The sequence below is a fragment of the Cervus canadensis genome, chromosome 19, assembly GCF_019320065.1.
Source record: "Cervus canadensis isolate Bull #8, Minnesota chromosome 19, ASM1932006v1, whole genome shotgun sequence".
Classification (NCBI taxonomy): Eukaryota; Metazoa; Chordata; class Mammalia; order Artiodactyla; family Cervidae; genus Cervus; species Cervus canadensis.
The window spans coordinates 59,917,961-59,982,529 of NC_057404.1; the positions used below are offsets into that span (position 1 = coordinate 59,917,961).

A 64,569-nucleotide genomic window follows, 5' to 3' on the forward strand; every position below is an offset into this window, starting at 1 on the left:
TCTCACAGGGAACTATATATTTTTCTATCAGAGGCCTCAGTCACACATTTGGCAGTGTAAGAAACAGCAATTTTGTAAAACAGGTGAAATACAAAGAACATAGCCAGCAGTATTAGTAAAGTCACAAGGAAGACTTAAGAGCTTCCATTAGATGTAGCCCAGTCTATCCCAGGTCGTCTGACTTAGTCTACTCTGTACAAATCTTTATCTTTCAGGGAAATTATACATTCACACCACCGTCTATAAGGCACATAGCCCAGTTTTCTGGTGTTACTAGACTGATTATCCTTAGTATGATTTAATTGTTTCCAACACAGAGGAGACTTTAAACCTAAATTACCATAACCTGGTGTTATCTATATAAATCCATCTCATAATTGTGGGAGATTTCTTTCTCCTTTGCTAAAACTTTTCTTGTTGTTCTGATTGAGCTTGAGGAATAGAAAAAGGCTCAAATTTATGGCCAGAGTCAGAGTAGGCATTATTAATTGGCCCAGTGAGGGGATCCCGTCTGGTAGTATCACAGTGACCTGAATATGACTATAACTTTTTTTTTTTAAGTAAATTTCCTCAGGGCCAACCAGTTAGTCTTGTAGTAGAGAAATTTACCAAGGTAACCCAGAACTAGATACAGGTAATTGGCCACAAACCCAACAATTGGATTGATTTCTAAAACTAGCATAGGATCAGGCCTATGATAGAAAAGAATTTGATTTAAATGCAAAGGTCTAAGAAGTCAAGAAAACATTATAAATGATCATACAAATCAGGTCCAGCATCTTGGACAAGCTGTCTACCTCTGATGTTGCTGTCTTCTCATCCTGGTGTAGTGTAGTTTCTCCCGTTTGAGCATCATTTTAAGGTGAGATCAGGTCAGCTGTCTTTTCTATAGACTAATCCAGTGTAGGGGACTTTGGAAGTGGGAATTAATCTAAGAGTTAATTTCCCTTCAGTTTCATTGTGCATGAGCTAAGAGTACCTGATAAAAAGTCTTTCCATCCAGGTTGGAGACAGTCTCTTAAATTATGTCTTTTTCCAGTCCTGGTTGCAGGTCATGAGGCATCTGATCTTCATCCAAAGATAGATTACTGAGATAAGTTTCAGAAACAAACTTAGGGTGTTCTTTAAGAATTCGATTAAATTTTACATTAATATCACATAAGAGTAAAGAACTATCCAAGAAATGAGTCTTACTACATGCAGACCTCCATGAACAAACTGGGATTTAACATTTTTTTGAAATATCTCTTTCTCCCCAAAGTTACCCTCATTTTTATCAAATATAGCCAAATTAAGGCTAGTTTGTTTGCAAAATAGGTCTGTTCTCACTAATTTTGGTCTGATGATTTATATAACCATAATTGACTATAAACTTTTTATTTTGCTGAAACACTTATAGAATCTCAGACTGAACTTTTAATATAAAACAGGGCTGGGAAAGTCACACCAAAGGCTTATCACAGATTTTGCCTAACAAATCTAGGTGAACTCTTCCCTTTTTAAGGTCTCAAAAATTCCTTGAGATTTTTGTACCTGTTAGGGAGATAACCTTCCTAGCTCATTTGATAAACTTACTGGAAACCTAAGAGTTTCAAATTTCTGGAGGAGTCAGAAAGACAGAAAATATAATTATTTTGTTTATAATGTATAATTTTACCAAATTATTTTCATAATTAGTTTGAGAGGGAGGTTTTCCCTACTCCTGAAAAACATAAGATTCAAACCTGTAATTTTTCAGATAGAAACCATAAAAGTTATAAGCATATTTGCTGGTTCATTCAGTCCTTTGTTAACTTTTGTGACGTCATCAGGTTTCTCATTAGAATACCAAGACATATCAAAATGTTAAGAACTCCACATAATTTCTAGGATATCTGTATTAGTAATTTTCCATACATTATAACATGAGCAGATTTATTACTCATTTGATAATCTTTTTATGTAATTTAACCAACCAAATAAACACAGTTTAATATCTCTCTTTGGGATGTTTCAGGGGCCCTCTGAAGCACCCCAAAGTTAGCTAGAGGTCAAAGGAACTTCAAAAGAATTCGATTTAGGAAGTTTTATCCACAAGATCAATTAAAAGCATTTACAACATTTGGTCAGATTTAGTCAATGTTGATGGGTGTATCATTTAGCTTGTTGATATGTCACAATGGGCGTAAATACCAAGGATCAAGGTCTAGTGAAAATCAGCTCCTCCATCTTGGACCTAATTGGCTCTAACCAATTTTCTTATGGCCTGTCATTCCTAACAAAATCCATTTATCTAACTAATTGTAATCCAATTTTAGAAAATCCTGATCATGCATAACTCTTTTTGGTATTTTTCACACCTTTATGTACTGAAAGCACACTTCCTGCTTTCCTTTAGCAACCAAGAGTTAACTTTTATATTAGCATTTTATAGATTGGTGAGCATAAATACCAGTGATAATTTCTAAAACCCTTACTTTCTTAAAACATTTTAGGATGGCATCAAATATTATTCATTTATAGTCCCAAATCTCTTTAGTTTTTTTCTGTAAAAGGAAATCAGTGTTTAGTAGTAAATGTTTCAAAATCTTATTTCATTTGGAAATGACCTAATTATTTAATAGACTTCCAATACTTAGTTTAGCACAACCCTTAGAAATTCAAGTTATGCCAATCTGGGGAGACTATTGTAGACAGATAAAATTAAGAATAATTATTCTTAATAGAGTTTATATACAAACTCGTATCTCATTTACATTTTTTAGAAGTTTCTTCACTCGAGGTAATTTCCTTGTTGACAAATTTGTAACAGGTATAATATTTAACTTATATTAAACCTAGGTACAATGAAAATATTCTACTTGATGTTAATTACTCTAAGACATGTCTATATTAGATAGGTCAACAAACAAACATTAATATCAGGTATTTAATACTGAATATTTCCCAGTTCACCTGAACCTGGAATTTATTGTTTAATTTAGAATTATTTGATTTGTAAGCACTTACCTTTTTTTAAGCCAATTAAATAGAGCTCATTTACAAATTAGCCTAAAAAATATTACCCAGAGACAAAGACATACCAAGACATATTTAGACAGACACCGTGCAAGATCTAGCTTCATTTTCTAAGTTTTGTCATGAATTAGATATTACAATATAAAATTTACTAGTTTAAAAAAAAAAGTTGAAATAAATAACATTTTTAAAGGCTTTTTTCCATTTTCTCTAAGTCTCAGGAGTTAGAGATGGTTAGATAAGTGTTCCTGAGAGCCCTGGTCTCAAGGCACAGGGAAAGAAAATCAAGTTCTAACAAAATGGCAACAGGTTTAAATGGTGGCCAGACAAAGCAAAATGGCCATCACAAATCACAACGCAGAACAGAGTTAAAGCACACACATATAAACCTGGCAGTCCTGATCAGACACTCCCTTAAATACAAGAATACGGTCTCTCAGAAAACCTTCTATAGAGACACAAAACTTCAGATGTCTTCAAAGATTTCAATAGGAGGAAAGGAAGCCAGGTTGAAAGAAGAAGGAGGAGGAGGCGGGAAAGGGGGGCAAAAGGGGTGGCCTGACAGACGTCTCCTGCCACCTGCAGACACCCAGGCGTTACGGGACTTTTCCCTGGGCTTCCAGAAAAGGGAGGACTGGAACTCGGCCCTACCAGAAACCAGACCAGAAAATTCAAGTTCTCTGCCAAGAGGAGGTGATCAGTCTCCAATCCTCAGCTCAAGCTGAGGCCCTTCGACAAGATTCCTGCATCCAGGACCAGGGGACTAGAAAAACGGGAAGGATAGGAAGGGCTAAGGAGAGGAAAGAGAGAGGGAAGGGGAGAGAGGTCAATAAAGTCTCTTGTTCCTTACCGGTCGGGGCACTCTGGCCAGTTGTCCGCATCAGGAGGAGACCAGGGACAAAAGGGTCCCAGTTGCGGCCGCTGGGTCTGGTCCATTGGCAGGCAAGCTGGCCCCTGAGTACCCCAAGTGGTCAGGATGTCAGTCTCAGTGAAGAAGAATCCCACCAGAGTCACCATTTATTGAAGGAAGGGGGACCCCTTCCAGGGCCCGAAACTGGGCTCTTGTCTAACACTTGGAAATGAATTGTCCAAGGAGATACATGCTGATAAAGCAAGAGATTTTATTGGGAAATGGCACCCGGGTGGAGAGCAGTAGGTAAGGGAACCCAGGAGAACTGCTCTGCCGCGTGGCTCGCAGTCTTGGGTTTTATGGTGATGGGATTAGTTTCCGGGTGGTCTTTGGCCAATCATTCTAATTCAGAGTCTTTCCTGGTGGCGCACGCATCGCTCAGCCAAGATGGGTGCTAGCGAGAGAGATTCTGGGAAGTGGACAGATACGCGGTGTCTCCTTTCAGCCTTTCCCGAACTCTTCCTGTTAGTGGTGGCTTATTAGTTCCATATTCCTTATCAGGATCTCCTGTCATAAAACAACTCATGCAAACGGTTACTATGGTGCCTGGCCAGGGTGGGCGGTTTCAATCAGTGTGCTTCCCCTATCATATTGGCATAGTTATATGATGAAGAGCTTTGGGACAGGAGAGTAAGCAAGTACCTAGAGAGAAAGGGTGTGTGATGAATAGCACAGGGTTGGTCTCAGAGACTGGCCTTCAGACCCAGTTTTCCAAATTTGACCTGAACCCAGGACAGCATGGGGAGCTTTAGGAAGATTCTGTGAGATACTGGGACACAAACATCATTGTCCGATGCTCAGGGAACAAATTGTGACTTTGGGAAGTGAGTATCTCTCTCTGTTTCATCAATGAGCACCACCTGGATTCAGTGCCTTGACAACTAGACTAGGAAGCAGCCCCAAACAGGCTCAGCAGTACCCTGGGAAACACAGCGCCACTGAAAGTAGGGACAGAATATACACAGGACTTAGAGTTGCCAGACACATGAATGAACTTATTTCTGAGCATGAATCTCTCTTGGGTCTGTGCAAAATAACTCCTGAGACATCAGGGGACCCAGCGGAGATGTGTTAGAAGATGGGAGAAGAAAATTACATGGTAACTAGTGATGGTAAACCAGGGGAAGTCCTTCAAGGACTCCTCATTTCACTTGGATAAAGAGAAGTTAGCTCTGTTTACCTATTTCCCTTCCTTCTGCTTTCCTCGGACTATGTGAGTCATCCACAAGAAGTCTCTTCCAATCCTATGAATGCGTCTGGCTCTCTTTTATCATCTGGCCTTTATGAATGTTATTCCCACTCTTTGGATACTCTTTCCCCTTCTGTCTTGCCTTGGTTAATTCCTACTGATTTTAAAGTTTCACCTTTGAGGCCACTTGCCCTAGAATAAGTTTCTTGCCATCATACTCTGGGTTATGTATTCCTCATCCACGCTTCTATGGTGCCCCAAATACTATACTCTCATAGCACCTAACTACAAGGGAACTGTTTACTCATTTAGTTTAGTCCCAACTAGAATGAAAACTTTATGATGCAGGCATTGGATCTGTGACTTGTTCATCTTTGTATCTCTAGTCTCCAACATAGTTCCATAGGAAATTAGCAGATGCTCAAAACTATTTAATGAAGAGAAGGTAGAAAGTTTAGAAGGAAGGGAAAAAAAGAGACAAGTTACAGATAAGGAGTGAGTACCGTTTCCTGTACCATTCTCTTTAATTCAGTTTTCAGTGGAGTGGCCTCACTACTGAAGTTGATAGAAGGTATTGTATCTGCTGTGTTGATAGAGAACCAAATGAATTTCTTTTATTTATAAATCACTCAGTTTATGGTATTTTTGTTATATCAGTCCACATGGAATGGAAACCCTCTCCTCCAGAGGTCAAGAATCCTGAACAAGCCCCCAGGATGAAAGGTTGCGGCCGCACACTGATCCCACACGCTGGGATTTGTGACCTCTGGAGGAGAGGATTTTCAACCAGGGTCAGAGACTTGACTAATTGCTACACAACTTTGACTAATTGCTACACAACAGAAGGGCAAAGAAAGTGCACCCTTGCTAGTTTTTAGCAAGGTGTTTTATGGCCATGAGAAAGCTGTTAATCAGATAAGACAGACATCCTCAAGGCTGAGCGAGTTTCACCAGGCCTCTCTCCCACAGCATGTATTTTTGAGATAGGCTGGTAAGAGGTGTGTCATCCCCTGGCCATGAAACAATTGGCAGGAATACTGGTTTGTTGAGCCATTATCAGCCCAAGGTTTGAGAAAAGAAAAAATGTTAGTCTTAGGTGGAACCATTTTGAAGAAAAGCAAAAATCAAAGCAAATACATAGTTTCATTAACATAGCTTAAGAAAAACATTTCCATAAGAAAAATGCATTGGTTAGCTCAAGGCAGAACCAGGTGTCCTCAACACAGAATTAAAAGAAGCCTCTTTTAGTATTGTGTAGAGAAGGGGAAAAAAAAAGTCTGCCACTTGAAGTTTATTTCCTCCTGCTGCTTGGGGACCTCTGGCCTTCCTACCTGTTACCTCTCAGTTTTTAGGGATTGGGAAGGGAAAACAGAAAGTGCCTGCTAATGGATAGGGGGCTTATCTTTAGAGTGATAAATGCAACAACCATGTCAAAAATAGGCTTTCTATTTTGAAAGGTCCATACATTTGGAAAGAATATGTAATATCTGCCATAACAACATGGGGAAATACGGCCATCTATACACAGGCTCAAAGAATGCAAACAGACAAAAGTGGAATATTTATAAAAAAGCCACACAATATGGAAAGTTTTGCTCATTACAAGGCAGGATAGCTGATGGGAAAAGCATCAGCTGTTGCTGCTTATTCTACAAACGTGTTCTATAGGTTTAGTAGAATGGATTTAATAACAAATCTGGGTTTATGGAACTGTGTCATGAGCTAAGGCATGATACGTCGTGATCCCAGAGAAGAATATCAAGGGGCTGGCTTTCTTAGGGGCTTCATATTATTCCTTCCAAAATTACCTATGTATTATTGCCTGAGTGCCAGTGTTCACAGATGGTCTCCTGCATGGCAGTAGTACTAACACATTCACTGAAGAAAACATTTTAATAAGGAGTAGAGCTAAGCAGATGAGGAAAGTCAGAGAAGATGGAGTTCAAGGAAAGAGTAAAAGCAAGGTAGAGAACTCCAGGCTTAAAACCCATTTTGTACATTTTTATTAACAAAAATAACTTAATGAAAATATATTTGCATAAACACTGCACTGGGAATTTCTACCAGGAGCCTCTGGTTCTTGTAAGGACCTAATTCACATTATTAAATCTCTTTCTGCTTATAATATCTAGTTGGATTTCTAGTTGCTGCAGTAAGCACTAATATACTGACCAAGAGAATCATTAATTATATAGATGAGGCAGTGTCAGAAATTGCCCAACATCACCTCACTGTAACTTAGGGCAGAACAGAAATACAGGTTTTTGATCTCCAAACCTAATTCACATGGTCTGTTAATAACATAGGATCTCAACATAATTTCAGAGAGCTTTGAAACATGAAGTAATTTTCCCCAGTGCTCAGTGAAAAAGATGATTATTTCTTGAATGAGGCATTATCATTTCTGGAAAACCAAAACATTCAAATTGACAATGGCAGAAAACATGTATAAGAAGAAAATTACAGCCAGAGAAAATAAGATGGATTTTACATGACTTAATGTTTATGGAATACTTCCTATTTGCATACAAATCTCTTGAATGTGTGGAATTAATAAGAATCTTTTCTAAACATTATCCTGGTTTTCCTCGGTATTAGCAGAGACTTGAAAGCTTGGATTGATGATTCCAGTGAATGTAATCTTGTGGTCCTTGGGTAAAACCCTTTAGAATTCATTCAAGTAGATGTGAAAATAATAGGAAATATGTCATAGTTCTTCTAATTTTCAAAAAGGACAAAGAAGAATGCTACAGATCATTGTTTAATGTACATCATGCTAAATTCTAGGGATGATTATTAAAGAGATATTTGAGGCTTTTAGAATTAAGCAAGTAAACATTTTACTTATTAAGAAAATGTTTATTTAAAAATACAGTGACAAATGAACCTTGAATAATCTTTCTCAGAGTTGTTAAATTGATAAATAAGGGGAAAACCTTAGACACATGTGAAGGCATATGTTTTAGAAATAACCTTTAGCAGATAGGGAGAAAATTGTAAAGATTCAGTTTATTATAACATTGCCTTCAGAATACAAATGTTACTACATAATACAATGCCTAGGAGTTGAGAGTCATGAAAAAAACTGTAACCTTGCAACCACTGACTATATTGAATACAATGTATTCATTGAACACTGGTATTCAATATATTGAATACAATGGTATACACTGAATATCTGTATCAGTAGCTTTAAAGTATTTATTGGAGAACCATTAAAAGTGCTAAAAAATGCAGATAGTTTTACCCACCAAATTAGATGTTTAATTTACTTTTAAACATCTAAGATAAACTAAAACAATATTTTATTTTAAAAATATTGAGGTTCACTTCAGTGTAATTTAAGATTTCCATATCTAGCACATAAATAGTTTAACATACCTCCCCACCACCTCTATCTCTCACTCCCATTTATTCCTCTCTCCACTGCTGGTTGGCCCTCTGGTCTCCTCTCCATAGAAAATTGTCTCATACACATCATAATGACTTTCTTATTACTAAACCTGGGGAATGCCTCTAGATAATTATCTTAATTCACTTACTTCTTGACAGGATTTTATACTTTGGAAAATGCCATTCCTTATTATCTGCTGCTGTTCTTCCTCCTTATTAGAATCCTGATGCTTTATAAAATGATTTTACAAATGATCAATACAGAATAAAATGAGGTTAGAAACAGACAACACAGGAAAAATTATGGATATGAAAGTAAAACAATAATTTCCAAATCTAACCAACTTAATATACCCATTAACAATATTCAGTAATCATCATTGTAGACAACTGTGAGGAGACTTACATGAACATGCATGCTAGTTAACTTGAGAAAAAAAATTATAATTCCTATTATAAGTTATTTCCCCTAGGAAGTATTAAACTTTACTTGCACTTAATAGAAAAAATAAAATTCAAGGATCTGATAAATTTTAGATAATAACTACAATCAGTTATGGTCATAAACTAAGATATTTTTCTTGTGGAAGGAAAAATGATTAGTAGAAAAATTACAGTAATTACTTTTTAAAACCATACTATTCTTTTTGGTTTGTATTTGTTGATCCTGTTATAAAAGTTGAAGAAATTACTACATTTATACTTCCTTCTAATTCCTAACTCATCTGTCTGATTCGTATTACATTATTATATTTACACTATCAAAGTTTATAACATGTGTAGTCTATCCTGTCTCCATATTTGTCTCATTTGTATAATTTTAGTTCTATATTTCAGTCAAATGCTTTACTGTCATTTATTAATTTCTGATCTATACTTATCTATTGTTCAACTGGATTTTGTCTACCATTCTTGATTGCTTACGGATGTTTATGGTAACTCAGAAGGGCAATTTGGCTGGGCTAAATTATAGAGTTCATTTTGTTTTCCTTAACATTCTGTAACTGTTGCACTGCCATCATCTGCAATGGAGAAAACTGAGGCAAATATAATTCCCACTCGATCTGCCCTTCACTTCTGTTTGTGTCTAGATGACCATAAAAGTATTTCTTTACCATATATTTATTTTTTATTGGGATATAGTTGACTTAAAATGTTAGCTTCAGGCGTACAAAAAATGAATCTGATGTCTGTGTACATATATCCACTCTTTTTTAGATTCTTTGCCCATATAGGTCATTACAGAGTGTTGAGTAAGTTCTCTGTGATATAAAGTAGGTCCTTATTAGTATCTATCTTATATATAGCAGTGTGTATAAGTCAATCTCCATTTCCCAGTTTATCCTTCTGTCCCCTTACCACTCGGTAACCATAAGTTTATTTCATACATCTGTAACTCTATTTCTGTTTGTAGATAAGTTCACTTACCTTTTTTTAATGATTCCACATGTAAGCAATATCATATGATATTTGTCTTTCTCTGACTTCACTCAATATGAATATCTCTAGGTCCATCTGTGTTGCTGCAAATGGTATTATTTCATTCTTTTTTTATGGCTGAGTAATATTCTGTTGTAAATGTATCACATCTTCTATATCCATTTCTCTATCAATGGACATTTAGGTTGCTTCCATATCCTGGTTATTATAAATAATGCTGCAATGAACATTGGGACAGATTTATCTTTTTGAATTAAGGTTTTTTCCAGATACATGCTCAGTACTGGGCTTGCTGGACCATATGGTAGGTCTACTTTTAGTTTTTAAAGGAGCCCTCATATTGCTCTCCACAGTGGCTGTACAGTTTATGTTCTCATTAACAGAGTAGGATGGTTCCCTTTCCTCCACACTATCTCCAGCATTTATCACTTGTACTTTTTAAAAATTAATTTTTATTGCAGTTTAGTTACTTTACAATGTTATTAGCTTCTGCTGTACTACAAAATGAATTAGTAATATGTATGCATATATCCATTCTTTTTTCAATTTCTTTCCCATTTAGGTCACCACAGATCATTGAGCAGGGTCCCCTGTGCTAAACAATAGGTTCTCCTTAGCTATCTGTTTTATACATAGCATTGTTTGTAGTCTTTTGATGATGGCCATTCTGACTGATGTTAAGTGATACTTCATTATAGTTTTGATTTGCTTTTCTCTAATAATAAGTGATGTTGAGCATCTTTTCACGTGTGTTTTAACCATCTATAATGTCTTTGGAGAACTATTTAGATATACCCATTTTTTACTGGGTTATTTGGTCTTTCTTTTTATATTGAACCATATTAGCTGTTTATGTATTTTGAAGATTAATCCCATGTCAGTTGCCTCATTTGAAAATATCTTTTCCCATTCCAAGGGTTGTCTTTTCATTTTATGGTTTCCTTTGCTGTGAAAAAGTTTTTAAGTTTAACTAGGTTCCATTTGTTTATTTTTGCTCTTATTTCCATTACTGTAGAGAGTGGATTGAAAAAAAAATCTAATTATGATTTATTTCAGAGAGTGTTCTGCCTATGTTTTCTTCCAAGAGGTTTCTCATACCCAGCCTTAAACTTAGGTTTCTAATCCATTTCAAGTTTACTTTTGTGCACGGTGTTAGGATGTGTTCCAGTTGCACCCTTTTACATGCAGCTATCCAGTTTTCCCAGCATCACTTGTTGAAGAGACTGTCTTTCCTCCAATGTATATTCTTGCCTCCTTTGTCATAAGTTGGTGACCATAGGTGTGTGGGTTTTTTGGACTATCTTGTTCCATTGGTCTATATTTCTGTCTTTTTGTGCCAGTGCCATGCTGTTTTGATGACTGTGATTTTTTGTATACTTAAAAATTAGAGAGTCTTATTCCTACAGTTCCATTTTTCTTTCTCAATATTACTTTGGCTTCATGGTCTTTTGTATTCCAAATTGTAAACATTTTTGTTCTAATTCTTTGAAAAATGCCATTAGTAACTTGATGGGAATTGCACTGAATCTGTAGATTGCTTTGGGTAGTATAGTCATTTTCACAGTATTCATTCTTCTAATCCAAGAGTATGATATATCTCTCCTCTGTTTGTGTCATCTTTTATTTCTTCTATTAGTATATTATGGTTTTCTGAGTATAGGTATTTTGCCTCCTTAAGTATATTTATTCCTCAATATTTTGTACTTTTTGATACAGTGGTAAATGGGATTGTTCTTTGATTGCCCTTCCAGATCTTTTACTGTTAGTATATAGGAATTCAAGAGACTTCAGTGTATTAATTTTGTATCCTGCAACTTTACCAAACTCACTGAGCTCTTATGTTATAGCCACGCTTTCCGGGAAACAGACTCACTCAGAAGGACAATGCAGATAGTGGAGTGCAGTTTATTACGCCGGCAGGCCCAAGGCAGAATCTCCTCTTAGCCAAAGACCCCGTCCAGCATTTGTGGAAATCTTTTATACCCCATGCGTACGTGTCCAAACCCACCACCTACCCCATGTGTATGTGTTATGTGTTCAAACAGTCAATAATCAATAAGCCCGCAGTTACATTCCAACCAGTTAATAATCAATAAGCCTGTGATTACATCCTGATAGATATGGAAAAATTTATGACCTGTCCGGAGACAGGGGTGATTACGGTATGCTTCCTCTTAGGCAATGAGTAACCTGGATGTGATCTTCAAGATTCCCCTGTCTGGAGGGGGTCTTATCCTTCCATTGTCGTCCCCACAGGCACTAAGCAGAGAGTTCAGAGTCCGCTGGAGAGGCAGCCGAGCACGACCAGCACGGACGGGCCTGAGATGGAGTCCAGGCCCTATGAATTCCTTCTTCACTTAGTTTTCTGGTAGCATCTTTAGGGTTTTCTATATATGGTCATGTCATCTACAAACAATGACAGTTTTACTTCTTTTCCAATTTGGATTCCTTTTATTTGTTTTTCTTCTCTGATTACTGTGGCTAAGACTTACAACACTGTTGAATAGTAGTGGTGAGAGTGGACATCCTTGTCCTATTCCTAATGTTAGAGGAAATGCTCTGCCTTTCACCATAAGACAATGCCTAAGGCTGTCTCTGTGTGGCCAACAGCAGTCCTCTCTCTGGGATCACTCTCCAAACCCCACGTTTCAGCACGCAGCCCCCAGCAGCACTGGCAGGCACTTGTCTCAGACTGGGGTGTGAAGGGCTGTGGCACAGACCATCTGTACAAGTCTTGTTCTGTCCTGCCGTCCATGGACCAGCTTCGGCACTTTCCTCTGATAGTCCTCAGAGCACTCCCTGTATTTCAGCTGATCTCACCCCCAGAGAGGGGGCTTTCCCAGGTGTGGTGACCTCTCCTTTCCTTCAGCTCCCCTCCCACAGGTGCAGGTCCCATTCTAGCTCCTCTCTTTTCTTCCTTTTCTCTCTTTTGTCCTACCCATTATGCAGGAATATTTTCTCATCCTTTTTGGTGTCTGAGGTCCTCTGCTAGTGTGCAGCAGGTGCTCTGTGCAAGTTGTTCCACTTGTAGATGTATCCTCGATGTACTTGTGGGGAGAGGTGAACCTCAGACCCTCCTATTCTGCCATCTCAACCCTCTATCTCTTTACCCTTTAAATTTAATGATTTCATCATGAATGTCTTGATGGTAATTATCTTCTTATAAAAATGATATAAGTATTTTGTCTTTGAATTAGCTTCTCTGGCTCATTTATTGAGGATCATCCAGCTCCTGAAAGCATTAAAGAGCCATCTAGGGGTTTTAAGAGGTCCTGTTTAAATTCAGGAGTATCACTATAGATACTGTATGAGAAGGCATTGGAAGTAACAGTACTATAGGAATGAATAACAGTGGAGGATGTTTCTGAAGTAGAACTTTGATGTATTTATCTCCTATTATTTATGACCTAGCTTTCTAGATAGAGAATGTTGAAGTAAAGCAGAGAGGTAATAGAAATTAACACAGAAACTCTAGGAACTCAAAATTTTGCTATACACTGCAGGGAATTTGGAACTGCAAACTGTGGAAACATGTGACTCTAGAGCATGTGTTTCGGTGTGCTGGAGCTAAAGACAATAGACTTGAATTGTGACTGCCAGCTACCCAGGTGTTCCTCTTTATGCCTCTTAAATTTCTTTAAATTCTGCTGAGTCTGATCTTAGTATAGCAATAGCATCTGCCTTTGTTAATATTTTTATGGTGCATATTTTCCATTCTTTTACTTTCAACTTTAGATGTGTTAGCAGCATATAGTTGTTTTTATTTTCAACCAGTCTGACAAACTATCTTGGAGTTTTATTTCATTCACATGTAACTACTGATCTATTTGTATATGCCTTTAGTTTTGATAATAATTCCATTAACAAAATTAATATTAATTAATTAATTTTTATATACAGCATATCTCAACCTGAACAAAAAATTTTATAAAATTTTCTTTGAAGAATAATTCTTGTAGACTGTCAAGACTGGCTCGACAAGCAGGGTTTCTGAAAGCTTGATGCGGTGGGAGAATGAGAAACAAGAAACAAGAATTCAGAGAAAAGCGAGGATCAGGGGACCAACCCCGTTCCAAGGTGAAGGTGCCAAAACTGAATCCAAGCCAGGTTTATTATACTTTCAGCCATGAATGAAAGAATATGTGGGGAGTGAATCTATAACTCATGTGGCCTTCAGGACAAAAGAACAAAAGGATCATTAGCCATTGAGTAACTCAGAAACAGTAATCAATAACGAATCAGTAGCTAAGACTAATATTCTTCTCTATAGATTTTCCACCAGATATGTGACTGTGAGATGCCAATTGAGAAACAGTCTGACCCCAGGATGATATCTTGTTTCCAAGACTATGAACTGTTTCCTCTGGACTTGTTTCAAGAGTCTCATGCCTTATAGCATCCAGTTTATCAATAATTATAAATTTCTTTTGCAGTCCTTGCCAGGGCCCGCTTTTCTTTTATTCTTCCTGTCTCCTACAGTGGACAAAAGGCAAACCATGGATTCATAACAGCTTTGTTTACTGGTTAAAGAACTGCATCCAGAAAGTTCAAACAGCCTTCAAGTAGAGGGTCACGCAGTTCAACATTTTCTCAGCCATTGTGCTTACTTGATATGTATTATGTGATGCATAATGAAAGAGGTTCTTCTGATTCTGTCCTGGATTAGATCTGTGCTTCGGTGAGAGGGAGCTCTTTACAATTCTCTTTGTATGGAGAAGCACCTGGTATAATATAGTTGTTTTAAGCTTCTTTAAAATGTTTACTCTGCTTCAAGCTGTATAGTCCTATGAGAATGATCAAACCAGGCAGATTTGTTGCCTGAGAGGACACCATGGTTGTCAGCCTCTGGGCTGTATCAAGTGCTTTGAAGTTGCCTGATACTGATATTGTCAGAGTTTGTAGATATGATTGACTCAGTTTTCCTCTGGTGTGGTAGTAATCATCTACTACAGGATTACCACTAAGATTCCTCTAAATAGTTTCCTGGAATTTGCCTACCTGGAAAAGAGCTGAACTGTAGCCTACTGTGATATGACTTATTTTAGATATGTATATTTATCAGTCAACCTATATATGTGTATTAAGTATGTCTATATCAATCAATTGATAGATGAGTATAGCTAAATATAACTAGTAGAGATCAAATATCAATACATGTATATATAGATAGATTGATAGATATATAAACTGAATAGGTATTTTTATCAGCTGTACTGTAAGACAGTACTATGTAGGGTTGTGATCCTCTATTTCTTGACTGTAGGTAGGAAGAATTGCCTTAAAAACTCACTTGTCTTAGCTTTCTATAATCTCAGTTTAATACTTTTTGGGTTGTCTGCTGCACATAGAACATTCATTATCTCTGAACTAATCTTGACCTACATAAATAAGCCCAACTGCCGTTATCTATTGTGGACCCCTATTTCTCTCATAATACGTGATTAGACCAGAGATGAGCATCTGATACTAGCTGCTGTCTTAAGTCTCTTCTCTAGTAAATTTGAAACTAAATTCAGTGATACTAGATCTCTCAGACACTTAGGAGCAAGAGGATGAAACTTTAGCATGTACACGGAAACAACAGTCCATAAAGGGAAAAACAGAATCAGGGAAGTAGGGAGACAGAGAGAAAAATATGAAATCCTGTGGTCAAAAGAGCTGAGAGGGTAGGTTTCTTGGGTCAAAATTCATATTTCTATTTCTGGTTCTGTGAAATTACTCCTGAGGCTAGTTGTATCCTTCCTCTTCTTCCAATGAAATAGCCCTGTATACCTAGAATAATTCCTTTTAAATTATTAAACCAGGTAGGGTCACTCTCAGGGCAGAATACTCCTTCTCTTGGAAGAGATGTGATTATGAATATGAGTTCTAAATGGTTCCTCATGGAAGGTGCTTGTGGCATGAGTCCCCATGTAAAGAGTAAAGAGTTGTGGCTTATGTCATCGACAGAATAGAGTGGAGGTAGAGCCTCTCACAGCAGCCTGATTTTGTGAACAGGGCTAAGTGCTCCTGCAGAATTTCTCCTGTGTAAATAAACACTTACCCAGCAATATAGCACTGAATACTAGCTGTTCCCTTCTCCCTATTCCTCAGGTTTTTACTTTAGAAGTGAGGGCTTATGTGTGCCTTGGTTATGTTTTCCCTTGGTTATGACGAGTTGGTCATAGTAACAGGGTTTTAATTATTGTTGCCTTCACTGTTTAAGTAGCCTTTGTGGTGTGTGCACTGAGTTGTGTACAACTCTCTGCAACCCCATGGACGGTAGCCTGCCAGGCTGCTCTGTCCATGGGATTTCCCAGACAAGTTTACTGGAGTGGGTTGCCATTTCTTCCTCCAGGGGATCTTCCCAACCCAGGGATCGAGCCTGCATTTCTTGCATTGTCAGTCAGATTCTTTACCACTGCACCACCTGGGAAACCCCTTAATATCTTTAGATATATTAAATAAAATAGAACATTTAATGTGCTGGATTATATTGACCAGACTGAAGACCTTTGAACCATGATATATTTGGGTCAAAATATATTTATTTTCTGGACCTTAATATATTGTCAAAGGGAGAGAAACAATAATTTCTTTTGCCTATGAAACTATAGCATGTTTAATTATTTCTACATGTCACCTATGCAGAAATAGGGAAAATGCATGAGGAGATACAGTCAGAGAAACCAATATCAGATGGTATTTTAATATATTATTTTGGAAAGGTCTTTCAGAAAACATATTTGATTCTTGTAAGCTTTGGATGGGCTTCCCTCATAGCTCAGTTGGTAAAGAATCCACCTGCAATGCAGGAGACCCTAGTTCAATTCCTGGGTCGGGAAGATCCCCTGGAGAAGGGATAGGCTACCCACTCCAGTATTCTTGGGCTTCCCTTGTGGCTCAGCTGATAAAGAATCTGCCTGCAATGCAGGAGAACTGGGTTTGATCCCTGGGAAATCAGTCCTGAATATTCATTGGAAGGCCTGATGTTGAAGCTGAAACTCCAATACTTTGGCCACCTGATACAAAGAGCTGACTCATTGGAAAAGACCCTGATGCTGGGAAAGATTGAAGACAGGAGGAGAAGGGGACAACAGAGGATGAGATGGTTGGATGGCATCACTGACTCAATGGACATGAGTTTGAGTAAACTCTGGGAGTTGGTGATGGACAGGGAGGCCTGGCGTGCTGCAGTCCATGGAGTCGCAAAGAGTTGAACATGACTGAGTGACTGAACTGAACTGAACTGAAGTTTTGGATAAATCAATTTGTTCAATATTTATGCTTTGTGAATTTCCACATGAATTTGAGGCAGATTTAAAGAACTAAATAACTACATTATATCCATGAATCTTTTAGTGACAGTTTTCCTATATACATTCCATATTTTTCTGCCAAAAGGAAAAGTCATTTTGATGTTTAATTAAAATGATGAAAGGCTGAATTTAGAGTACACCTACTTATATTTATTTTCTCCTTATTAAGAGGATTTGGGCTACCTTGGAATAAAACACATCCTAAAAGAAAGCTAAGGAGGATCTCAGAGATGGTTTAAAAAAATAGCTATTTAGAGAATATAATCTTTTTCTACTGCATATTTCTGCTGAATTTAGAGAAATGAATTATCTGGTTAGCATTGTCTTCACTTTTCTCAAATTGTCCAGTGGGGTTTTATTTTCAGCTAATTAATCTATTAGTTTTTCCCTTCACTTACATTCTCTGAGATCTCTTCTGAAAGGTTTAAATTCTACAAACAAGTGCAGCTTCTGAGGAAAGAGTAGAGGCACTATCGGGCTTCCTGGTGGCTCAGATGGTAAAGAATCTGACTGCAATGTGGGAGACCTGGTTTCAGCCCCCTCCAGTATTCTTGCCTAGAGAATTTTATGGACAGAGGAGCCTGGTGGGTTATAGTCATGGGGTCACAAAGAGTCAGACACAGCTAAGCAACTGCATTTTCACTTTTACTTCCCCCTACTTCTCCTCCCAAGTTTCAAGGCAGAAAAGAGTTATCTAGAAATGTACCTTTCAGCACCTTACAAAAGCCTCATATCATCTTAGGCATGATTTTAATCAAGCTTTTTTTGTATTTTTCTCTTTTAAAAAATTATTGTTTGTCATGCAGAGTCACTGTTTAACATATTTGTTTCTGTTTAAATACAAATTTTAGGCTAGATTGTATAGGGGTTTGTTTGTTACAAGTGTGTTGCTGGACATGACTAAACGACTATGCATGTATGCACACACATATGGAACTGAGGTTGAGCCTTTGGTAATTGGCATAGGCTGTTACCAGATTCTTGCTGGGTCTAAGTTACAGTGAAGAGTTCTTTACTTACTACAAAGGAGATAAACTTTCATTTTTTTTATGTTTCTGAAATATTTTAGATTATATATTATCTTGTTCAGTTTTTCTGCTGGTATTATTATGCTGCTGAATTATTCACTATGGGGAAAAAAGGAACCCATGTTAAATAACCAGTTTAATGCAGAAAGTTTTAAGCTTTCTTAAGTTGGAATTACTGGTTTGCCTGAAGTATATTTACCTAAACAAAATTTTCAAGTGACTATGTGTCTAAATGACAGCTAACTGATTGAATATTTTAAAATGTGGTAAATTTCCTTTAATATGAAATGCTAATAAAAATGAAACCACATTTTTTTTTTCTGAAAGCAAAACAAGTGAGCCTAAGCCTTCAAAATTATTAACATAGGGCTTTAGCCTGAACTGGAGAGATATAAAGAAATCACCATAAGGTTTTAAGTGATTTAAAAATTTATTGAGGTATATATTTTAAAGCCAGCTTGTTTAGTGATTAGTGTGTCCATTATCCCATTGAAAACGATGGGACTTTAAAAGGCTCTCAGTCTTCTTAATACAAGATAATGTTAAACTTCAAAGGGCTGAAGGGTATGAAGACTTTGTTTTTCTTCCAGACATAATTTTTATTGAAAGTGTTCCAGGCTAATATAATGTAATTGAGTCATATATATTAAGCTTCAGCATCATGTGGAGAAATATGATAAAGCTACACAGACTTAGTAGGGAAACAAGTAGTTAAAGTGGGATATAAAATAGCTCAAATAAGTTAAAGGAAGCACCTTAAATTTTTCATGTGTACTACAGTGACAGTTATTTCCTGGGACCTTTGTTACTGCCACATGCTTTAAGACTTGAAATTTCAAAAAGAGACAAATAATGATCCTAAGTTTATTGGAAATTTGGGCTTATATGATTTCTTCTAAACTACATATTATTAGCAGATATTAATTTCAGCTCTTTTTTCTATCATTAACCTGTTGGCTTATGTTTACTGAAACTCTAGCACATGTGGGCCCTGTAAATTGGCTTAGGAGACACTTAAGAAACAACAGATAATGTATTTATACTTAGGACATTTGTGGATTGATGTCTTCTAATTTTTTATGTATTAAGCATGTGCATAAGTTGGGTTACTTTCTTTTGTAATAGTGCATTTTTTGGCAGGGAGAATGTCTATTCATTTCTTTTTTTTTAGGGCCATCTAGGGTATTTCAAGAAGTTATAGTAAAGTATTATGTAAAGTCACTGGGGTCAGGTTGCAGAGTTCTTTGCTTCTCATTTTTCTCATTTATAAAAATAATAAGTTTGGGGTAGAAAGGCATTAATAATACAGGTTAAACACTTGAAAGGGTGTCCAGCATAAAAGAAGCATTCAATATATGTGAGATGTTATAATTATTATCTAATCATTTTATTTATTAACTACTTTTAAAAATATTATTTATTTTTGTTGAAATATAGTTGATTTACAATGTTTCAGGTGTACACCAAAGTGATTCAGTTACACACAATATATCTATTCATTTTCAGATTCTTTTACATTATAGGTTATTATAAGATATTGAATATAGTTACCTGTACTATATAGTAGGCCTTTACTGTATGTCTGTTTTATATATAGTAGTCTGTATCTGTTAATCCCAAACTTATCCTTCCCTCACTATTCCTTTGGTAGCTATAAATTTGTTTTCTATGTCTATGAGGGTATTGCTGTTTTATAAAGAAGTTCATTCAAATTTTTTTTTTTTTAAGATTCAACATGTAAGTGATATCATACAATATTTTTCTGACCTAGTATGATAATCTCTAGGTCCAGCTATGTTGCTTCAAATTCTTTTCTATGGTTGAGTAATATTCCATTGTATGTAAGTACCACATCTTTGGCTTCCCTTGTGGCTCAGCTGGTAAAGAATATGCCTGCAATGCAGGAGACCTGAGTTTGATCCCTGAGTTGGGAAGACCCATGGAAAAGGGAAAGGCTACCCACTCCAGTATTCTGGCCTGGAGAATTCCATGGATTGTAATCCATGGGGTCGCAAAGACTTGGACATGACTGAGAGACTTTCACTTTTACCACATTGTTATCCATTCATCTGTCAACAGATACTTAGGTTGCATATCTTGGTTATGATGCTGTGACCATTTGAGGCACATATTTCTTTTCAAATTAGATTTTTCTCTGGATATATACCCTCTATTTTTACTTTTTAAAAAATAGAATTTCCATACTATTCTCCATAGTTGCTGCACCAATGTGCATTCCTACCAACAGTGTAAAAGGGCTCCCTTTCTTCCACACCCTCTTCAGCAATTATTATTGATAGACTTTCTGATGATGGCCATTCTGATTGGCATGAGGTGATACATCATTGTAGTTTTGATTTGCATTTCTCTGATAATTATATTTAGCATCTTTCCATGTGCTTTTGGCCATCCGTATATCTTCTTTGGAGAAATGTCTATTTAGATCTTCTGTTCACATTTTGACTGAGTTGTTGTTTTTTGTTTTGTTTTATTACATAGAGCTGCATGAGCTGTTTGCATATTATGGAAATTAATCCCTATTTGTCACATTATTTACAAATATTTTCTTTCATTCTGTCGATCGTCTTTTCACTTTGTTGATGGTTTCCTTGGCTGTGCAAAAGTGTTTGGATTTAATTAGGTCACATTTGGTTATTTTTGTTATTATTTCCACTACTCTAGGAGAAGGCTCAAAAAATATATTTCTGGGATTTATGTCAAAAAGTGTTCTGCCTATATTTTCCTAAAAGAGTTTCATACCATCCAGTCTTACACTTAGATCTTTAATCCATCTTGAGTTTACCTTTTTGTATGGTGTGAAAGTGAAAGTGTTAGTTGCTCAGTTGTGTCCAACTCTGTGATTTCATGGACTATAGCCCACCAGGCTCCTCTATCCATGGGATTCTCCAGGCAAGAATATTGGAGGAGATTGCCATTTCCTCTCCAGGGGATTTTCTAGACACAGGGATCGAACCTGGGTCTCCTGTATCTCCTGCATTAGCAGGTGGGTTCTTTACCATCTGAGCCATCTGGGAAGCCACCATGGCATTAAAGAATGTTGTAATTTTATTAGTTTTTACACATAGCTGCCCAGTTTTCAGCACAAGTTATTAAAGAGACTGTCTTTTCTCCATGGTATATTCTTGCCTCCTTAGTTGTAGATTAATTGACCATATGTGCATGGGTTTCTTTCTGGGCATTCTATATTCTTTCATTGATCTACTTGTTTTTGTGCCAGTGCCATAGTGTTTTGATTACTGTTGAGTAGTAGTATAGTCTGGTTACCTAATTCCTCCAGCTCTGTTTTTCTTTCTCCAGGTTGCTTGAGTTATTTGGGGTCTTTTGAATCTCCATGCAAATTTTAAGATTTTTTTGGTTACAGTTCTGTGAAAATGCCATTGGGAATTTTATAGAGTTCATTAAATCTATAGATTGCCTTTGGTATATAGTCATTTTGAAAATATTGATTCTTTAATTCAAGAACATGGTATATCTTTCCATTTGTTTGTATCATCTTTGATTTATTTTATCCCTAGTTTTGGAGTATAGGTCCTTTGCTTCCTTAGATAGGTTTTCTGACTCCTAAATATGTTACTCTTTTTCTGCAATGATAAATGGAATTGTTTATCCTTTGGACCTTTTACTGTTAGTGTAAGAAATGCCACAGACTTCTGTGTATTAATTTTGTATCCAGCAATTTTGCCAAATTCATTGAGCCTTAGTCGTTTTTGGCAGCATCTTTAGGATTTTCTGTGTACAGTATTATGTCATCTGCAATCAGTGATGTTTGATGTCTTTTCCAATTTAGATTTGTTTTCTTTCTTTCTCTTCACAGATTGCTGAGGCTAGGATTTCCAAAACTATGTGGAATAAAAGTGGTGAGAGTGGACATCCTTGTCTTGTTCTTGATCTGAGAAGAAATGCTTTCAGCTTTTCACCATTAAGTACAATGTTAGCCATAGGCTTATCATAAATAAATGGCCTTTATTATGTTGAGGTAGGTTCCCTCTATGCCTACTTTCTGCAGAATTTTTATTATAAATGGATGTTGGATTTTGTCAAAATCTTTTTCTGCATCTGTTGAGAAATACCATATTTACAAATTGAAGAATAAAACCCATGTGATTATCACCCTGAATGATTTGCAAATATTGAAACATCCCATATCTTTAGGATACTTTCTACTTGATTTTGCTTTATGATCCTTTTAGTGTATTGTTGGATTTGGATTGCTAGTATTTTGTTCAGGATTTTTGCATCTGTGTTCAATTTTTCAATATTTTTCAAAATCCACAAATGATCAGTGTGATACACCACATCAACAAATTAAAAAATAGAAAATCATATGACTATCTTAATATATGCAAAAAAATCTTTTGACAAAATTCAAACCCATTTATGATAATAACTCTCCAAAGAGTGGGCAAAGAGGGGACATACCTGAACATAATAAAGTCCATATATGACAGGCTTACAACTGACATCATATTTAATGGTGAAAAACTTGAAAACATTTCCTTTAAGATCAGGAACAAGTCAAGGATATCCACTCTCACCACTTATTTTCAACACAGTTTTGGAAATCCTAGCCATAGTAATCTGAGAACAAAAAGAACTAAAAGGAATCCAAATTGGAAAAGAAGTAAAACTGTCACTGTTTGCAGATGACATTATACTATATGTAGAAAATCCTGAAGATGCTACCAGAAAACTACTAGAGCTCACTAATGAATTTGATAATGTTGCAAGATAAAAAATTAATACACAGAAACCTATTGCATTTCTACAGACCACAATGAAAGATCAGAAAGAGAAATCAATTAAACAATCACATTTGCCATCACATAAAAACACTAAAATTCCTATGAATATATCTACCTAAGGATGCAATAGACCTGTAATCCAAAATATAAAACACTAATGAATAAAATCAAGAGTGACACATAGAGATAAAAAGATATACCATGTTCTTGGATTGGAAGAAGCAATATTTTAAAAAATGACTATGTTACTGGAGATAATCTACAGATTCAATGCAATCCCTGTCAAACTGCTAATGACATTTTTATAGAGTTAGAATCAAGTTGTTTAAAAATTTGTTTTTAAAAGACCCTGAATAGCCAAGGTAATCTTGAGAAAGAAAAATGGAGCTGGAGAATTCAAGCTGCCTTACTTCAGAGCCACAGTCATCAAAATAGTACAGTATTGGCACAAAAAACAGAAATCTAGATCAACGGAACCAGACAGAAAGCCCAGAAATAAACCCATGCACCTCAATTAACTTAAATGAGGGACAACCATACAATGGAGGAAAGACAGTCTATTTAATAAATGGTGCTGGGAAAATAGGACATATACATGTAAAAAATGAAATTAGAACATTCTCTAACATCATACACAAAAACAAACTCAAAATGGATTAAAGACCTAAATGTAAGATCAGATAGTATGAAACTCTTCAACAAAAATTAAGCAAAATACTCTTTAATATAAATTGCAGCAATATCTTTCCCACACCCTCTCCTAGAATAATGAAAATAAAAATAATCAAATGTGACCTAATTAAATTCAATAGCTTTTGTACAGCTAAGGAAACCATAAACAAAACAAAAACACTCACAGGATGGGAGAAAATATTTGCAAATGATGCAACTAACAAGAGATTAGGCTCCAATTTTTACAAATAGCTCGTGCAGCTAAATATCAAAAAAGAAGAAAAAAACCTAATCAGTAAGTGGGTGGAAGACCTAAGAGACATTTTTCCAAGAAAGACATACAGATGGCCAAGAGGCACATGAAAAGATGCTCAACATCACTAGTTATTAGAGAAATGCAAATCAAAACTGCAGTGAGGAATCATGTCACACCAGTGAGAATGGCATAGCCAAAAAAGTCTATAAACAATAGATGCTGGAGAGAGTATGGAGAAAGGTGAACCCTCCTGCCCTGTTGATGGGCATGCACATTGGTGCGGCCACTATGAAGAACAGTATACAAGTTCCTTAAGAAACAAAAATAGACCTACCATATGTAATCTTGCAGTTCCACTCCTCAGCGTAGAAAAACATGGTTCAAAAAGATACATGCTCCTCAGTATTTAATGCAGTGCTGTTTTCAGTAGCTAAGACATGGAAGTAACCTAAATGTCAATCGACAGGTGAATGAATAAAATAGGCAATATATTTGTCTGTATATACTGGAATATTTCTCAGAATTAAAAGAGGGAAATAATGCCATTTGTAGCAAATGGATGGACCTGGAAATCATCATATTAAGTGAAGTAAGTCAGGGAAAGACAAATATCATATGATATTGCTCTAGAGGCTGAAACTCAAGTAAGAAAGTTAGAAGAAAAGCTGAGGGCAGGTGGGTAGTAGGTTTTCTACTACTATGATCGCTGAGGGGCTAGCAGACAAGGTGAGAAAGCAGGCTAGAAAGATGGAGTCCTCTGTGTGCCAAAAGCTTAGGAGGGTGCAAGTTGCCACAGACTGAGGTCTGAGCACGTGTGGCAAAGTCTGACTGGGGCACTATTAATAAGAGGTAGAATCCCAGGGAAAGTGAGGAAAGTAAAGGGGAGGATGTTGCGATTATTAACAGTGAAAAGGATGAAGCATCCTAAGCTGTCCAACCCCTAATATAAAGTAAAATTTTAAATAGAAATTATTCTAGACTTCTAGTAGTAGAGAAATGTATTACAAAACTCCAAGGAAAAAAATTTCCTTCTTTCTTTGTCCCATAAAGGTATGAATTGTATGGTGTCTTTGAAATGCAAATATCTCAGGAGACAAATAAAACTGTCCACCATCACCTGAGACTGAAGAAAAGAAGAAAAGAGAGGCTTTTAAAAATGCAGACTGTCATAGAAGCTCCCTTGCTCAAAATCTAGTCCACAAACTCCATAAAATTACTTGTCAAGGGCAAAGAAAAGTCTTAAAGTCTCTCCACAAGAAAGCTTTACCCATTTGAGTGGATAACTTCTAACTTGTTACACTTGTTAGAGGCACAGTTTGGATATACCTGTTTTTTGTAAACCAGGGAATTTTGTATTGTTGTGCCTGCCTCGTGGCTACAATTTTGGAATGGAAGCTATAGGGTTTCGGCTATGTCTACATGCATGTTTATGTGTGTCTATTGGCATATGTTACATAAAAGTGATATTTTTCTACCTCTAGACACTATTGTATGCACTCATGTGTTCAGTTGTGTCTGACTCTTTGCAACAGCATGGACTGTAGCCCACCAGGCTCCTCTGTCGATGGGATTCTCTAGGCAAGAATTCAGGAGTGTGTAGCCATTCCCTTCTCCAAGGGATAGTCCTGACCCAGGCATCAAACCTGCAATTCTTGAGTCTCCTGCATTGAAAGGCAAATTCTTTACCACTGCACCATCTAGGAAGTGCCTAAATGGTATTGCCAAAATTAAATTCAGAAAAAGCTCTATTTAATTGGCTTAAAAATAATGTTTTTATGGAAATAATGGATTTATGTAAAACATTTTTTTTTAATCTGCTAAAAAAGCAAAAATAATTATTCTCGGATTATTGGTCTGTTTTTTTAAAAGATTGTAAGAGACTTCATTATCTTTTAAGTAGTTTACCTATAAAACAAAGATTCTGAAGCTTTGGCACCTTCCTCCAGTCAGTGAAGAGCTCCTAGCTTACTGAACTCTCTGCTCGTCCCTGGTTCCCTTCCAGCTTCCCTCCCGTCATAAGAGTGAGCCCTGTGGCTGACAGGCTGAAAGGAGCAGAGAAAAAAAAAAGATAAAGAAAACTCAAGAGAAGACCTGGCTGAGTCTGAGACGTCTGCAGTGCCAGAAAGGGGGTGGCAACTGCAACCACAGACGATCGGGACATGGGGTCCACAGCAGACGTGACTGCTGGAGCTGTGAGCGGAAAGTGAATCTCTGTGGGGAGAAGGGCCCCGAGAGGCAAGCCTCGAAATCAGGAGCCGAGCCCCCAGACACCGCTGTCCTTCCCCCTCCTGGGTCTGGTTGCACCAACTGCAGATGGTGTTTTATAGAGGATAGCGCCGAGGAAAGGTCCCCTCCAGCCCTTTCTCCAGTCCTAAAGTGCAGCTTCAAAGTTTTTTCCTTCCTTAAAGCTATGAGGAAAGACGATGACGGAGTAGAGGGATGTGAGCTCACCTCCTGTCATGAAAACACTCAAATCACAACTAACTGTTGAAAACTATGGACAAAAAGACAGGAACTTCCTCCCAAAAGATATTCTATATCCAAAGACAAAGAAGAAGCCACTGCAAGAAAGTAGAAGAGGTGCTTCTGTGATATAATCAAACCCCATTATGTCCCACGTGGGAGACACAAACCTACAAACTGGAAATTAATTGTATCACAAAAAATCTTCCACAGGCCTTCTGAGTCCCATGTCACATGCCCCAGCCTGGGGCTCTGGCGTTGGCAGGGGCATCCCAGTATAGTCGGCTCTGAAGGCCAGCGGGGCCTGAGGGCAGGAGCCGCGCAGGACTGAGGAGACGGACTCCGCTCCTGGAGGGCGCACACAGTTTCACGTGTACTGGGACCCTGGCGCCTGAGTCACAGCAACCTGTGGGTCCTACAGGTCTCCTGGGGCGGGCGTGGAGGTTGGCCTTGGCTCACTCTGGGGATTAGGACATTAGTGGCTGAGGCCCCAGAGAATATTTGTAGTGAGCTGTCGCCATGTTGGTACCAAGACCTGGCCCCGCCCAACAACCTGCAGAGTCCAGTGCTGGGACGCTTCCTGTCAAGTGACCAAGAGGGTGGGACCACAGCCCCATCCATCAGAAGACTGTCTGCCTAGTGTCCTGGGTGTACAGCAACCTCTAAACACACCCCTGGACAACAGAGACAAGACTCAGCTCCACTCACAGTGGACAGGCACCAGTCTCTCCCACCAGAAAGCCTGGACAAGCCTCTGAACCAACTTCTACCACCAGAGGGCAGACACCAGAAACAAGAGAACTACTAACCAGCAGGCCAAGAAACAGAAAATTAGCCAAATGAGATGGCAGAGGAATAGGTTCTAGATGAACAAGATGAAAATCCCAGAAGAACAATTAAGTAGAGACAGACAATCTTCCTAAAAAGTTTTCAGAGTAGTGATAAAAATGATCTAAGATCTCAGAAAAATAATGGAGGCACAGACCAAAAACATACAAGAAACGTTTAACAAAGAGCTAGAATATTTATAGAACAAACTAACAGATGAACAATACAATAACTAAAATGAAAAGTATGCTGGAAGGAATCAACAGTAGAAAAAAATGAACCTGAAGAACAAATAAGAGAGCTAAAAGACAGATTGATGGAAATTACTGCTGTGGAACAGAATAAAGATAAAAGAATGATAAGTAATGAGGAAAATCTAAGATACCTCTAGGACAATATGAAATGTACCAAATTCACCAAATTCTTCTTCCCAGAAGAATTCACATTATAGGGTCCCAGAAGAAGAAAAGAGAGATGGTCTGAGAAAATATTTGAAGAGATAACAGCCATAAACTTCCCTAATATGAGAAAGGAAGCATTCAAGTTTAGGAAGCAAAGAGAGTCCCATACAGGACAAACCCAAGGAGGAAAATGGCAAAACACATATTAATCAAATTGACAAATTTAAAGACAGAGAAAACATTAAAAGCAACGAGGGAAAAGCAATGACTAGCATACAATGGAAGCCCTATATCAGCTGATTTCTCAGCAGAAACTCTGCAGGTCAGAAAGGAGTGGCACAATATATTTAAAGTAATGAAAGGGAAAAACCTTCAACCAAGAATAATCTACACAGCAAGACTTTCATTCAGATTCAATAGAGAAAACAGAAGCTTTACAGAAAGCAAAAGCTAAGAAAATTCAGCACCAACAAACTAGCTTTATAACAAATGCTAAAGGAATGTCTTTAATGGAAAAGAAAAGCCCCCCTCCCTGCCCCGCCCCCCCCCCATGATCTCCACAAATCAAACATTTATAATAGATCCACACACAAAGCAAGAAAAAGAAATTCAAACACAACTGCACAAAGCACCCCTTGGTAAATTTAAGAAGACTAAACTCATATCAAGCATCTTTTCCAAACATAACATTATGAAATTATAAAACTAAAAAAGCTGTAAAATACACAAACATCTGGGATAATCCCAACCCAAGAATCAAACCCAGGTCTCCCACACTGTAGGCAGATTCTTTACCAGCTGAGCCACAAGGGAAAACCAAGTATACTGGAGTAGGTAGTCTATCCCTTCTCCAGAGGATCTTCCCAACCCAGGGATCAAACAGGGGTCTCCTGCATTGCAGGTGGATTCTTTACCAACTAAGCTATGAGGGAAGCCCCAAACAACCTAACTTTGCGCTTAAAGCAGCTAGTGAAAGAAAAATAAAACCCAAAATGAGTAAAAGGAAAGAACTCATAGAGAGCAGAGCAGAAATAAATGAAATAGAGAATACAAAAACAATAGAAAGGATCAATGAAACTAAATGCTGATTCTTGAAAAGATAACACAATTGATAAACCCTTAGCAAGACTCATCAAGAAAAAAAGGGAGAGGACTCATATCAAAAATTAGAAATGAAAAAGAAGTTACAATGGACACCAAAGAAATAGAAAGGATCATGAGATACAATAACCAATTTATGCCAATAAAATGGATAACCTGGAAGAAATGGCCAAATCCTTAGAAAAGTACAGTTTCCTAAAACTGAACCAGGATGGAATAGAAAATATGAATAGACCAATCATAACTTCTGAAATTGAAGCTGTGACTAAAAAGATTCCAGTGAATGAAAGTCCAGAATCAGATGGCTTCACAGGTGAATTCTATCAAACAGAGAAGAGTTAACCCCTTTCTTTCTGAACTGTTCCAAAAAATTGAGGAATAAATACTCCCAAACTCATTCTGTATGGCCACCACCACCCTGATACCAAAAACAAAGACACCACACATACAAAAAAGGAAATTACAAGCCAGCATTACTGATGAACATAGATGCAAAAGTCCTCAACAAATACTAGCAGTCCAAATCCTACAGTATATTAAAAGGATCATATACCATGATCAAGAGGAATTTATCCCAGAGATGCAAGGATTTTTTTTTTTTGATATCTGCAAATCAATCAGTGTAATACACCAAATCATACTCAATGGTGAAAAGCTGAAAGCATTTCCTCTACGATCAGGAAGAAGACAAGCATGTCTACTCTCACCACTTTTATTCAACACAGTCTTGGGAGTTCTAGCCAATCAGAAGGAAAAGAAATAAAAGGAATACAAATTGGAAAAGAAAAAGTAAACTGTTACTGTTTGCAGATGACATACTATGCATAGAAGACACTAAAGATGCCACCAGAAAACTGGTAGAGCTCATCATGAATTTGGTAAAGTTGCAGGATACAACTTGCGCATCCTAGGTGGTGCTAGTGGTAAAGAATCTGCCTGCCAATGCTGCAGATTCAGGAGATATGGGTTTGATCCCTAAGTTGGGAAGATCCCCTGGAGGAGGGCATGGCAAACCACTCCAGTATTCCTGACTGGAGAATCCCATGGACAGAGGAGCCTGGCAGGCTAAAGTCCATAAGGTCACAAAGACCCAGACATGACTGAAGCAACTTAGCATGTGTGCAGGATGCAAAACCAATACTCAGAAATCCACTGCATTTCTATGCATTAATAATGAAAGTTTCAAAAGAGAAATTGAACAAACAACCCTACTTACCATTGTATCAAAAAAGAGCAAAACACCTAGGAATAAACCTGCCTAAGAAGGGAAAAAGACCTGAATACTAAAAGTGCAAGTTGCTAATGACTGAAAACAAAGATAACACAAACAGATGGAAAGATATACCATGTTCTTCAATTTCAAATATCAATATTGCCAAAATGACCATATTCCCCAAGGCAATCTACAGATTCAATGCAATCCCTGTAAAAATATCACTGGCATTTTTCACAGAACTACAACAAATTTTTTTAAATGTGTATGGAAACACAAAAGACCCCGAATAGCCAAAGCAATCTCGAATAAGAAAAATGGAGCTGGAGCAATCAGGCTCTCTCACTTCAGTCTATGCTACAAAACCAATAATCAAAACAGAGATACCAGCACAAAGAGAGATACGTGGAACAGGGTAGAAGGCCCAGAAATAAACCCAAGGACCTATGGTCAATTAATCTACAACAAGGAAGGCAAGAATATACAATGGAATAAAGATGCTGTCTTCAATAAATGATGCTGGGGAAACTGGACAGCTGTATGTAAAAGAATGAATTAGGACATTTTGTAACACCATATACAGAAATCAACTCAAAATGGATTGAAGACCTAAATGTAAAACTGGATACTGTAAAACTCTTAGAGGAAAACACAGGCAGGAAACACAGGAAAACACTGACATAAATTGCAGCAATATCTTTTTGGATACACCTCCTAGTTTAATGAAAATAAAACCAAAAGTAAACAAATGGGACCTACTTAAATTCTAAAGCTTTTGCACAGCAAAGGAAATTATGAACAAAACAAAAAGACAACTCACAGATTGGAAAATGTTTTCAAACAACTGGGGATTGTTCTCCAAAATACAGAAATAGCTAAAGAAGTTTTATATCAAAAAACCACACAACCCAATCAAACAGTGGGCAGAAGGCCTAAACAGACATTTCTTCAAAGACATACAGATGGCTAATAAACACATGAAAAGATGCTCAACATTGCTCATTATTAGAGAAATGCAAATCAAAACCACAATGAGATATCATCTCACACCAGAATGTAGCCAGCATCAAAATGGCCATCATCAAAAAAATCTAAGTAATAAATGCTGGAAAGGGTGTGGGAAAAAGGGAACCCTATTACATTGCTGGTGGGAATGCAAACTGATACAACCACTATGGAAAACAGTATGGAGATTCCTTAAAAAACTTGGAATAAAACTACCATATGACCCAGAAATCCCACTACTGGACATATATACTGAGGGAACAAGAATTGAAAAAGACATGTACCCCAATGTTCACTGTGGCACTATATACAATACCTAGGACTTGGAAGCAACCTAGATGTCCATCAGTAGATGAATGGTCAAGAAAGTCATGGTACATATACACAATAGAATATTACTCAGGTATAAAAAGGAACACATTTGAGTCAGTTCTAATGAGGTAGATTTTTTTTTGGGGGGGGGGGCTCCAAAATCACTGCAGATAGTGATTGCAGCTATGAAATTAAAAGACGCTTACTCCTTGGAAAGAAAGTTATGACCAACCTAAACAGCATATTAAAAAGCAGAGACATTACTTTGTCAACAAAGGTCCGTCTAGTCAAGGCTATGGTTTTTCCAGTGGTCGTGTATGGATGTGAGAGTTGGACAGTGAAGAAAGCTGAGTGTCGAAAAATTGATGCCTTTGAACTGTGGTGTTGGGAGAAGACTCTTGAGAGTCCCTTGGACTGCAAGGAGGTCCAACCAATCCATCCTAAAGGGGATCAGTCCTGGGTGTTCATTGGAAGGACTGATGCTGAAGCTGAAACTCCAGTATTTTGGCCATCTCATGTGGAGAGTTGACTCATTGGAAAAGACCCTGATGCTGGGAGGGATTGAGGACAGGAGGAAAAGGGGACGACAGAGGATGAGATGGCCGGATGGCATCACCAACTCGATGGACATGAGTTTGAGTGAGCTCCGGGAGTTGGTGATGGACAGGGAGGCCTGGCATGCTGCAGTTCATGGGGTCGCAAAGAGTTGGACAGGACTGAGCGACTGAACTGAACTGAATGAGGTAGATGAACCTAGAGCCTGTTATCAGAAAGAGAAAGGCAAATATCATATATTAATGCATATATATGGAATTTAGAAAGATGGTACTGATGATCCTAGATGCAGCACAGCAAAGGAGGCACAAAAGTAAAGAACAGTTTTCTGAACTCAGTGGGAGAAGACGAGGGTGGGATGCTTTGAGAGAATGGCATTGAAACATAATACATTACCGTATGTAAAATAGATGACCAGTGCAAGTTTGCGGTATGACACAGGGCACTCAAAGCCGGTGCTCTGTGACAACCTGGAGGGATTGGGTAGGTTGGGGAGGGGGGTGAGTTGGGGATTCGGGATGGATGGGACACACATATGTCTATGGCCGATTCACACTCATGTATGGCCAAACCCATCACAATACTGAATTTATATTCCAATTAAAATAAATAGATTCTTTTAAAAATGGGCAGAAGTGGGCAGAAGGTCCAAAGGGACATTCCTCCAAAGAATATATACAGATGGCCAAAAATCACATGAAAAGATACTCAACATCACTAATTACTCAGTTTAGTTCAGTTCAGTCGCTCAGTCATGTCTGACTCTTTGCAACCCCGTGAATTGCAGCACGCCAGGCTTCCCTGTCCATCACTAACTCCCAGAGTCTACCCAAACCCATGTCCATTGGGTCGGTGATGCCATCCAGCCATCTCATCCTCTGTCGTCCCCTTCTCCTCCTGCCCCTCAGAGAAATTCAAATAAAAACTACAATGAGGTATCACCTCACATCTGTCAGAATGGCCATCATCAAAAAGTCTATAAACAACAAATCCTGGAGAAGGTATAGAGCAAATGGATCTCTCCTACACTATTGGGGAGAATGTAAATTGCTACAGCCACTATGGACAACAGTATGAAGATTTTTTAAACTAAAAATAGAACTAACATATGATCCTGTAATCCCACTCTTGGAAGTATATCCAAAGAAAATCATACTCTGAAAAGATATGTATACCCTAATATTCATTGCAGCTAAGACTTAAAAGCAGTCTAAATGTCTATCAAGAGAGCAATGGATACAGAAGTTGTGTTATATATATAGAATGGAATATTTCTCAGCCATTAAAAGATGAAATAATGCCATTTGCAGTAACATGGATGGACCTAGTGATTATCATGCTCAGAGAAACAAGTAAGACAGAGAAAGACAAATATCATGTGATATCATTTATATGTAGAATGTAAAAAAAAGCATACAAATGAACTTATTGACAAAACACAAAGAGATCAAAGACTTTGAAATCAAACTTATGGTTACCAATGTGGAAGTGTCAGTGGGGAGGGATAAATTAATAGTTTCAGATTAACATATACACACTACTATATATAAAGTAGACAATCAACAGGGACCTACTGTATAGTACAGGGAACTTTACTCAATATTCTCTAATAACTAGAACATTCAGGTATGACCTAAATCAAATCCTTTATGATTATACAGTGGAGATGACAAATAGATTTAAGGGATTAGATCTGATAGAGTACCTGAAAAACTAAGGACAGAGGTTCGTGACATTGTACAGGAGGCAGTGAACAAGATCAGCCCCAAGAAAAAGAAATGCAAAAAAGGAAAAATGGTTGTCTGAGGAGGCCTTACAAATAGCTGAGAAAAGAAAGGAAGTTAAAGGCAAAGGAGAAAAGCAATGATATACCCATCTGAATGCAGAGTTCCAAAGAATAGCAAGGAGAGATAAGAAAGCCTTCCTCAGTGATCAAAGCAAAGAAATAGAGGAAAATAACAGAATGGGAAAAACTAGAGATCTCTTCAAAAAAATTAGAGATACCAAGGGAACATTTCATGCAAAGATGGGCACAATAAAGGACAGAAATGATATGGACTTAACAGAAGCAGAAGATATTAAGAAAAGGTGGCAAAAATACAGAAGAACTATATACAAAAAAGATTTTCATGACCCAGATAATCATGATGGTGTGATCACTCACCTAGAGCCAGAAATCCTGAGGCAAAGTCTAGCAGACCTTAGGAAACATCATTACCAACAAAGCCAGTGGAGGTGATGGAATTCCAGTTGAGCTATTTAAAATCCTAAAAGATGATGCTGTGAAAGTGCTGCACTCAATATGCCAGAATATTTGGAAAACTCAGCAGTGGCCACAGGACTGGAAAAGGTCCGTTTTCATTCCAATCCCAAAGAAGGGCAATGCCAAAGAATGTTTAAACTACCACACAATTGCACTCATCTCACATGCTAGCAAAGTAATGCTCAAAATTCTCCAAGCCACCTCTCAGCAGTATGTGAACCGAGAACTTCCAGATGTTCAACCTGGATTTAGAAAAGGCAGAGGGAACAGAGATCAAATTGCCAACATCCATTGGATCATCAAAAAAACAAGAGGGTTCCAGAAAAACATCTACTTTGCTTTATTGACGATGCTAAAGACTTTGACTGTGTGGATCAAAACAAACTGTGGAAAATTCTGAAAGAGATGGGAATACCAGACCGCCTGACCTGCCTCCTGAGAAATCTGTATGCAGGTCAAGAAGCAAGTTAGAACTGGACATAGAACAACAGACTGGAACCAAATCAGGAAAGGGGCACATCAAGGCTATATGTTTTCACCCTGCTTATTTAACTTATGTATCATGTGAAATGCAGAGTATATCATGTGAATATATCATGAAATACAGAGTATATCACGAAATACAGAGTATATCATGTGAAATGCCAGGCTGTGTAGCTCAGATGGTAAAGCTTCTGTTTACAATGTGGGAGACCTGGTTCGACCCCTGGGTTGGGAAGATCCCCTGGAGAGGGAAATGACAACCCACTCCAGTATTCATGCTTGGAAAACCTCATGGAATGAGGAGCCTGGTGGGCTACAGTCCATGGGGTCGCAAAGAGTCAGACACGACTGAGTGACTTCACTATAAAGCACAAGCTGGAATCAAGATTGCTGGGAGTAACATCAATAACCTCAGATATGCAGATGACACCACCCTTATGGCAGAAAGCAAAGAAGAACTAAAGAGCCTCTTGATAAAAGTGAAAGAGGTCCCATCACTTCGTGGCAAATAGGATACAATGGAAACAGTAACAGACTTAATTTTGGGGAGCTCCAAAATCACTGCAGATGGTGACTGCAGCAATGAAATTAAGATGCTTGCTCCTTAGAAGAGAAGCTATGACCAACCTAGACAGCATATTAAAAAGCAGAGATGTTACTTTGCCAACAAAGGTCTGTCTAGTCAAAGCTGTTGTTTTTCCGGTAGTCATGTACAGATGTGAGAGTTGTACTATAAAGAAAGCTGAGTGCTGAAGAATTGATGCTTTTGAACTGCAGTGTTGAAGAAGCTCTTGAGAGTCCCTTGGACTGCAAGGAGATCCAACCAGTCCATCCCAAAGGAAATCAGTCCTGAATATTCATTGGAAAGACTGATGCTGAAGCTGAAACTGCAATACTTGGGCCACCTGATGCGAAGAACTGACTCATTGGAAACAATCCTAATGCTGGGAAAGATTGAAGGCAAGAGGAGAAGGGGACGACAGAGGATGAAATGGTTGGATGGTATCACCAACTCAACGAACATGAGTTTGAGTAAACTCTGGGAGTTGGTGATGGACAGGGAGGCCTGGCGTGCTGCATTCCATGCAAAGAGTCGGACAGGATTGAGTGACTGAACTGAACTGAATGACTGAATCACTTTGCTGTACACTGAAAACTTACATGATATTGTAGATTAACTATACTCCAATATAAAATAATATTTTTAAAAGAATTTAAAATAAAAAAATCCCACAGAACATATCATTAGTATAAATAAGAATAAAGAAGTAGAAAATAATCAAGCACAAATATCAGATTTAAAAACATAATATTTGAAGTAAAAGTCATAATAGATAGGCTAGATAGCAGAAAAGGTGTGGCTGAAAATAAATATGTAAATTGGAAGACTGGATAGAGGAAATATCCCTGAAGGAGTGGATGAAAACATAGACTTTTTTTTTTTCCATGTGGAAGGATTAATACTCAGATACTGGAGATTTTAGAAAGAAGGAGAAATAAGAGAGGGTAATATTTGAATAACTAATGAAAAAAAAGTTTCTTGGAAAAGAAAAAAAAAGATGAAGATCTCAGATTGAAGACAACATAGAATGATAAAGAAGATGATAAGGGCAGAGCTACATGTAGAAAAATGGCAGCAAAATTTAAGAACATTAAAGACAAATTCCAAAAGCTGATAGAAAGAGCAGATTACTTACCAAGGAATGAGTTTAAACTTTCCATCAGATTTCCAACAACAACACAAACTGGAAAAAAAAAAAAACAAAAGAAAAAAACTGTCTTTTCATAGAATTTAAGAAAAGGAATTTGAACTTAGAACTATGTATCCAGCCAAACTATCATTTAAAGATTACAACATAATAAAAATATTCCAAGGCTTATAAAGCATCAGCAGTTTTGCCATACCATGTCTGTCACTGAGGATGGTTTTTGATGAAGTATTTAAATATGAAATGATTCAAATCTGGGAAAATACAAAAGAAAATCATATTAATGTATGACAAAACCCACTGAAATGTTGTGAAGTAATTAGCCTCCAACTAATAAAAATAAGTTAAAAAAAAAAAAGAAAATCATATTATGCCTAACATATTTTGCCTGATAAAATTAAAATGTAAAAGTAAAATGCATTCTACCTAAAAAAAAGACTTTATTTTATCTGATAAGGTCTTTTTATAAAATAAATAGCCAAGACCAGGGAAAAGAAGAAATATACCTGCAATAGCCCAGAATGAAAAGTCTAGAAAATAGTATGATGAGAATTGGGCAATAAACAAAGGGATGTGGGATTAAACTATTGTTTTTGACTTATTATGGGGTCAGTATAAATGTTTTTGACTTATTATGGAGTCAGTATAAATATCAAAATCTTTTTTTAGATATCAAAAGAAACTGAAAATGGAGAGTAAAGAAGTACAACGATTCATAACGAACGCCTCTCTCCTTAAAGGGACATAGGTTTCATTCCCTCTCATTTTTCCAAGCTAGTCCTGTGAGCTTGCAACGACAGTGAAATGAGAATGAAAGAGACGTGTGTCACTTCCAGACAAAAGCATTTCGTTTCTGTGTAAGAAACTGCAATTCCCTTTTCCCAGGCTCAGCAACTGATGAAGCATATGATGATATGGAGCCTTGGTCAGCTTGGGTACCCAAGTGCCTAGAACCAGCAGAGCCCCGCTACCAAATCTCATTTGTAGCAAACAAACTCTGTATGCAGCAAATGAGGTCTTGGAATTGATTGTTAAGGCATTGTTACTGAGCCTCTGCTGACTGATACTGACATTTCTCATCTATTTATTTCTATTCCTTAAGGGCTTATCTGAGAAAAATTGTAGAGTATTACCAAGTCCTCTCTCTAGTTATCTGACTTCAGAGACTGACTGATGGAGTGTTGGGTTATGCATACTAACTCTTCAGATGCCTTTCCCAAGAGTGTGTGAGTTCTCCCCAAGCCAAGGAGTGCCAATAAACCTCTATCCTTAATAACTAAAGTGAAAAAATGATTTTTTTTTTTTTTGCCTAGAAGCATATCATGTGCTTTATGATATCCAATGGGCCTTTGAACCAGGTCCTCCAAAGAGCTGTATGGCAGTGGCCTCTAGAGAGAACAATGAACAAGAAACAGGGAACCAGGCTATTTCCAGACTGAGGCAATATAAGAGGTATGACAGGAAGCATTCTTGGGAGCTGCTGCCCAGATAAAGAGTGGGAAAAAAGGACCACCAGATGGTTCTGTTCCTAGTGAGAGTAATGATGCTAAGAAATTGCTGAGAAATATTACTGGAAATATCAAGCTAGAGCAGTGCTTGTCAAACTTGGATATGCAAATGAATCACCTGGGAATCCTATTAAAATACAGAGTAATTCAGTATGTCTAGGGCTGGGATTGGGCAAATTGAACACTACTAACAAGCTCTCAGGGGCTTCCCAGGTGGCTCAGTGGTAAAGAATCTGCCTGTCAAGCAGAAGACACAGGTTTGATCCCTGGGTTGGGAAGATCCCCTGGAGGAGGGAATGGCAGCCTACTCCAGTATTCTTGCCTGGGAAATCCCATGGACAGAGGAGCCTGGTGGCTACAGTTGTCTCTCTCTTGCTCTCTTGCTTCAGTTGTGTCCAATTCCTTGCAACCCCATGAACCATAGCCTGCCAGGTTCCTCTGTCCATGGGATTCTCCAGGCAAGAATACTGTTAATTTTTCTTATTCAATGGCTGCACATCCAACTCCCCTGAAGAGCTGTAAAGATGATGTCACCCCCAGATATTCAGACTTACTTAGTCTGGAAGTGGCCTAGCATCAGGAGCTTTAGATGGTTCCCAGAGGATGTGAATGTGCAGCCAAAGTTAAGAACCAGTGAGGGAGACCTTGGGGCTCCTTCCAGTGGGTACAGCATCAAGGACATGCTTGACCTTGCCCAAAATACTCAGTTCAGTTCAGTCACTCAGTCGTGTCTGACTCTTTGCGACCCCATGAACTGCAGCATACCAGGATTCTTTGTCCATCAACTCCTGGAGCTTGCTCAAACTCATGTCCATTGAGTTGGTGATGGCATCCAATCATCTCATCCTCTGCCTTCCCCTTCTCCTCCTGCCTTCAATCTTTCCCAGCATCAGTGTCTTTTCCAGTGAGTCAGTTTTTTTGCATCAGGGGGACAAAGTATTGGAGTTTCAGCTTCAGCATCAGTCCTTCCAATAAATATTCAGGACTGATTTCCTTTAGGATGGACTGGTTTGATCACCTTGCTGTCCGAGGGACTCTCAAGAGTCTTCTCCAACAATGCAGTTCAAAAGCATCACTACTTTGGTACTCAGTTTTCTTTATGATCCAACTCTCATATCCACACTTGACTACTGGAAAAACAACAGCTTTGACTATATGGACATTTGTCGGTAATGTAACATTTCTGCTTTTTAGTATGCTGTCTAGGTTTGTCATAGCTTTTCTTCCAAGGAGGAAGTGTCTTTTAATTTCATGGTTGCAGTCACCATCTACAGTGATTTTGGAGCCCAAGAAAATAAAGTCTGTCACTCTTTCCATTGTTGTCCCATCTATTTGCCATGAAATGATGGGACCAGATGCCATGATCTTCACTTTTTGAATATTGAGTTTCAAGCCACCTTTTTCACTCTCTTCTTTCACTTTCATCAAGATCTCTTTAGTTCCTGTATGCCTTCTGCCATAAGGGAGGTGTCATCTGCATATCTGAGGTTATTGATATTACTCCTGGCACAAACTTGATTCCAGTTTGTGCATCTCACATGATGTACTCTGCATATAAGTTAAATAGCAAGATGACAATATACAGCATTGATGTATTCGTTTCCCAATTTTGAACCATCCCTTTGTTCCATGTCTGATTCTAACTGTTGTTTCTTGACCTGCATACAGATTTTTCAGAGACAGGTAAGGTGGTCTGGTATTCCTATCTCTTTCAGAATTTCCCACAGTTTGTTGTGATCCACACAGTCAATGGCTTTAGCATAGTCAATAAAGCAGAAGTAGATGTTTTTCTGGAACTCTCTTGCTTTTTCTATGATCCAGTGGATGTTGGCAATTTGACCTGTTGTTCCTCTGCCTTTTCTAAATCCAGCCTGAACATCTAGAAGTTCTCAGTTCACATACTGTTGAAGTCTAGCTTGGAGAATTTTGAGCATTACTTTGCTAGCATGTGAGATGAGTGCAATTGTGCAGTAGTTTAAACATTCTTTGGTATTGCCCTTCTTTGGAATTGGAATGAAAACCGACCTTTTCCAGTCCTGTGGCCACTGCTGAGTTTTCCAAATTTTCTGGCGTATTGAGTGCAGCACTTTTACAGCATCATCTTTTAGGCTTTGAAATAGCTCAGTTGGAATTCCTCCAACAACACCTCCACAAGCTTTGTTGGTAGTGATGCTTCTTAAGGCCCACCGGACTTTGCACTCCAGGATTTCTGGCTCTAGGTGAGTGATCACACCATCGTGGTTATCTGGGTCATGAAGACCTTTTTTGTATAGTTCTTCTATGTATTCTTGCCACCTCTTCTTAATATCTTCTGCTTCTGTTAGGTCCATACCATTTCTGTCCTTTATTGTACCCATCTTTACATGAAATGTTCCCTTGGTATCTCTAATTTTTTTGAAGAGGTCTCTAGTCTTTCCCATTCTATTGTTTTCCTCTATTTCTTTTCATTGATCACTGAGGAAGGCTTTCTTATCTCTCCTTGCTATTCTTTGGAACTCTGCATTCAGATGCATATATCATTTCTTTTCTCCTTTGCCTTTTGCTTCTCTTCTTTCTCAGATGTTTGTAAGGCCTCCTCAGACAATCATTTTGCCTCTTTGTATTTCTTCTTCTTGGGGATGGTTTTGATCACTGCGTTCTGTACAATGTTACGAACCTCTGTCCATAGTTCTTCAGGCACTCTATCAAGATATTGCTTGATAATCCTTTCTCACAAGAATCCCCAGTCAACTACTGAGGTTTCCTAGCACTTTAGAAATAATGATAATTATAATTAGAAATAGCATTCCTGAGCCCTTATTATCTGCCACCATGTTTACAAATTACACTAACTCTCCCATGTAATCACTGCAATATATAACAGGGTGGGCACCATTACTACCTGTTTACATAGCTTAGAAAACTAGGGTTTAGAGAAACTAAGTAAATTGCCTAAGGCCACCTAGAAATTAAATTAAGAATCTAGAAATAGCACCAGGCAATCTAATGTCAGAACCCATATGCTTAATCACTATAGTGCTCAGTGCTTTGCAGTAAGAAAAAATGCATTATCATTCTCCAGCAAACTCCATGGAGACAAGCCCACAGATTGTGAGCATTCTCAAATGCTCTACAGAGAAACTAAATATGAACCAGGCCATTATTTGAAAAAATAAGAAATCTCACATATCTTGCTCTTACCCACATGTTTATCCTTGTATAGAATATATGTAACTAACCTCTGTGTAGATACTTTCTCCCTGTTTCTTTACCTCTTTCTAGATGACTTTTCTGGAATCATCTGTTCCTAACTATGTGGGGGAAAGAAAGCATACTTCTAGCATACACCTATGAGAGAATGTGTTATAGGCCAATTTTCCAGATTCACCTTACTTGTATAATAGCTTCTACCTACCTAGAACTTCTCAGTATGCTGTCCGCTGAGCCCTGGGCATGTGGGGGGGGGGGGGGGCAGTACAGGGTAGGGCAAACCATCCTTTACTTAAAAGGCACAGAGTTCACTGCTCTTCCATTGACTTCCAAAGTACCACTGCCCAACGTGAGTACAAGAAATAGACTTTATCAGCAACTGCTGAAAAATAACTAGAGAAAACTGCAACAGGGCAGAAAACAATTTAACATTTGACACTAAATATAATTGATTCTCAGAATTCAAGACAAAAGCAAGTCCTTCTGGGAAGTCTTCTCATAGGCATATTCATTTTTGGTCTTAAGGTCTTCCTCTTTTGTCTCATAAAGATACCTTCCTCTTCATTTTCAAACAATAAATCCTCAGCCAAGTTCAGGAAAATCTGATTGTCCTACCATTGAATCTTTTTCTGAGAATCCACTCCCTCACCTCTTGCTCCCAACAGGATTAAGGGACTCAATGACCTATGGGAATGCATTTGTCAAAGGACCCAGTTCCTACTCTGAAAACACTGTGGGTGGGTGAGGCCAGCTCTTGGTGTTCATGTGTGAGCCTCCTGCCCTGGAGGGATCTGATGACGTGTCACCACCTGTTCGTGTGGCTCTTCCACATGAGCTCCAAATGTCTTGCTGTAATCCTTGCACAGATGTCTATCTCTCCTTTCCCCTTTCCTACTGTGGAGACACACCTCTGACCTTCACACAACTTCAAGGACAAATAATATCTCAGTAGCTGGTGTAAACAACTGTAAGACAAAGGAAACTGCCTTCTTGTAGGGCACATCACTAGTAGCATTCTTCTATTTTCTAATAAGGATAGTAATACAAAGATTTCCTTGTGGAGCTCTGTCTACAAAGTGATACAGAGCATTTCCGCTTGCTCTTTTATCTCATTCTCTTCCTGTCTCCTCTTCAGGGTATTATAAATAGAATCTATTACAAAATTAAGCCAAGAGTCTCCTCTTCCAAGATGCTGCCACAATTCCTAAGAAGACTGGGCTATGTTATTTTATTTAATAATATTGCTTATCTAGCTAGTACCAGGCTTTGAGGCTACAATTTTGGAAAACAAGACATAGCAAATAATCCCTATGCTCTCATCATTGGAAGAAGATATACTTTAATTTTACTAGGAGGTTAAGAAATTGTATGATAAAAATAGCAGGCTTTTGTTTCAGAGTGACAGGGATTGAAGCTTCTTCCTATTATGAACAGAGAGAGCTTTTTTTTGTTAAGAAGGTTCATAGCAAGGTGGCTGACTCACTGACCATGGTCCCAGCTATAGAAATAGATCTCTACCCATGGGGAATGGGCTATAGCTCTGTTTGGCTTGGTCCTGTCACCAGCATCATACACGAAGGAACACAAGAGAACTCATGCTCACTCTGTATCTGGTAATAGACACACAGTCCTTGGCTCCAGCTATGGATCTTTAAGTGGCCTGTAAGCCAACTCCAGCCCCTCTTGGCTATGTCTGGGAGGCCCTGGACATAAACCCACCAAACTGGGTCAGACTGTAGACACTGAAAGGAACTTGTAATGGAGTAAAGGCCATTAGAGAAATAACTAACATTATATTTATTAGTGAAAAGATGAAAGCTTTTCTTTTGAAATCAGGAAGAAGACAGGGATACCCACTCCTGCCACTTATATTAAATGTAGTATCAGAAATCCTACCCAGAGCAATTAGACAGGAAAAGAAATAAAAAGCATCCAAACCAGAAAGGAAGAAGTAAAATTGTGTCTATTTTCAAGTGACATGACCTTATTTATAGGAAACTCTAAAGACTCCACCAAAGAACTTTTAGAATCAATGAAGTCAGTTAAGTTGCAGGATATAAAACAACATACATAAAATCAGTTGAGTTTCTATATATAACAAAAATAACTGAATGAGCAGTAAAGAAAAAAACCCCATTTACAATAGAATCATAAAAAATAAAGTAATTGTTATCATTTACAATTATGTTTGTTATGATTACAAGATCATACATTCTGGGGGAAAAAAATAGTGGTATATAGGAAATCCCAGCTTTCCCCAACCAAGGTCAGTGATTAGACAGCTATCCACAAATGAAAAACAGCTCCTGGAGACCCCTATATTCCACTTGGGAAGTTTTAGGGACACCATAGAACAACAACAGCAATAACAACAACAAAATAACAGTAATTGCACAAGAAGAAAATACAGCTTCATTTTGCCTGTGTCACCCTGTACCCCAAGCTGGCACTGCTCAGTACCAAGAAGGAACTTCTCCCCTAGAAAGAATTTCTCTCACCAGGAAAGGAAGAGTGGGATGGGTGGTCAGCTTCTCTAGCTCTTCCAGGATACTGCACTGATGTCTAGCTTTGGTTTCACCCCACCCAGATAGATAAAGAGCTGCCCAGGAATAAGAAAGTAAACAGAGGCTGTTATTAGCAAACACGTAGCAAGAGTGATTAGCAATTCACAGAGACCTGCTCTGCAGACAAAGGAGCAGCTTCCGTAGCTGACAGTCAGGGGTCAGCTACAAAGGCCTCACCAGTTGTCCCACAGGTATTTACATTTGCAAAAGCCAGTTTTACCTCAATTCCTCTCTCCTCCTCCCCCAACCCGTACTCTCTCTCTCTCATACCCTTCACACTTCCACTGGAGCCCAGGCCCACACTAACAGCCATCCAAACTCTCTGTGGTTATGCAAGTATGAATGTCAGACACTGAGGTCCCTCCCTGTCCCCCACCAGAGCCTGGGAGCTATGCTGGCAACTAGCTCAGCCTCCTTTAGCTGCACATGTGCAAGAAACCAGCATAGTGCCTCCTGTGTTCCTTGCTCCCACCAGCAAGTCCATGCTTGGGGCTTGCACCTCAAGCTATGCCACTGTCCTGATGTCCAAAACTGCCCTCAATTGCAGCAGGAGTTAGGAGAGAATACACAGGCATGAGTAAACCCATCAACAACCAGGGCTCACGCAGCAGTGCATGGAATTGAGGATACATAAGGCCAAATATAAAGTTATATGAGGATTTTTAACTGCACAGCAGGGGAATAACCCATCCCCTGCATTGTACAAGAGTCAACTGTATAGGTGCAAAAATTCTCAACAGAGTATTAACAAACCAAATTTAGTGGCACCTTAAAAGAACCATTTACCATAATTAAGTGGATTTCATTCCTAGGATGCAAGGATAGTTTAACATAGAAAAAAATCAATGTGACAACCTGCATTAACAAAGTGAAGGATAAAAATTATTTAATCATCTTAATAGATGCAGCAAAAGCACTTAACAAAGTACCAAAATCCCTTAATGATAAAAACTCTCAACAAAATAGGTATAGAAAAAAGTTACCTCAACAAAATAAAGGCTATATATGACAAACTCACAGCTTGCATTGTTATACTCAGTGGTAAAATGTCGAATACTTATCTAAGATCAGGAATAAGACAAGGATGCCCACTCTCACATTCCTATTCAACAGAGTACTGGAAATCTTAGCCACAGAAATTGGGAAAGAAAAAGGAATAAAAGACTTCCAAACAGAAAAGGAAGAAGAAATAAAATTGCTTTTTTTTTTTGCAGATGATATGATCTTACATATAAAAAATCCCAAAGACTCCCAGAACACTGCTAGAACTAGTCAACAACTTCAGTAGGGTTTCAGGATGCAAAATCAACATATAGAAAAACACTTGAATATATATAACAGCAGTATATTCAACTATCAATAGAATATCTGAAAACAGAAAGAAAGAATCCCAGCCACAATAGCATCAAAAACAAAATACTTAGGAATAAATCTAACCAAGGAAGTGAAATTCTTTGAATTGCAAACTACAAGACTTTGATAGAAGAAATTGAGGACAAAAACATGGAAAGATATCTTTTGTTCATGGATTCGAGGAATTACTATAAACATATTAGCAATATTAATTTGATTTAGATTTATTAGATTGGTTAGATTTATTCCTAACCAAGAATAAAATTGCTTCTCCCTGGAGAAGGAAATGGCAAACCACTCCATTATCCTTGCCTGGGAAATCCCATGGACAGAAAGAGACTGGAGGGCTACAATCCTTGGGGTTGCAAAAGAGTCATACGTGACTTAGTGACCAAGCAACAATAATAGCATATCTATATCACCCAGAGTCATCTATAGATTCAATGTATTTCCAGTGGCATTTTTCACAGAAATAGAAAAAACAATCTTAAATTTTGTATGGAGCCACATACCCCAAACAGCCAAAGCAATCCTAAGAAGACAAAGCTGGAGGCATCACACTTCCTGATTTCAAATTATACTACAAAGCTATTTTAGCCAAAACAGAATGTTTGGAACAGACTTAAGAGCCCAGAAATGAATCTTTTCATATATAGTCAGTTAATATTGAAAAAGCCCCCAAGGATACTCAGTGGAAGAAGTGTCTCTTCAATAAATGATGTTGAGAAAACTGGACAAACACATGGAAAATAATAAAGCTGGCCTCCTACCTATCTCCACTCACAAAAATGGACTCAAAATGGATTAAAGACTTAAGTTTAAGTTCTGAAACCATAAACATTCTAGAAGAAAATGAAAAAAGTCTCCTTGGCATTGGTATAACCAGTGACTTACTGAATGTGATAGCACAACCAACAAAAGCAAAAACCAATAAGTGGAATCACATTAAACTAAAAAGATTCTACACATAAAACAATCAACAAAATGAAAAGGCAACCAATAAAATAGGATGTTTGTAAATTATATATATGATAAAGGGTTGATATCCAAGATATATAAAGAACTCACAGTTCAAGAGCAAAAAAATCTAACACAGTTGTTTAAAAAAAAAATGTGAGAGGAACTGAATAGTTTTCCACGGAAGAGATACAAATGACCAACAGGTACACGTACAGATTCTCAACATTACTAATCACTAGGCAAATACAAAACAAAGACACAATGAGACATCACCTAACACAGTTAGAATGGCTTTGATTGAAAAGAAAAGAAATAGCAAGTATTGATGAGGGCGTGTAGCAAAGGAAATCCTAGTGCATGGTTGGTGGGAATGTAAATTGGTACAGCCACTATGGAAAATAAGATAGAGGTCCTCAAAAACTTAAAAATAGAACTGCCATATGACCCATCAATTCCACTTTTGCGTATATATCCAAAGAAATTGAAATCAGGAGCTTATAGATCATGGGCCCTCACATGTTCTTGAAGTAGTATTCACAATAGCAGAGTCTTGGAAACAATGTAAGTGACCTTCAACAGATGATTGCATAAAGAAGACAGACACAGACATAGACAGACACACACACACGTATGTATACACACACACACAGAGACACATATATGGAATATTATTCAGCCCTGAAGAAGAAGGATATCTTGCCACTTGCAACAACTTGGGTGGACTTTGAAGGCATTATGTTAAGTGAAATTAATCAAAGACAAATACTTTGTGATAATCACTTATATGTAGGGTCTAAAAAAGATAAACTCACAGGAAGAGTAGAGTAGTGGTTATGTGAGGTTAGGGAGTAGTAAAAAAGGGCAGCTATTACTCAAAGGATGCAAACCTCCAGTTATAAGATTAATAACTTTGGGGATCCAATGTACAGCATGGTTATTATAGCTAAAAATACTGTATCATATACTTGAATGCTGCTAAGAGAGTAAATCTTAAATATTCTCACAAAAGAAAAGAAATGATAACTATATGATGGAATTGCAGTGAATTAATCAAGTAAACATGTAAACTTACACAATGTTCCATGTTAGTTATGTCACGCGAGTGTATGCTCCTCGGTTCTTTGTCTCGTCACAACAAAGATTTGGAGTGACGGACATTAAAGCCCCTTGGCGGGTCACAGCTCTTGGAGGACAGACCGTGTTATAGCTCTTAAATAAATCAGTGTTACAGCTCAGTGTTACAGCTCTATTTATTTAGATAATAGCAGGAAAATCCATCTTTGAGGCATGAGGGCACATCAATCCAAAGACGCGAAGAGAAGATCGCCCCATCACGCGGGAGGAAGAGAGAGAGACAGAGAGTAGAGGGCTTTAGCTTTTCTTTTTATATGTTTCTCTGTCCCTGGGCCTGCCTTATGTAAATTGGGCTTAGGAAGGAGTGTTGTTTGTTTTACCTGAGGTTCTCACTCCGGTCCTCGGACCTTCCTTTGTTCTATTTTCGCAGGCTTTCCCTTCCAGGTCTTTTAGCCACCGCCATTTTGGACTCTTTTTCCCTATTCTAACTACCTAACATTCCCCCCTCAAGAGATGGGAGGCCCAATTCTTTGGGAATAGGGGCGTCGAGGTCTCTCTGGCTACTTCCTGCTGAACTAGGACGGCGAGGGGCATTGGGCCTCCCCCTCTTGTTAGTCTCAGGTCTCAGAGTCCTCATAGCAGTGTCCATCTAAGGGTGACTGATGTTTTCTGTGGTTGGCTGTGGTTTTATCTTTGTTGAACTGGCGCTGCATGTCGTAGCCTGACCTGGGCAGGGACAAGACAGGTTAGACAATTGACAGTACATGGAACAGTCATTAGCACCATCAATATGGCATAACAAGGACTAGCAGGGGAATTAGCCAATTTTAAATTTACATCGCCAGGATGGCTCAAGTCTCTCCTTGTTCAGAGATCAGAAGATCTATCTCCTGTCTGTTTTGGAGTACAATCTCTGCCAAGCTGTGTTGGCTCTTTAGAACTGTCTTGAGAAATCTTATCCCCAGAGACCAGATTTTGGGGTTGTTTATTAGAAGAGCACTCATTTGTAGTTTTGAATAGGTATCTGAGATCTCCCAGGGGCTCACAGGTGTATTGAGTGTCTTCTTCTGTTTTCTTACATGGCTTGACTCGTGAGTAGTGAATCCAGGAGTCATGTCCTGGCACCTTGACTGCTGTGGGAGTAGAAAGTATTACAGGGTAGGGGCCCTTCCATGTGGGCTGGAGTTGAGCCTTTGGGGACCCATCTTTCCTGACTTTAATTAGGAATTGAGTCCCTGAAGCATATAGTGGTGAGTCCTTAGATTCTTTTGGGTCCTGGTTTATATCCCACAAGCATATATCCTGTTGGAATTGCCCAATGGCCATGATATAAGACTGGACGGTCTGAACCTCTGGATCTAGGCAGAGGTCATTGAAATAAACAAAAGATCTTCTATCATGATTGCAATAGCTGCAAGATTTTGAAGGCAGGGGGGCCAGCCTTGGGCGGTTGGATCAAGTCTCTTGGATAAGTAAGCTACAGGCTGGGGCTCAGATCCCAACCTTTGAGTTAACACTCCCAAGCCTATTCCTTCTCTTTCATGGACACAAAATTGGAATTTTTTTTGGATCTGGCAACCTCAAGGCAGGTGCCTGAGTTAAGGCCTGTTTTAGTGTAGCCTCTGTCTTCTTTTGAGGAGTTCCCCACATTAGTGGGATTGAATCATCTCGTCCCTTTAAGCTTTTATATAAGGGCTGGGCAATTAGACCATAGTTGGGTATCTAGATTTTACAGTACCCAGTTAGCCCCAGGAAAGCTCGCAATTGTTTTCGAGTCGTGGGGGAGGGCAACTGGAGGATTCTTTGTACCAGATCAGAGGACAGCCTCCCGGACCCGTGTGTAATCTGAACTCCCAGGTAAGTGACCTTTGTCTCGACGATCTGTGCCTTAGCACCGGAGACTTTATATCCCCTTTCTGCGAAAAAGTTTAGAACCTGAATTGTATGTTGTTGAGCACTTTTCTCATCTGGAGAGCAGATTAGTAGGTCATCTACATATTGTAATATTTTTCCATTAGGTCCCAGGTCTAGATCTAGGAGATCCCGGCTAAGGGCCTGTCCAAACAAGTGGGGGCTACCTCTGAACCCCTGAGGTAATACTGTCCAAGTCATCTGTTGGTGTTTTTTTTCCTGGGGCCTCCCACTCAAAGGCAAAAAGATATTGGGATTCTTTAGCCAGTGGTATGCAAAAAAATGCATCTTTGAGATCCAAGACTGTAAACTACTTGGCACTGGGTGAGATTTTTCCCAAGATTACATAGGGATTGGGTACTGTGGGATGGAGGGGGACTACAGCTTCATTTATGATCCGGAGATCTTGAATCATTCGCCAGGTTCCATCCTTTTTCTTTACTGAGAGGATTGGGGTGTTACATGGCGAACTGGTGGGGACCAATAGCCCACAAGCAAGGAATTTATTTATTAAAGGCTGTAGTCCCTCTCGAGCCTCTCTTTTGAGAGGATATTGTTTCCGGTTAGGAAACCGAGTGGGATCTCGGAGGACAATGATGACCGGTTCAGCTCGGTGGGCTTGTCCAGGAATCCCCTGGTCCCACACCTGGGGGTTAATTTTGTCTTCCCATAGTCTTTGTTCTCTCTCTATTGGAGAAGGTGTAATGGATTCTTCAGTAGTAACCAGAAGCTGTAGGGCCCTAGGGGCTGAAAAGCTTCCCGTCACAAGGGTGGTCCCCAGTTTAGTGAGTATGTCTCTTCCCATTAAGGGAGTAGGACAGTCAGGAACCACCAGGAACTGGTGGGAGCATATCTGTCCATCCCAGCAACAAAGAAGTGCTTGGGTGAATCTTCTAGTAGTTGCTTTTCCTGTAGCACCCAAAATGGTACAAGTTTGGGAGGAGAAGGCTCCGGAGTAGGAGATTAAGACAGATTAGGTAGCCCCTGTGTCAACCAAGAAATTCTCGGACCTACCTGCCACATCCAGTTGCACCCTTGGCTCCAGCCCCGTGGTAGTTATCTGCGACAGGCAGGCTGATTGGAGCAGGCGTTTCAGTCCTCTTGAACCATCTTGAGGGAAGGCTTGGCGCTTGACCTTGAGGCTCTTGGGTCCCGAGGGCAGAGTGCCGCCCAATGTCCCAGTTGATGGCATTTGTGGCAAGCTGTTCTAGGAGACTTGTCACGGTTAGGACACTCTTTGGCCCAATGCCCCACCTGTCTACAGATTAGGCATTTGCCTCGTGCCTTGTCATTCAAGGGCTCGGGGTGTGCCATAGGGCTTCCCTGGAGGGCGGCCAGCATCTGGGCATGCCTTGTCTCTTTCCTTCTCTCCCTTTCCTGGGCCTTGGCCTCCTCCTCCTGTTCTCTGTTATAAAAGGTATTGGTGGCTGTCTGGATCATCTCATCTAAAGACGCAGCAGAGTCCTGCTGCTGTAGCTGTTGTTAACTTAATTCTGATATCTGATGCACATTGGGACAGGAATTTGTCCTTTAAAATCACCTGTTCTTCATAAGAGTCTAAGTCCAGATTAGTAAACTTTTGGAGGGCCTCTTTTAGCCTTTCTAGAAAGGCAATGGGGTTCTCATTGGACTCCTGAGTTATTGCTGAGACCCGGGCATAGCTGATTACTTTTTGCTGGGCTGCTTTCAGTCCTGCCTTTATACAGATTAGAAAATGATCTCTTTCCCACATGTGTTCAGGGTCATTATAATTCCAGTTAGGATCGGAGGAGGGGACTGCAGTTTCCCCTACTGGGTGTCTATCACTTGACATGTGAAGCCCTGTTGCATACCTCTGGGCTTCCTTTAAGACCCTAGTATGTTCAGGGTCAGATAAAGTTTGACTAAATATGATCATGATGTCCTTCCATGTCAAGTCAAAGGCCAAGGTAATATGTTGGAACATATCTATGTATTTACTTGGGTCATCTGTATAGCTTCCCAGGTCTTGTTTGATTTTAGTTCTAAGAGGGAGAAGGGTTTATGGACACGGGTTGGTCCGAATTTTCCTCCAGTTTCAACTAAGGGACATACTCGAGCTGGCTTTTGTGGAGGGGGTGCTCCCAGATATGGGGGCACGTTTGGATACAAGGAAGAAGCACCAGGCAACTTGGGAGCTGTGGGAGGTGAGCCTTCATGGGGGGATTCCTTCTCTTGGTTGCCTGTGCCTAACACCATTTGCCTAGTGGGCTCACTTTTAGGGCGTACAACAATCCCATACTTAAGACAGAGTTCTTTTATATCTCTCAGTCTAAAGAAAATTTGGACATAGGGGATCTCTGTCCATTTCCCTTGTCTTTTGCAGAATAATTCTAATTGCAGAATGGTATTGTAATTTAAAGTCCCATCCTCGGGCCAGTGTTCCTCGTCCCCCAGTGGATACCGTGGCCACGCAGTGGCACAAAAGAATTTTAAATGACTCCTCCTCAGAGTTAGAGGATCGAACAGCTTCCAGTTATCAAGGATGCATCTCAAGGGGGTCTGCTGGGAAGTGGATTGGTTATTTCCCATCTGAAAAACAGTCATGTTAGGGAGGAAAAGGAAAAGAAAAAACGAATAGGCTTTTGAAGCTTATCCTACCCAGTACTGTGGCAACCTGAGAGCCAGGCGTCCCCAGGTCAGGATGCAGATCTCCAGGCAGGCTGAGGCGTGACAGCCTCCTAGAGATCGAATCCCTGGGCAGGTCGAGGCGTGACAGCCTCCCGAGAATTGAGCCCCTGGGCAGGTTGAGGCGTGACGACCTCCTGGGACCCTTGGGACTAGCGGATCCCTGAAAGGCTGAGGCGTGACAACCTTTTGAGGACCAGATCCCTAGGCAGGGCAAGGCGTGATGACCTCCTGGGATCCCCGGGCTGGAGTTTGGATGTCCCCAAGGTCTCCAGAGTGACAAGTGCTGGGTAGAATTAAGGGGTTGTAACTCATTGCTAGTTTGTCCACCGTGGATGGGAATAGATACCGGGATGTAAGCTCATCCTACCTAGTACTGTGGCAACCTGAGAGCCAGGCGTTCCCGGGTCAGGATGCAGATCTCCAGGCAGACTGGGGCATGGCAGCCTCCTAGAGATAGAATCCCCGGGCAGGTCGAGGCGTGACAACCTCCTGGGACCCTTGGGACTAGAGGATCCCCGAAAGGCTGAGGTGTGACAACCTTTCGAGGACCAGATCCCTAGGCAGGTCAAGGCATGATGACCTCCTGGGACCCCCGGGCTGGAGTTTGGTCGTCCCCAAGGTCTCCAGCGTGACCAGTGCTAGGTAGGACTAAGGGGTTGGATATTATACAGTACTTCCCTCCCAAGGCCAGCTATTTTTTGGTTATCCCTCTAGAAGATTGTAGAGGCAACATTGTGGGCCTGGATGGGGCTGATGAAAGGAGCATGAAACAGGAGGGAAAGAGGGACAGAGCACAACTTTTGGAAGAATGACATAGCACCAGGGCATAACGTCAATTGGGTCCAATCGAGCAAACTTTAATCCCCAATCTGTAAGCCAATGGCTGGGATGATCCTCCCACTCATTAGCATATGAATTCGCCCCCCTCGCAAAACTTAGTTAGGCCACATTCCATGGCCAGTACCTTGTAGAATGGGCGCTTCTCTCTGAATCCTAGCAAATCCACCTCCCACTTATTGCTTTGTCTCTCACTGAATTTTTGCAATAAGCCCTCAGAGCCTGGGCCAGGTATCCTGGGTTTTGGTCGGGCTTGCATCCCGGGAGAAAGAGCTGAAGGACAGGAGGAAAAAGCAGTGGGAAAGATGTGCCAAGGAATCCCCTTCATAGACTACTGGAAAATTTGCTAGATATCTGACAGGTCCTCACAGTTTTCATTGGCCTGATTTTTGGCACAAAGAGTAAGGACAGAAGAACCCCCACTGGCTTGGGTAACAGCTACTGGGGCTCAGCAGATAGTGCCTTTGGAACATACTGAAGAGTAGCCTCTCCAGGGTCCCTCAGTTGCACCCACTGCCGCCTGCCTGTTCGCGGGGGGTTCAAGGAAACGAGAAACAAGAAATTGTAATTGTTAGGCATGTCCTTCCAGCCATTGGAGCGAGGACCTCCTACCTTAACCAGAGGTCTTCTGGAATCTGAGGCTGGGCCACATGGGCTTTCTGCTGAGTTCGTTTTTTGCTGCCCCGGTTTCCAGCACGATGGGCCTTCCACTGCGCTGGGTTTTCTTCGCGTTCCGCTTCTACCTCTGGAGCTTCGCTGAGTTGGGCTCCATCTTTGAGGTGTGAGGGCACGTCGATCCAAAGACGCGAAGAGAAGATCGCCCCATTGCGCGGGAGGGAGAGAGAAAGAGAGAGAGAGAAGAGGGCTTTGGCTTTTCTTTTTATATGTTTCTCTGTCCCTGGGCCTGTGTTGTGTAAATTGGGCCGGCCAGGAGTGTTGTTTGTTTTACCTGAGGTTCTCACTCTGGTCCTCGGACCTTCCTTTGTTCCATTTTCGCGGGCTTTCCCTTCCAGGTCTTTTAGCCACCGCCATTTTGGACTCTTTTTCCCTATTCTAACTACCTAACAGTTATATGTCAATAAAGCTGGGGAGGGGGGCGGGAATAAAATACTTATTAATAAATTTAACCAAAAAAATGAAAGATCTCTACACTGAAACTATAAGACATTGATAAAAAAAATTTGAAGACACAAATAAATGAAAAGATAGTCCATATTCATGGAGCAGAAGAACACTAAAATGCCCATGCCACCTAAAGTCATCTATAAATACAATGCAATTCCTATCAAAATTCCAATGACACTTTTTACAGAAATAGAAATAGTGATCCCCAAACTCATATGATACCACAAAAGACCCTGAATAGCCAAAGTAATCTTGAATAAGATGAACAAAGCTGGAGACATTACACTTCCTGATTTCAAACTATATTACAAGGATTTGGAGCACACCAAAATTGCAAGTAGCAGTTGAACAACCATCAACAGGAGGACACTGAAACACACCAAAAAAAAAAAAAGATACCCTATGCTCAAAGGCAAAGTAGCAGCAGCAATGAGATGTGTGCAATTGTGATAAAATCAAATCCCATACCTGTTGGGTGGGCGAGCCACAAACTGGAGACAAATAACTCCAAAGAAATTCCCCCGCTGTTGTGAAGGTTCTGGGTGCCACCTCAGGCTTGCCAGCCTGGGAATCCAACAGAGGGAATGGGAATCCGCTGGGAATTTGGCTTTGAAAACCAGCAGGCTTTGATTACAGGACTTCCACAGTACTGAGGGAAACAGACTTCACTCTTGGAGGGCACAAGCAAAATATGGTTTGCATAAAGACCCAGGACAAAGGAGCAGTGATCTCACAGGAGACTGAGCCAGACCTACTTGCTAGTGTTGGGAGTGTCTCCTATGGAGGCATGGGTCAGCAGTTGCTTGCCACAGGGATGGGGCACTGGCAGCAGGAGTCATGCAAGGGACCCCTTGGCCTAAGGCCTTTTGGAACTTGCCACTAACCCTACCATAGGGCCCATAGACACCAGGGCTAGGTCACCTCAGGCTAAACAACTAACAAGGGGGGAGCACAACCCCGCCCATCAGCAGACAGCTGGATTAAAGTTTTACCGAGCACAGCCCTGCCAACCAGAGCAAGATCCAATTTTTCCCATTACCAGTCTCTACACAAACTTCTTAACCTCCTCCATCAGAGGGCAGATAGAAGAAGCAAGAAGAGCACAATCTCACAGTAGCTAGAACAAAAACCACATTATAGAAAGTTAATCAGGATGAGAAAACAGAAAGTTATGTTCCAGATGAAGAGGCAAGATAAAACCCCAGAAAAACAACTAAATGAAGTGGAGATAGGCAACCTTCCAGAAAAAGAATGCAGAATAATGACAGTGAAGATGATCTAGGATCTCAGGAAAATAATGGAGAGGATGCAAGAAAAGTTTACCAAAGATCTACAAGAACTAAAGAACAAACACAGATGAATAGAATGAAATAACACTAGAAGGAAATAACAGAATAACTGAGGCAGAAGAATGTATAAATGACCTGGAGGACAGAATGATGGAAATCACTGCTGCAGTACCAAATATAGAGAAAATAATGAAAAGAAATGGTATAAGAAACCTCTGGGACAACATTAAATGCACCAACATTCACATTATAGGGGTCCCAGAAGGAGGAGAGAGAGAGAGAGAGGACCTGAGAAAATATTTCAAGAGATAATAGCTGAAAGCTTCCCAGACATGGGAAAGGAAACAGTCAACCAACTCCAGGAAGAAAAGAGGGTCCCAGGCAGGATAATTCCAAGGAGGAACACACGAGACATACACTAATCAAACTGACAAAAATTAGACAGGTAAAATATTAAAAACAACAAGGGAAAAATGACAAATAACATATAAGGGAACTCCCATAAGGTTATCAACTGATTTCTCAACAGAAACTCTACAAGGCAGAAGGGAATGGCATGATATACTTAAAGTGATGAAAGAGAAGAAGCTACAACCGAGAATACTCTACCCAGCAAGAAAGCTACAACCAAGAATAGTCTACCCAGCAAGACCCTCATTCAAATTTGATGGAAGAATCAAAAGCTTTACAGACAAGCAAAAGTTAAGAGAATTCAGCACCACCAAACCAGCTTTACAATGAATGCTAAAGGAACTTCTCTAAGCAGGAAACTCAAGAGAAGGAAAAGACTTACACAAAATAAAACAATTAAGAAAATGGTAGTAGGACCATATATATTGATAATTACCTTAAATGTAAATGGATTAAATGCAAAACCAAAAGACATAGATTGGCTGGGAAGATGAAAACATGTGCTGTATGCACTTCCACTTACTACATCACTCTACTTAATCCCCTAGTGGAAGAAAAAGTGCATAGTGAAAGAAGAAATCTCTCAGCCATGTCTGACTCTTTGTGACCCCATGGGCTATAGCCTACAAGGCTCCTCTGTCCATGGGATTTTCCAGGCAAGAATACTGGAGTGGGTTGCATTTTCTTCTCCAGGGGACCTTCCCAACCCAACGATCAAACCAGGTCTCCCGCATTGCAGGCAGACGCTTTACTGTTTGAGCCACCAGGGAAGCCCTAAATTATATTTAATTATTTTATATGGTTAGGTTAATCATGTTTCCATTACGGCTCACAATTGTAATGATCTTTTATTTTTGTCTGGCTATTATTGATTGTGAAAACTGATAAACTTCTACTGTTGTGATTTTTGCCTAATACAATAAATTTATTGTAATTGGTCAACAGAAAATAATAGAATTCTATATCACTAAAACTACCATTTAATAGAAAAACCAGTAATCACTTTTTAAAATCCAGATGTCTATCATAATTATCTTGGATTTTTTTTTTTTTGAAAAATACAAAAAACCAGGTATTGCTTTTTTTTTTTCTTCTCCAAAGTGCCAGATGTGTTTCTAATGAGCAGCCATGTTTAAAAACAACTGGACTGCATGATGATCTTTCACTTTTACCTAGTTTGTGTCACTTTTTTCCATTTTATTCACCATTACCATTTCATTTACGTTTTCCAATTTCTCTTTTTTAAATGTTCTCTCTCAAGCCTTTACCAAGTGTAGGAGAAAAGCTTTTGTGTGCAAACTGTGTGTGTGTATGTGTGTGTGTAGAGAGAGAGAGAGTATGTAAAAAAATTCTGAAATTTTGATTCTACTTTTTTGGCTTAGTAGAATAGAAAGCTAGATTTCTAATTTATATTCACTCAAAATTTTGATTATAGTTCCATGTATTTTGGCATCTAGTATTACCATATCAAATTGGTTCATAATGCTTTCCAGGTGTACTATATTCTACTTCTCTGTACATTCATTCTATTAATTTCTGAGAGTTTTATATTGAAACTCCAACTAAAAATCTTACTTTATTTAAAATAAATAATTGTAATATACAGTGGAACTATATGCAACTTTGTTCTGTACTTTCCAAGTCTCCTGTAAATGTGTTACAATACTTTCATAATTTAGAAAATAAAAAATAAATAAAGAACTTAGGGGGAAAAGAAACCATATTACAAAGATTTAGTAATCAAAATGTATAATGTCATAAAAGCAGACACAAAGGTCCATGGACTAGAAGAGAGAGTCCAGAAATAAATCCATGCATGTATGGTAAACTAATATTTGACAAGGGAGCCAAAAATACTCAGGGACAAAAAGGCAAAGTTTTCAATTAATGGTTTTGAGACAAATAGATATTCACATGTAGACTCCTATCTCACACCACTCAGAAAAATAAATTCAAAATGGATAAAAGACTTAAATTGAAACTGTGAAATTCATAGAAGAAAACGTAGTGGACAATCTCCTTGGCACTCATTTTGGCATTAGTTTTTGGACATGACACCAAAAGCACATGCAAAAATTAACAAATTACTACATTATTTGATATTGTTTGTGGGACTACATCAAACTAAAAAGTCTTTTTATAGCAAAATAAGCAATCAAGAATATAAAGAAGCAGCTAATATACTGGTAGAAAATATTTGTGAACCATATATCAGATAAGGGATTAATAATTAAAATACATAATGAATTCATGCAACTCAATAGGAAAAAATAACCTAATTAAAAAGTATGCAGAGAAAGACTGGAGGCGATATGGTAAAGAACAACTTGAGCTCACACCCTCCATACATTAAAACACAAAAATCACAACTAACTGCTGAACAACCACCAGCAAAAAATAGTGGAGCCTACCAAAACAGACATTCTACATCCAAAGACAAAGAAGCCACAACAAAACAGTAGAGAAAGATCACTCATGCTAAGATCAAATCCCAAGAAGCCACAACCAAACAGTAGAGAAAGATCACTCATGCTAAGATCAAACCCCACACCTGTGGAGTGGAAAACAAGGATGTCACAGAGGTTATCCCACAGGAGCATGAGCTTCTAAGCCCCAAGCCAGGCTCTCCAACATGGGGGTATGGCACTGGGAGGAGGAGCTCCGAGAACACTTGGCTTTGAAATCCAGCGGGCCTAATCGCAAGAACATTACAGAACTAAGGGAAAAAGAAACTCCACTCTTGGAGGGCACACAAGGTCTTGTGTGCACCAGGACACAGGGAAAAGCCAGTGACTTCATAGGCGCCTGGGTCAGACCTAGCTGTGGGTCTTGAAGGGTATCCTGGGGAGGTGGAATTGGACCTGTGGCTCACTGTGAGGATAAGGACAGTAGTGGCAGTAGTACCAGGAAAATCTAGCTGGTGTGGGCCCTCTTGGAGGCCACCATTTTGACAATATTTGAGCATTTTGACAGGCTGGCCTCACCTGACACCTTTATGTTCCAGTGATGGGATGCCTCATGCTAGACAACAATCAAGGTGGGGAACACAGCCCCACTCATCATCAGACAGACTGCCTAAAGTCTTCCTGAGCCCATGAAGTGAAGTGAAGTCGCTCAGTCGTGTCTGACTCTTTGTGACCCCATGGAAGGTAGCCTATCAGGCTCCACCTGGGATTTTCCAGGCAAGAATACTGGAGTGGGGTGCCGTTTCCTTCTCCAGGGGATCTTCCCAACCCAGGGATTGAACCCAGGTCTCCTGCATTACAGACAGACGCTTTACCATCTGAGCCACCAGGGAAGCCTGTAGCTACCTCTAAACATGCCTTCTAACATGGCCCTGCTCATCAGAGTGACAAGGCACAGCTCCAGACATCAGTGGGCAGGCACTAGTCCCATCCACTAGGAAACTTGCACAAACCTCTTAGATTAGCCTCACACACCATGGGGAAGACACCAGAAGCAAGAGAAACTATAGTCCTGCAGTCTGTGGGACAAAACCCACTATCACAGAAATTAGGTCAAAATGAAAATACAGAGTATTTTTTGTTTCAGATGAAGGAACAAGGTAAAACCCCAGAAGAATAGCTAAATGAAGTAGAGAGAGCAATCTACCAAAAAAAAAAGAAAAAAATTCAGAATAATGAGAGTAAGGATGATTCAAGATCTTAGAAAAAGAATGGAGGCACAGACCAAGGTATAAGCAATGTTTAACAAAGAGCTAGAAGATATAAAGAACAGAGATGAGCAATAACTGGAATGAAAAATTCGAGAAGGAATCAATAGCAATGAAAATGAGGTGGAAGAGCAAATAGTGAGCTGGTACATAGAATAGTGAAAATCACTTCCATGGGACAGGATGAAGAAAAGAACAAAAAGAAGTGAGGATAGATTGAGAGACCTCAGGGACAACATTGTTTTTGTTCAGTTGCTAAGCTATGTCTGACTCTTTGGACTTCGTGGAATGCAACACACTTCCCTGGCCTTTACTATCTCCTGGAGTTTGCTCAAACTCATGCACACTGAGTCAATGCTGCCTTCCAACCATCTCATCCTCTGTCACCCCTTTCTCCTTCTGCCCTCAATCTTTCCCAGCATCAGGGTCTTTTCTGGAGAGTCAGCTCTTTGCATAACATTGCCAAATTATTGCAGCTTCAGCATCAGTCCTTCCAATGAATATTCAGAGTTGATATCCTTCAGGATTGACTGGTTTGATCTCTGTGCTGTACAACGGACTCTCAAGAGTCTTCTCCAGGACCACAGTTTGAAAGCATCAGTTCTTCAGTGCTCAGCCTTCTTTATGGTCCATCTGTATGTGACTACAGGAAAAACCATAGCTTTGGCTATCACTTTGTTGCCAAAGTCACATTTTTGCTTTACAATATGCTATCCAGGTTGTCATGGCTTTTCTTCCAAGGAGCAAGCATCTTAATTTCATGGCAGCAGGCACTGTCTGCAGTGATTTTGGAGCCCCCAAAAGGGAAAATCTGTCATTGTCTCCATTCCCCCCCCCCCTTCTATTTGCCATGAAATGATGGGACTGAATGTCATGATCTTAGTTTTTTGAATGTTGACTTTTAAGTAAGTTTTTTGACTCTCCTGTTTCACATTCATCAAGAGGTTCTTTAGTTCCTCTTCACTTTCTGCCATAAGGGTGATGTCATCTGCATATATGAGGTTATTGATATTTCTCCTGGTAATCTTGAGTCCAGCTGTGCTTCATCCAGCCCCAAATTTCTCATGATGTACTCTGCATATAAGTTAAATAAGCAAGGTGACAATATACAGGCTTGACATAATCTTTTCCCAATTTTGAACCAGTCCATTGTTCCGTGTCAGGTTCTAACTTGCTCCTTGATCTGCATACAAGTTTCTTAGGAGAAATGTGAAGTGATCTGGTATTCCTATCTCTTTAAGAATTTTCCACAGTTTGTTGTGACCCACATAGTCCAGGCTTTAGCATAGTCAATGAAGCAGAGTAGATTTTTTTTTTTTAATTTCCTTTCTTTTTCTTTGATCCAGAGGATGTTGGCAATTTGATCTCTGGTTCTTCTGCCTTTCCTAAGTCCAGCTTGTACTTCTGGAAGTTCTCTGTTCACATATGGTTGAAGCAGTACAACATTTAATGATATTAAATGTAGCAAAATTCACACTATAGTCATCCCAGAAGGAGAAGAGAGAGAGAAAAGCTCTGAGAAAAACATTTGATGAGATGATAGCTGAATATGTTTCTAACAGGGGGAAGGAAATAGGCACCTTAGACCAGGAAGTGCAGAGAGTCCTATATAGGATAAACACAAGGAGGAACATGCCAAGACACACATTAAAAATTAAAGCAAATGGAAAAAATCAAAGCAACAAGGGAAAAGCAACAAATAAGATACAAAGGAATCCCCATAAAGTTATCAAGTGATTTTTCAGCAGAAACACTACAGACCAGAAGGGAGTGGCCCGATATATTTAAAATGATGAAAAGGAAGAAGCTACAACCAAGAAAACCACCCAGCAAGCTCTCATTTAGATTTGATGGAGAAATCAAAAACTTTACAGATAAGTGAAAGCTAAGAGAATTCAGCAACACCAATTCAGCTTTACAATAAATGCTAAAGGAACGGCTCTAGGCTGAAAAGAAAAGCACACAACTAGAAACAAGAAAGTTACCAATGGAAAGGTTACCAGTACAGGAAAGCATGCAGAAGAGGCAGGACGTCATCCACACGTAAGTAGGATGATACAAAAGCCAGCAGCTGTGAGAAGGGGAGAGTAAGGTGCAAAATATTGGGGATGCATTTGAAGTTTAAATATTAGCAACTTAAAACAATACTGTTTATACATAGACTGCTGTATCAAAACCTTGTGGTAAGTGCAAACCAAAAAAAAAAAAAAAAATACACACAAAAAAGTAAAAGGAATCCAAACACAACATTAAATTTAGTCATCAAATCACAAGAGAAGAAAACAAAAGAGTAAGGTAAGAAAAAAGACTACCAAAACAAATCGTGAACAGTTTTTAAAAAATGACAAAACAAACATATATATCAAATAATTATCTTAAATGTAAATAGTTTAACTGCTTCAATCAAAAACACAGACTGGCTAAATGAATTTTTGAAAAAAGGCTTGTATATATCCTGTCTATGAGAGATCCACTTCAGATCTAGGGGCACAAAGACTGAACGTGAAGGAATGGAAAAAGTTATTACATGCAAATAGAAATCAAAAGAAAGCTGGTGAAGCAATCTATCAGAGAAAAGAGACTTTAAAATAAAGACTTTTATAAGAGACACAGTGGAACATTACATAATGATCAAGGGATCAATCCAAGAAGAATCTATAACAATTATAAATATATAAGCACCCAGCATACAAGTGCCTCAATATATAATGTGAATGCTAACAGTCATAAAAGGAAAAATTGACAGTAACACAATAATTCTGGGGAAATTGAACACCCCACTTGCATCAAAGAACAGATCATCCAGACAGAAAATCAGTAAGGAAAACAGGCCTTAAATGACACATTATATGGGATGGGATTAATTGATATTTATAGAGCATTCCATCCAAAAGCAGCAGAAAATACATTCTTCTCCAGGGCACAAGGAACATTCTCCAGGATAGATCACATGCTGGGCTAAAAGGAAGCCTTAGTAAATTTAAGAAAGTTGAAATCATTTCAGTTATCTTGTCTGACCAGAACATTTAGAAATCAACTGCAAGAAAAAAAACTGTAAAAACACAAACACCTGGAGGTTAGACAATATGTTGCTAAACAACCAATGGATCACTGAAGAATTCAAAGAGGAAATTTAGAAATACCTAATAAAGAGTGTAAATGAAAACATGATGATCCAAATCCTATGGGATGCAGCAAAAGCAGTTCTAAGAAAGCTTACAGCTATATAATCTTATCTCAAGAAACAAGAAAAATCTCAAATAAGCAACCTAAACCTACACCTAAGCAACTAGAGAAAGAACAAACAAAACTCAAAGTTAGTAGAAGGGAAAAAAAATAAAGATCAGAGCAGAAATAAATGAAATATAGACAAAATGATAAAAAAGATCAATGGAACTAAAAGCTGGTCCTTTGAAAAGATAAACAAAATTGATAAACCTTCAGCCAGATTCATCAAAAAATGAAAAGCACCAAAATCAATAAAGATGGATATGAAAAAAGAGAAGTTAGACCTGATACCACAGAAACACAAAGAATCGTAAGAGACTACTATAAGCAACTGTATGCCAATAAAGTGGAAATCAGAAGAAATGGACAAACTCTTAGAAAGGTTCAATCTCCCACAACTGAATCAGGAGGGAAAAAAAAAAAAAACAGAAAAAATGAGCAGATCAATCACAAATAGTGAAACTAAAATTGTAATTTTAAAACTCCTAACAAATAAAAGTCTAAGACCAGATAGCTTCCAGGCAAATTCTATCAAACATTTAAATAAGAATTGACACTTATCCTCTGAAACTATTCTAAAAAATTGCAGAGGAGAGAACACTTGCAAACTCATTTTATGAGGACACCATCACCCAGATGTTAATCAGTCCAAGCTACCACAAAGAAAGAAAATTATAAGCCAATATCACTTATGATCATAGACACAATAATACTTTACAAAATACTAGCAAACTGAATCCAACAATAAATTAAAATAATCATACACCACAAGCAAGTGGGAATTATCCCAGGGATGCAAGGATCTTTCAATATCTGCAAATCATTCAGTGTGATAATTCAAATTAACCTATGCATCTATGGTTAATTAATCTACAACAAAGGAGGCAAGAATATACAATGGAGAAAAGACAGTCTGTTCAATAAGTGGTACGTTGGAAAACTAGAAAGCTACATGTAAAAGAATGAAATTAGAACATTCACTAACACCATACACACAAATAAACAAAAATATATTAAGGCTTAAATGTATGACTATAAAACTCTTAGAGGAAGCATAAGCAGTAGATTCTTTGATATAAATTGCAGCAATATCATCTTGATCCACGATATAATGTAATGAAATAAAAAGAAAAATAAACAATAAGAGGTAATTAAACTTAAAAGCTTTTACACAACAAAAGAAAACATAAACAAAATGAGAAAACAACTTCAGAATGAGAGAAAATATTTTCAAATGAAGCAATCACCTGGGGATTCATCTCCAAAATACATAAACTGCAAAACTGTTCTTGCAGCTCAATGTTAAAAAGAAAAGAAACCCAAACAACATAATCAAAAATTGTAAGAAGGCCTAAATAGATATTTCTCCAAAACGAAATATGCACATGGCCGAAAATCACATGAAAAGATGTTCAACGTTATTAATTATTAGAGAAATGCAAATAAAATCTACAATGAGACATCACCTCACACTGGTTAGATGGCCGTCATCAAAAAGTCTACAAGCAATAAATCCGAGAGAGGGTGTCAGTGAAGGGAACCCTCCTACACTGTTGATGGGAATGTAAATTTGTACAGCAAATATGGAGAAAATATGGAAATTTCTTAAATAACTAAAAATAGAATGCCATATGATCTTCCAACAACACAAGAGAAGATCTACACATGGACATAAACAGAGGGTCAACACCAAAATCAGACTGATTATATCATTTGCAGACAAACACAGAGAAGTTCTATACAGTCAGCAAGAACAAGACTGGGAGCTGACAGGGGCTCAGATCATGAACTCCTCATTGCCAAATTCAGACTTAAACTGAAGAAAGTAGGGAAAACCAGGAGACCATTCAGGTATGACCTAAATCAAATCCCTTACGATTACACAGTGGAAGTGGGAAATAGATTTAAGGGTCTAGATCTGACAGACAGAGTGCGTGATGAACTATGGACAGAGGTTCATGACACTGTACAGGAGACGGGGATCAAGACCATCCCCAAGAAAAAGAAATGCACAGAAGCAAAATGTCTGTCTGAGGAGGCTTTACAAATATCTGTGAAAAGAAGAGAAGTGAAAAACAAAGGGGAAAAGGAAAGATATTCCCATTTGAATGCAGAGTTCCAAAGAATAGCAAAGAGAGATAAGAAAACCTTCCTCAGAGATCAGTGCAAAAATAACGGAAAACAATAGAATGGGAAAGACTAGAGATCTCTTCAAGAAAATTAGAGATACCAAGGGAAATTTTCATGCAAAGATGGGCACAATAAAGGACAGAAACTGTATAGATCTAACAGAAGCAAAAGATATTAACAAGAGGTGGCAGGAATATACAGCAGAACTATACAAAAAAGATATTCTTTACCCAGATTATAACGATGGTATGATTACTCAGCTAGAGACAGACATCCTGAAATGTGAAGTCAAGTGGGCCTTAGGAAGCATCACTATGAACAAAGCTAGTGGAGGTGATGGAATTCTAGTTGAGCTATTTCAAATCCTAAAAAATGATGCTGTGGAAAAG

At 38.8% G+C, this 64,569-nt stretch overlaps 1 long non-coding RNA gene and 1 other non-coding gene across 2 annotated transcripts; one reads left to right on the forward strand and one right to left on the reverse strand.

Moving 5' to 3' along the window:
- Window positions 1–22,938: 22,938 nt before the first annotated feature.
- Window positions 22,939–30,999, reverse strand: LOC122421983. Its single transcript, XR_006263698.1, has 3 exons — window positions 30,858–30,999; window positions 27,322–27,324; window positions 22,939–22,969 (listed from the first exon to the last, which is right to left on the reverse strand). It is a non-coding gene; the product is annotated as an uncharacterized LOC122421983 (long non-coding RNA).
- Window positions 31,000–37,994: 6,995 nt separating this feature from the next.
- TRNAD-GUC lies at window positions 37,995–38,065 on the forward strand. Its single transcript has one exon. It is a non-coding gene; the product is annotated as a tRNA-Asp (tRNA).
- The last annotated feature ends 26,504 nt before the right edge of the window (window positions 38,066–64,569 follow it).